The 55954-nt window shown below is 39.8% G+C and overlaps 1 protein-coding gene and 1 non-coding gene across 5 annotated transcripts; both read right to left on the bottom strand.

The window, feature by feature from the left end:
* Nucleotides 1–14596: 14596 nt before the first annotated feature.
* LOC100622780 (lamina-associated polypeptide 2, isoforms beta/gamma) lies at nt 14597–45977 on the bottom strand. Of its 4 annotated transcripts, XM_021081948.1 has the most exons (10): nt 45426–45977; nt 45028–45031; nt 40013–40139; nt 36654–36812; nt 31317–31414; nt 21754–21873; nt 21559–21654; nt 21047–21157; nt 20033–20121; nt 14597–19050 (listed from the first exon to the last, which is right to left on the bottom strand). In XM_021081948.1, the coding sequence occupies exons 1-10, from the start codon at nt 45701–45703 to the stop codon at nt 18765–18767; spliced, it is 1368 nt and encodes a 455-aa protein (XP_020937607.1). In that variant the 5' UTR covers nt 45704–45977; the 3' UTR covers nt 14597–18764. The 4 variants fall into 4 exon arrangements, with proteins under 4 accessions (XP_020937607.1, XP_020937608.1, XP_020937609.1 ...); XM_021081949.1 differs by lacking the exon at nt 21754–21873; XM_021081950.1 differs by lacking the exons at nt 21047–21157; nt 21559–21654; nt 21754–21873 and having other exon boundaries at nt 45426–45893.
* A 9497-nt stretch (nt 45978–55474) lies between these two features.
* Nucleotides 55475–55546, bottom strand: TRNAW-CCA. Its single transcript has one exon. It is a non-coding gene; the product is annotated as a tRNA-Trp (tRNA).
* Nucleotides 55547–55954: the final 408 nt, after the last annotated feature.

Genomic DNA, 55954 nt, shown 5'->3' with positions numbered 1-55954 from the left:
CCTGGGGAACTCCCATATGCCACGGAGTGGCCCAAGAAATGGCAAAAAAAAAAATAAATAAATAAATAAAATAAAATAAAATATGGCACAGATGATCCTATCTACAAAACAGAAACAGATCACAGACATGGAGAGCAGACTGTGGTTGCCGGGGGAGGGAGTGGGATGGACGGGGAGTTTGGGGTTGGTGGATCCATCCATTTGGATGGATGGGCAATGGGGTCCTACTGTACAGCACAGGGAACTGTGTGTGATTTGGTTACTTTGCTGTACAGCAGAAATTGAACAAACATTATAAATCAACTATACCTTAATTAAAAATTTTTAAATAAAAAAATCTAAAAAAGAAAAATGAAAAAAAGAGAACTTCACTATAGGAGTTCCTTGTGGCTCAGTGGGCTAAGGATCCAGCATTGTCACTACTGTGGCTCTGGTTATTGCAGTGGCATGGAGTTTGATCCCTGGTTTGGGAACTTTTGCATGCTGCACGTGTGGCAAAAAAAAACCCAAACCAACAAACAAAAAACCCTTCAGTACAGGTACAGCCTGTGCTCCTTCTTTAATTACAATTTTTTTTTTTTTTTTGTCTTTTTGCCATTTCTTGGCTGCTCCTGCAGCAGGCATATGGAGTTCCCAGGCTCGGGGTCAAATCGGGCTACAGCTGCTGGCCTATGCCAGAGCCACAGCAACTCAGATCCGAGCCGCGTCTTCAACCCACACCACCACTCACAGCAACTCCGGATCCTTAACCCACTGAGCGAGGCCAGGGATTGAACCCGCAACCTCATGGTTCCTAGTCGGATTCGTTAACCACTGAGCCATGTGGAACTCCTAATTACAATTATTTTAAATTTGAGATCATTTCAAATTTACAGAATCACAGATGGAAGAATAGTACATAGGTATACTTCATCCAGACTTAACAGTTTTTAATATTTTGCCACAACTGCTTTAATAGATTCCTTTTGTCCATCCATCCATCTACCCATCTTTATAATTTGAACCATTTGAGAATGAGTTGCAGACTTACACTGTCTTAACCCTAAATTCTTCAGAGTGCATTTCCTTTCTTTCTTTATCTTTTTCTTTTCTTTTTTTTTTCTTTCTTTCTTGGCATATGGAAGTTCCCAGGTCAGGGATCAAATCCAAGCCACAACTGTGGCCTATACACAGCTGCAGCAATGCAGGATTGTGAACCCACTGTGCCAGGCCAGGGATTGAACCCATGCTGCCACAGAGACAACTCCAGATCATTAACCCATTGCATGACAGCAGGAACTCTCAGAGAGAATTTCTTAAGAAGCATTATTTTCTTACATAAGTAAGGTAAAATTATAATAAAAAACAGGAAATTTAACTGACAATGTAATCTACAGCGCACATATGAAGGCTGCCACTTATCCCAGTAGTGCCCTTTACAGTAATGCCTTTTTCCGGTTCACACCCAATTCAGAAGATATGCTGCATTGGGGTCATGTTTCTTTAGTTACCTTTGTTCTCTAAGTCTCTCAGTCTTTATCTTTCATTTCATGGACCACTCTGGAACACTTGCCATCTGTTTTGTAAAATGTCCCTCTCTGATGTTCATAATGATTAGATTCCATTGTGTGTTTAGGGAAGGAAGTCTGTGTAAGCGATGAATTCTTCTCAGTGCCTGCCTTGGGAGGCATTTGCTGTTGATTTATACCATTTTTGGTGAGGTTATTTTTTATCATTGGTCTAAGGTAGTGTCTATTAAGCTTTTTCACCCTAAAGTTATTATTTTTCCTTTTGTAATTAATAAGTAATTTGTGGGAAGATACTTTCTTTAAAGTGATTTTTATTTTTTCCATTATAGTTGGTTTACAGTGTTCTGTCAGTTTTCTACTGTATAGCAAAGTGGCTGGTCACACATACATATATGCATTGTTTTTTCTCACATTATCTGCCATCGTGCTCCATCACAAGTTCCCAGTGCTATACAGCAGGATCTCATTGCTAATCCATTCCAAAGGCAATAATTTGTATCTATTAACCCCAGAATCCCAGTCCATCCCACTCCCTCCCCTTCCCCTTGGACACCACAAGTCTGTTCTCCAAGTCCCTGAGTTTCTTTGCTGTGGAAAAGTTCATTTGTGCTGTATATTAGATTCCAGATATAAGTGATATCATATGGTATTTGTCTTTTCTTTGACTTACTTCACTTAGTATGAAAGTCTCTAGTTCCATCCCACGTTGCTGCAAATGGCATTATTTTGTTCTTTTTTATGGCTGAGTAGTATTCCATTGTGTACATATACACCACATCTTAATCCATTCTTCTGTCGATGGACATTTGGGTTGTTTCCATGTCTTGGCTATTGTGAATAGTGCTGCAATGAACATGTGGGTGCATGTGTCCTTTTCAAGGAAAGTTTTGCCAGATATATGCCCAAGAGTGGGATTGCTGGGTCATATGGTAGTGTGGGAGATAATTTTGAAACTATGTCAATATCCTGTTTCTGAAAAATCTCACACCCTCTCATTTTAACATCCATTGATGATTCTTGCCTGATTCAATGATGGTGAAAATGGTAATTTTCTGAATACTTGTTCCCTCTACATTTTTAATTGAACATTCTACTCTAAAAATGAGCTTTCCTTTCTCATTTACTTGCTATCATTATGAACTTTTGTATTCTGGGTTATAATACATTACTTTTTTTTTCTTTACCTGTAATGTATGGAAGTTGCCAGGCTAGGGGTCTAATTGCAGTCACAGCTGCTAGCCTAGGCACAGCCACAGTCATGCCAGATCCCAGCCAGATCTGAGAACTACGCCGTAGCTTGGCTGGATTTTAATCCACTGAATGAGACCAAAGATCGGACGCTAATCCTCAGGGGCACTATGTCAGGTCCTTAACCCACTGAGCTATTCCAGAAACTCCTATTTTGGGCATTCTTAACTGCAGAATTGAATTAGGTTCTATTTGCTCAAGCTGAGAGTGTTCTTTACATTTGTATAAGATTGTAAGTTCTACAAGAGTTTGTTTGGTTTATCTGTGGATTCCAGCACCTAGGGTGCCCGAGATGCATAAGAAGTGTTCCATAGTTAAGGATCTGGTGCTGTCACTGGCAGTGGCTCTAGTATGGGAACATCCATATGCTGTGGGTGCGGCCAAAAAAAAAAAAAAAAGTAAATTACCCTAGACTGATTTAAAAATCTTGATAATCAAGCTATATTATGCTGAAAATAATAAGCCAAAATTAAGGCCATTTATATCCTACTTACTGATTTTCTAGTACTCCACCTGTGTGCTCATTCTAGTGTAATGATATGAGCATAAAGATTAAAGTTTAATGGCATTTTTTTCCATCCAGCATCCAAAACAGCAACTCAACATTTCAATTGTTACTTTCCAGTGCAGGACTGCTTGGCAAAACTCTCATAGTAGTCTACAAATTACATGATTCATGCGAACTAGTGTCACTTTTTGTAAAACTGTTTAGATTCTGGGATATTGTTTCTGAGGTAGCTTGTGGCCATATGACCAGGCACTATTTTTAAAGTCCTGAAGTAAACAGCTTAACCAAAGTCTACTTATTAGTCCTTGCTATGATTTTTTTAGATTATATTGTGAAATGTGGTATTGTTTGGGGTTCTCACTATATACGTTTTAGCTGGATTAGAATTTACTACAGTTGACATTGAAGTCTGACAAATACTGTTTTGTTGGGGTTTTTTTTTGTCTTTTTAGGGCTGCACTCGCGGCATATCCAGGCTAGGGGTCTAATCGGAGCTACAGCTGCCGGGCTACGCCACAGCCACAGCAATGCCAGATCCGAGCTGCGCCTGCCATCTGCGCCACAGCTCGTGGCAATGCCGGATCCTTAACCCACTGTGCACGGCCCGGGATTGATCCCGAAATCTCATGGTTCCTAGTCGGATTTGTTTCCACTTCATCGCGAAGGAAACTCCACAGGTAGTCAATTTTAGTTAATGTTCCACTTCCAGTTGAAAAGAACATGTGTGGTTGACAGAGTTATGACTGTCATGACCTTTACCTCTTGGTAATAATCTGTGGCTATGTTACGTTAAACCACATAAGAACTTTGCAGATGTAATTATTAGAATAGGAGGATTATCTTGAGTTATCCAGATGGGTCAACTACAATCACATGAGCCCTTAAAAGTGTAACAAGGGAGTTCCTGTCATGGCTCAGTGGTTAACGAATCTGACTAGGAACCATGAGGTTGCGGGTTCGATCCCTGGCCTTGCTCATTGCGTTAAGGATCCAGTGTTGCCGTGAGCTGTGGTGTAGGTTGCAGACGCGGCTTGGATCCCACGTTGCTGTGGCTCTGGCGTAGGCTGGCAGCTACAGCTCGGATTAGACCCCTAGCCTGGGAACCTCCATATGCCGCAGGAGTGGCCCCAGAAAAGGCAAAAAAAAAAAAAAAAAAAAAAAAAAGACAAAAAAGTATAACAGGAAGGCAGAGATTTAAAACACGAGAAGGACTCGGCTGCGTTTGCTGGCTTGAAGATGGAGAGGACCAGACGTAAAGCATGAAAAGGTATTGAATTCACCCACATTCCTTAATGAGTTTGGATGTGGATTCTTGCCAAGAGGCTCCAGTAAAGAATACAACTCTGCTGAATCCTTGATTTTGGTGCTGTGAGGCCATAAGCAGAGAACCCAGCTAGGCCACAGTGTGCCCAGCCTTCTGACTCATCGAAACTGTGAGAGAATAAATGGGTATTGCTTTAAGTTGCTGAATTCGTAGTAATTTGTTATGGTAGCAACAGAAAATTAAAAGAACATGCATTCTGTCTTTGTTGTAAGAGGTGTTCTACATATGTTATGTCAGTTAACAATTGTTATACAATAATAACAAAAAACCGACAAAACTTCGTTGCTTAAAAAAACAGAGGGTTGGAGTTCCCGTCATAACAAATCTGACTAGTATCCAGTTTTGATCCCTGGCCTTGCTCAGCAGGTTAAGGATCTGGTGTTGCCGTGAGCTGTGGTTTAGGTTGCGGACGCAGCTCTACTCTGGCTGTGGCCTGAGTTTACAGCTTCGATTTGACCCTAGCCTGGGAACCTCCATACGTTGTGGGTATGGCCCTAAAAAGGCCAAAAAAAAGGTAAGACAACAAAGTGTTGTATTCAGAACACATAAAGAATTCTTACAACACAATGAGAAGACAACCTCCAAATTGGCCAAAGATTTAAACAAACCGTTCATAAAAGAAAATATGCACATGTCCAATCAGAATATCAGAATGTGAAATGTTCAACATCCTTAGTCACCAAGGGACTACAGATGAAACCCACAATGAGATATTGCTACATACCTACTTTATCTGTGGACAAAGAATGCCACCTGACTTGTCAGCAAGCAAAGGTTGTTGGAGCCATCAAGCTATCAGCATGGACTGTGAGCTCTGAGGGAATTTAGGATGGAGACAAAGAGAATGCCCCTAACAGTGCACCCTGAGGGGATTCAGGATGGGAAAGAACAGAATACTGGCCCAAGATAGTTAAAGTGCCTACAAAAGAATGATTTCAATGAGCCCAGGCTCTTGCATTTCTCTTGCATCTTCCCACATGTAGAAAAGCACTAAATTCATTAAACTGAGATGTCTGGTTTTCTTTAATTAACAGTAATCCTTTGATGCTATGGCTACCTGATTTTTGTTGCAAAAACTCCTGCACATCTTGGCTCCTCCCTTACCTTTTTGGAGCAGTCTTTCAGAGTTTATCTGAGAGGCTGTCTTCTGGGCTTAAATTTGCAGAAAGTCTGCCAAATAAAGCATTGTTCTCAACTTTAAGTTGTGCTTTTTAAATTAAAAAAAATTTTTTTAAGTCAACAAACCAAGATCAAATAGACTGAAAATACTAATGGCAGGAATTTCTGGTAGGATTTCAAAATGTTAAAGCCATTTTGAAAAGGGTAATGTTTTATGAAGTTAAACATGCACTTACTGTAAGACTCAGCCATGGCTTTTTTTTTTTTTTTTTTTTGGTTTGTTTTTGTTTGTTTGTTTTTTGCTTTTAGGGCCACATGGATGGCATCTGGAGGTTCCCAGGCTAGGGGTCAAATCAGAGCTACGGCTGCTGGCCTACACACAGGCACAGCAATGCCAGATCCAAGCTGCGTCTGTGATCTACACCACAGCTCGAGGCAACACCAGGTCCTTAACCCACTAGGCAAGGCCAGGGATCGAACCCGAAACCTCATGGTTCCTAGGATTCGTCTCCGCAGCACCATGACAGGAACTCCTCAACCATTGCATTTTTCAGTAACCAAGAAAAATGAAAACATGTGTCCACTCAAAAACTTGTAGGCAAATGCTTATACCTTACCTATTACAATCTGTGCAGCAAAAGCAATTATTTGTGGGATATTCTGAGCCATAATTGCCTGATTCGCAAAGAAGAATGAAAAACATAGATAATGAAAAACAGAGTAGAAAAACAGACTAGAGTAGATAGTACATGGATGGATATGGATATTAAAGATATTTTTTAAAAAACCAGCATGGGGAAGCATCACTGTCAAGTGAATTAATGGAGGTCTATGTTCCTCCCCTTTTATTCATTTTCATTTTTATTTATTTATTTTTGGTTTTTAGGGCTGCATATGTGGCATGTGGAAGTTCCCAGGCTAGGGGGTCGAATCAGAGCTGCAGTTGCCAGCCTATGCCACAGCCACAGCAACCCCAGATCCAAGCCGTACCTGCAACCTACACCGCAGCTCAGAGCAACGCCAGATCCTTAACCCACTGAGTAGGGCCAGGGATTGAACCCTCATCCTCATGAATACTAGTCGGGTTCATTACCACTGATCCACACTGGAACTCCTTATACATTTTTAAAGTGCATTAAAACATTTTCTATTTTTCTTCTTTGAAAACCTCAGCAAAGGCCTTCTGTATGGGGTTGTCAATTGGGTGTTCCTTTGCTTAGGAGCAGCCCAGACTCTTGGACCTACAGGTCCAGGATGTTTCTTGACAGAGACTTTCAGATGTTCTACCCTGCTCTGGAGACCAACCTTAACACACAGGGAAGGCTTTGTCCAGAGACGCATGAGGGGAGGTAGCTGATAAATGTGCACGAGGGCTCTGTTCCACAGGGAGCCCAAACGGGCTCAAAATTCCAATCCCTGGCCATCAATCGCTGTGTTTGAGAGTTTAAACTGGAGCCATCTGCCATACCTACGGAGATGTTCTATGCTTCAGACCCTAATTATCACTGCAACTCCTGTCCTGCCCAAAAAATGTTGCCCCATCTTTCAGAGCAAAAGAAAGTTGGTATATCCAGCCCAAGGTCAGCCACAGAGTGGTAAAGCCTTTCAGAAAAAAGGTCGTTCTTCATGATCTGGAGTGTACTCTGCCTCAGACAACTGGGCACGGCAAACGCATGCTCTACAAGAGGGTTCCAGGCCCATTACACAGAGCTGTGAAATAGTCAGTAAGGCGTCCTCAGGGTGGGAGAGGAGACAGAGAGAGAGGAAGATGAACCCAGGGCCCCTGGCCACCATCCAGCCAAGCAGATCTCTCTACCATTTCTGGAACTTCCTGATTTCTAATTCTACCCATTCATTTAAAACAAACAAATATATATATTTGTTTATATATATATATATCTCCCAGGTATAAGAAGTCAGCTATTTGCTGAATTTCCAGCAATAAGTTAGACATTTGCTGGATTACTTACCCCTTGCGGATCTAAGCTTAGACCCCACTAATTCCACACTCTGAAGTTCTCCTGGGAATCTCTGCTAAATCCCAAGAAATTATACCCTTGGTCTCTTCTGTCCTCAGATCCAACTTCCCTGTATATTCTGCTTCTGCTTCTCCTCAACCAGAAAACTAGCCCTGAGGCAGGAGATAGTTGGGCTCTGGAATAGACACAACTAGCCACCTGTTTTTACTTCAGGCTAGAAATAACAAGCACAAGGTAAATAACTGGCATTTGTCTTCTGCAGACCCCTTGACAACGGTAATGGCAGGGCAGAGAGGGGCTAAGCCCTGCTTGGGCAAAAGATCAAGAGACCCCAACTCCACATGCACAGAAAGACCCCTCTGGGTCCAAAAGGAGGGGACGCTAAGCCATAACATGTCGAGCTAATCTTCCACGAGGCCTCACTTTGAAATCCCTCTTAGCCAAAAGAGGCACACACATACTAGGGAGGGCCCTGGGTCAGGTAGGTGTGAGAAATAAACAAGATAATTGGCAAAAAAAAAAAAAAAAAAAACAAACTCCCCAAAGATCCAGAGGAACTCTCCTATACAAGTGATTGATATCACCTCTCTGGTGAGCTCCTCATTCATGGGGACACCCCCGCAGCTCCTCTTTTGGGGGGATATTAATGCTTTGCTTCTGCTTTAGATAAATAGACACTGTGTGCTCTCCCACATGTTGTACTGTGTTTCTAACAATAAACTTTGTACCTCTTTTACAGTCTTTGCCTCCTTGAAACATTCTTGCTTTCAACAAGGAGCAAGAACCAGGGCGATTCTGCTTTTAGCCTCTAGCTGGTCTAGTGGCTACGATTTCTGGTTTTTCATCCAGGCTGCCCAGGTTCACTTCTTAAGCCAGACCTGTCTCTTCGAAATCAGCGCCACATTTAACTTCACTTAAAATAATTCACTCTTGGCGTTCCCTAACCACTAGGCCACCAAGGAACCCTCAAGCTCTTTAAATTTTGACAGTTGGAGTCAACTACTTTTTTTTTTTTTTTTTTTGGCTGTGCCTGAGGCATGTGAAATTTCCTGGGCCAGGGATCAAACTTGCCCCACAGCAGCAGCCTGAACCACAGCAGTGACAATGCTGGATCCTTGACCTGTTGAGCTACCAGGGAACTCCCGCAGTCAACTACTTTTGAAAATGGTCAAAAGATTTGAACAGCCACTTGAGCAAATGAGACATACAATTTGAAAATGAGGAGTTCCCGTCGTGGCGCAGTGGTTAACGAATCCGACTAGGAACCATGAGGTTGCGGGTTTGGTCCCTGCCCTTGCTCAGTGGGTTGACGATCCGGCGTTGCCGTGAGCTGTGGGGTAGGTTGCAGACGCGGCTCGGATCCCGCGTTGCTGTGGCTCTGGTGTAGGCCGGTGGCTACAGCTCCGATTCAACCCCTAGCCTGGGAACCTCCATATGCCGAGGGAGCGGCCCAAGAAATAGCAACAACAACAGACAAAAAAGACAAAAAGACAAAAAAAAAAAAAAAAGAAAATGAGCACATAAAAATCCCATTAGGGAGTTCCCGTCGTGGCGCAGTGGTTAACGAATCCGACTAGGAACCATGAGGTTGCGGGTTCAGTGCCTGCCCTTGCTCAGTGGGTTAAGGATCCGGCGTTGCCGTGAGCTGTGGTGTAGGTTGCAGATGCGGCTCGGATCCTGCGTTGCTGTGGCTCTGGCTTAGGCCAGTGGCTACAGCTCTGATTTGATCCCTAGCCTGGGAACCTTCATATGCCGCAGGAGCGGCCCAAGAAATGGCAAAAAGACAAAAAGACAAAAAAAAAAAAAAAAAATCCCATTAGGAGTTCCCGTTGTGGTGCAATGGTTAACAAATCCTACTAGGAACCATGAGGTTGCAGGTTCAATTCCTGGCCTTGCTCAGTGGGTTAATGATCTGGCGTTGCCATGAGCTATGGTGTAAGTTCCAGCTATGGTGTAAGATCCTGTGTTGCTGTGGCTCTGGCGTAGGCTGGTGGCTACAGCGCCGATTGGACCCCTAGCCTGGGAACCTCCATATACCGCAGGAAGTGGCCCTAGAAAAGGCAAAAAGACAAAAAAAAAAAAAAAAAAAACCTATTAAAAATAAAAAGAACAAATTAAATGTGACAATTATCAGAAGTTTTAAGCTAAGTCAAGTTTCTCAACCTCAGCACTATTGACATTTTGAGTCTGGTAATTCTTTCTTACGGGGCTGTCCTGTGTATTGCAGGATGTTTAGCAGCATCCCTGGCCTCTACCCATAAGTAGCTGTCTCCTCAACCCCACTTGCATCAAGTTGTAACAACTGAACACCTCCAGATATTGTAGAGTGATTAAGAAGGGTCAATGAAGGAACTTTCTGGGGTAATAGAAATATTTTGTATGTTGATTCTATTGTTACTTACATGACTAGATTTACAGGTTTTGTGAAATTTAGTAAGATTTTAACCATTGTCTCTTCAAATGTTTTGTTTGTTTGCTCCCCTCTTCTGGTTGGTATTCCAGTTACATGTACGGAAGACCGCTTGGTATCATCCAAAGCAGGCAAAGCACTGAGACATTTCCTTCTCATGCTTCAGTTTGGACAATTGCATTGCTTTGTTCATTCATTTGCACTGTCTAATCAGCTAAATCTACCTAGTAAAATTGTTTCGATATTGCAGATTTTCATCTCAAGTTCCATTTGGTTTCTTTCTGTTCATGTTGTTAACTTTTTCACTATATTTACTAATAAATCATTTCTTGGTGCTTCTATTTTCTTCTGCTAATGGCTCACGTTTTCCTACTCCTTTGCATCTAGTTATTTTATTGGATGCTCAATGCTGTGACTATTATTGAAGGTCTGCATTTTATTGCCTTCCTTTAGAGTGGTCAGTTTTGTTCCAGAAGACTTACTAGGTCAGTTTGATCCCTTCAAAGCTTATTTTTTTAAGTTCTACTAGGATGTATCGAGAGCAGCTTTTATTCTAGCACTTGTTAAGTACTATTCTGTGGCCTTTCAAGGATGTATACTAAATATCCTGGGTATTTTACAAGGTCTCTCCCCTCTGGTTTTTGTAATGTGAATCTCTCAGCCCTTTGTGAGTTCTGCAAGTGTTCAGCTCAAAGCCTCCGGTAGGTCTTGTTTACACGCATACATAGTTTGGTATTTAGCCAGGCTCAAGGGGCTCCTATGCAAATTTCTGCAGCTCTTTTCCTCCCTTGTTCCCTTTCCTGTTACTCTTTCCCACACATTCTAACTGCCTCACCCTCCTTGAACTTTGATCTCTACCTCCTCAATGAACCAAAGACCCTGCGCTCTGCTTTGGGACCTTACTTTTATCAACAGTCATAAAGTGCTAGAGGAAAAAAGTGCAATTTTATAGCTCACTTTTCTCTTCTTTCAGGGACCAGTCATATATGTTATCCAATGTCAGAGTTGTTTCATGTATTTTGCCTACTTTTTTAGCTTTTTATAATGGGAAGACAAATCTATTACTGGTTTTTTGGTCATGTCTAGAGACAGATGTGAAAAGCAATGTTGTTTCTTTTACCATCTAATAACAGGCAAAAATACTGTAAACCATTTGAAAGAGGCTAGGAAACAAGTTCTTGATTTGGTGCAATGGGAACAGCAGTTTCTGGAGCACTGGCACGTAGGTTTGATTCCCAGCTCGGCACAGTGGGTTAAGGATCTGGCATTGCCTCAGCTGCGGCATAGGTCACAAGCGTGGCTCGGATTTGATCCCTGTCCTGGGAGCTTCATACGCCTTGAAGCGGCCAAAAAACAAGAAAAAAAAGAGGCTAGGGAAAACTTAAACGTAATCATGGAATATTAAAAAAAGACCCCATCTGCCAGTAAGAACCAAGCTTCCCAATTACCAAAAATACAAATGGGCAATGAACAAAAATGATATTAAATGATCAATAAATAGATGAAAGCTGCGTTAGTGTTAAATTAAGCTTCTCAGTCTTCTTGATATTTTTTTACTTACTGAGATTTAAAACACAGTATATTGCACAAAATCTTAAGTATACAGATTGATGAAATCGATGTTTATGTTATGTACATACCATGTTAACCACAACCTGGATAAGATATAGAGCATTCTACCATCCTGAAAGTATTCCTCATGTCGGCCAATATCCACCTTTCCCCCAAAGCAGGCACTATCCTGACTTCTACCACTGGAGAATATCCTTGCCTCTTTTCCTACTATAGGAATTTTTGTTTGTTTTGGCAGCACCTGCAGCACGATGAAGTCCCTGGGCCAGGGATAGAAATAGTGCTGAATTGCAGCCTGGGTCACAGCGACCCCAACACTGGATCCTTAGCACACTGCACCATGAGGGAACTTCCAAGAAATCTGAATAGAGTCATACACTAAATACTTTTGTCCCAGGCTTGTTTCATTCAATATTATGTCTGTGCAACTCATCCGTGTTGTTATATGTAGCTGTAGTTTGCTTATTTCGACATAGTATTCCATTATTATTTCCATTCTACAAATCAGAATATTCTATTCTCTAGTCTGTTGGTGAATGTATGAACTATTTCCAGTTGGGAGATATTATGAAAAAAAAAAACAAACCTTATTTTCAGCATTTAACTAAATTTTTTTGTGGGTATATTTCCATGTCCAACTCAGGTTGGGTAAAACCTGAGTAGAATTGAAGCAGGAGACAGATGGGTCCCAGACTGAGCAAATGTAATCTGTTTCCTGTGAAGATAAAGATTATAGTATAGCACAGGGAACTGTATCTAGACACTTATACAGTAGAAATTGACAGAACACTGTAAACCAACTATAACGGAAAAAATATAAATCATTTAAAAATTAAAAAAAGATAAAGATCACAGTTAGGAGCAAGAAGGAGCTGTGTCCTGCTTGGATAAAAGATAGGGACCATCTATTTCTCATTCTTGAGGTCAAGGAGACCTCTGCAACACAACCACAAATTCACAAAAAGTTTCCTTGAGGGTCAGGGAAAGGAGGGCACCAGACCACAAACCCTTGTGCTAGAATCCATCCTGGCTAAAAGATGCTCGCACACACAGGGGAGGGCTGAGTCAGGCCAAATGTGAGCTCAAAGCCAGATGAAGCAAGGTGATTGGCCAGAGGAAGCCTGGAAGGACCCCCACCCCCACCATTCAAGTGATTTAAACCAATTCTGAAGCATGTGGGCTCTCCTCACCTCTTGTTCTTCTTTCTGTACCCCCACCCCCACCACTGGAGCTACAATGGAAACACACAATTTCTACTTTTTTTTTGGTTCATTTTTTTCCGTCTTTTTTGCTTTTAGGGCCGCACCAGCAGCATATGGAAGTTCGCAGGCTAGGGGTCTAATCAGAGCTGTAGCTGCAGGCCTACACCACAGCCACAGCAACGCTGGATCCAGGCTGTGTCTGCGACCTACACCAGAGCTCACAGCAATGCCAGATCCTTAACCTACTGAGCAAGGCCAGGGGTTGAACCTGCGTCCTCATGGATGCTAGTCAGATTGGTTTCCACTGAGCCATGATGGGAACTCTGGTTTTTCTTCTAACCTTCAGATAGTTACCTAATTGCCAACAGATGATCTCCATTTGGATTTATTCAATACAGCATCTGCTTACTTACTATGGCCCAAATGTTGTGTTAGGTTGCTAGAATATCTCACAGAAATACAATGTATTCAAATCCAATGTCCATCTTCGTCCCCCCATATTTAGTCTTTCTTTAGAATTCTTTCAGGGACTGGAACTGTCTTCCACTAGGCTAGCCCAGTAAAAAAAATCTCCAGGAAATTTTTTACTTATCTATGTCTCATCATGTTTTATTGAGTCTGTTAAGTTTACCTCTGCAAGAGAACTCAAATCTATCTTTCTCCAGTCTCATGGCTCTTCATCCATATGCTTTGATATATCTTTTGGAATGATGAACAGATCAAAGCAAACACTCCAAAGAAATGTCCCTGTGAATTCCAAAGCAATACTTAACATTGTTTTCAAATGCTGTAGCATGGCTAAACTAACTTATCTACATAACCCTTCCCATTAAGATAGTTGTGGTAGCCAAACTCCAAGATAAGCTCTGATTACCCTGCCTCCTGGGTATTCACCCTGTGTAGTCCCTTTGCTATCTGACCTGTAAAACCAATAGTACATGGCAGAAGTGATGATATATGACTTCCTAGATTAGGTTATATAAATGCTGTGCCTCCAGCTGTGGGTGCATATTCTTGGATTATTCAGGGAAAAGCCAGCTGCTTCTCCCTGAGGGCACTAGGGTAACCTATGACGTCCCCAGCCCAATAGCCTGTAACGAACTGAGGACTGCCAATTACCCTGAGTGTGGCACATCCTGCCCCCGTTGAAACTTCAGATGGCACTGTGGCTCTGGCTGACTGTTAACTACAAAGTTATATGAGCCAGAAGCATATGGCAAAGTCACTCCCTGACTTTTTTTTTTTTTTTTTTGCTTTTTAGGGCTGCACCCGAGGCATATGGAGGGTCCCAGGCTAGGGGTCTAATTGGAGCTACAGCTGCCAGCCTATGACACCGTAATGTAGGATAGAAGCTGAGTCTTCGACCTACACCACAGCTTACTGTAACGCTGGATCCTTAACCCACTGAGTGAGGCCAGGGATCAAACCCGAAACCTCACAGTTTAGTCCGATTCGTTTCTGTTGCACCACAACAGGAACTCTACTCCCTGAGTTCCAACCCCATAGAAATGGCAATAATTGTTTTAAGCTAAGTTTTGTGATTCCGTAGCAATAGATAATTTAATTCTTCTCCCAATCAAACCATAAACTTAGTATTAATTTGTTACTAGAATAAAACACGTACATTTTACACTGCTTCACAATTTCAAATTATTCATGATCACAAGATCACTATGTTAAATTCTGGACAACAAAGACAGTAGTAATTTAGCATAAACACATTTGATTAGGATTGTATTTTGATAGCTTTGATTTATTCCAAAAAGGCTGACAAATTTTTGGTTCTTTGACTTACATGAGTTAAACATTACTAATTCCTTTTAATTAAAGAACAAACAACATTTTAACAGCTAATAAACCTATATTGTGATTAATGAGGATCAAATGTTTTTTAAAAACTACTCCCCGCCCCCCAAAAAATAAAATAAAAAATAAAACTACTTCCCCTAAAGAATGCCCAAGACAAGTTCAAGATATTTCTAAAACTGCATCCATGCACTGCCAAACATTATACCTGGCACAATGGAGGCATTAAATAAATATCTGTTGAAATGGGCAGTAAAATTTTACAAGCAATCAATTTCAAAGCACTGTGAACACAGACAGAATAAATGTTATCAAGTGTCAGTTCAACTAATGAGTCCATACCAGAACATAACAAAATTGATCTGTTTTAGGTCTCCCTGCACTAAAAATTCCATGTCTCCTTCCCTGTTTTCTTCCTAAATCTTTGGTGGGAAGATGCTGTGTGAACTGTGACTGCTAATTCAAAGTGACAGACTGATCACATGAATCGAAGACATAAAAAAAGAATACATTGCAAAAAAAAAACCTGTGTGAAGATGGTAAAGAGATTAAGAAACAGAAAATGAATTAAAGTCAAGAGGGTTCAAAGTTAAATGGCTACAGACGAAGATTAAAACTAGAAGTGAGCCTAAAAAGCCTGAAACGTACAGGCGCCACTGAATTTGTGGAAGGAGCATGGATGAACAGAACTGGTTCCGCCAGTATTCAGAGCCTGGGTCTTCAGGTCTCCTTTGCCATTACCGTGTGCAGCCAGACTCATCATTTCAGGCAAGTTTCTTAACCTGTCCCAGTGTCAATTTCCTAATTTGTAACGACAGAATAAGAAAATACCCACTTCTGGAATTCTCTTGTGGCTCAGCACTTTAAACACCCAGCTTTTTTTTGTCTTTTGTCTTTTTAGGGCTGCATTTGCGGCATATCGAGGTTCCCAGGCTAGGGGTCTAATTGGAGCTACAGCTGCCGGCCTATGCCAGAGCCACAGCAACGCGGGATCCCTAACCTGCTGAGCAAGGCCAGGGATCAAACCCACAACCTCATGGTTCCCAGTCGGATTCGTTAACCACTGAGCCATGATGGGAACTCCTAAACATCCAGTGTTGGCCCAATGCAGTAGCTCTGGTTCTGCCACTCTGGCAGTGGCATGGGTTCGGTCCCCAGCCTGCAGAACTTCTGCATGCTGTGGGTTGTGGGGCAGAAAATATCTACTTCACAGGATTATCATGAGGATCAATACATATCATGAATCCATACATAGCATGTGTATAGAACAGCACACGTAGCACATACTATAAGCACGCAATAAAGCACACTCTGTTAAGTCTTTGATGCCATCTGCTTTCTAATTAAGTACAGTGTATATATTACTTTGAGAATTACTAATGTAAATAAAATCACCTTTGGGGGGACACAAGAATCGCAGAGGGAGAGAGGCATTTTCATCCTGTGAATGTAGCTCCATGATGAATATACTGCAGCAACATCTCTGCTTTGTCTCAAAACAAGACTGAAAGGAGTTCCTGCTGTGGTACAGTGGGTTAAAGATCCAGCTTTGCCATAGCTGTGGCTCAGATTCAATCCCTGGCCCGAGAACTTTCATATGCTGTGGATGCAGCTGAAAAAGAAAGAGGGGGAAGAAAAAAAGAAAGCAAGACTAACAATCATGAGCACCACAGATAAGCGCCTCCAAGAGCTTCCCTACATCATTCTGAGAGTCTAATGGCTAGAGATTGCTTACCTAGGAACAAAAGAGGACCAGATTACTATCATGATTAGAAGCAAAATACAGAGTAGACTGAAATGAGAATTAAAACTCAATAATCCATAAATCTCACATATAAAATGTTATCAGGGAGTTCCCACCACGGCTCAGTGGAAACAAATCCAGCTAGGAACCATGAGGTTGTGGGTTCCATCCCTGGCCTCACTCAGTGGGTTAAGGATCCGGATGTGGCTCGGATCTGGCATTGCTGCGGCTCTGGCATAGGCTGGCAGCTGTAGCTCCGATTCTAGCCTGGGAACCTCCATATGCTGCAGATGTGGCCCTAAAAAGCAAAAAAAGCAAAAAAAAATGTTATCAGGAAATCTTATAGTTTGTCCTATTTGGAAAGTATTTATTGCAATGACAAAACTAGAGGTTAATTACATTTTTATTACTGAATTATATTGTAAAATCTACATCTACAATTTTAATCAGGAAGAAATGCTTTGCATTTACATCAAGGACACATTTATTCTAGTGGAATAAAACAGACACAGACAAAAGACTAAGTACACATTAAACGAAAAAAAGAAAAGACTACATGTTTTTATCTTGACCTACTTAGCTATTTTGGAACATATCTTTCCTATTAGAAAACTGATCTTACATACATATTAAGTCTGCTTTCTTTTCCCATATTTCTGAACATTAAATGCAGCTTCTTACAACTTCTAATTATAAACAAAAGATTGAAAACAATATGGGAAACAAAGAAAGTACAAGTAGACTGTTATCGCTGTAGAAAGGCAAGGCTGAGTAAAAGTGCTCCCTCTGGGGCTCATTTCAAAGATACACTTTTACTCAGAGAGGCAAGCATTTCTGATGTAGGAGTAAGTTTCCCATTGCCTTTGCAGGGAACAGAACTATAAATGTTTCTAGTCAATGGCCAAGTAAGCGAAAAATATCTACAAAATATCTACAAGCTAATTATCAGATGAGGGCTGATCCAAATTAAAATGCTGTGTTGGTCTCAATATACATCTTTAGCTTTTCCTTTTTAAAAAGGATCTTTTTATTTCAGATGATATTTAAAAACAACTTACATTTTTAATGTGCTTTATGGTCAATGACTGTAAAGTCGAAACTCAATGATTAAGTTCAAAATTTTTGTTTTACTTGATTCTATGGAAATTTCAAATACCTACCTACTTTACCAAACCAAGTTATACGTGAGGTAAGTTTTAGCTAAAAAAATTAATCACAAAGATACAGTTAACCCTTTCAAGAGTAAACAAAAATCATAATGCCCGCCTCAATTTCAGAGTTTATAAATCCTGTGTATCCAAGAAAAGTTCACTATGTGATTTAAAATGAAAAGCACATGGTTTTTACACTTTCAAATCAAATTATGTTGGGAAATTTGGTGCAAAAAAACCCAAAAAAAACAAAAACTTGGCAAAATTTGTTTTGGTAACAGAAGATAATTCACTAATGAATCCAAATGGAACCTAAGATGGGTGTTTAAAATTTCTAACTTCTAAATACACACACACTTATTTATCTAAAAAATATTTTGGTAACAAATTGGATTGACAGAATAAATGTTCTGTTGTAAATAAAAAGTTACGAGCTTCCAATTTTAGCCTTATAGCCAGCTAAACAGGTTTTAAAAACATGTATGGCTGTTTTTTAAAAACATGGATAGCTGTAACAGTTCTCCAAAGCACGGACATGTTACACTGATAGATCCCTGCTAAAAATCAACTGCATCTAAATGGGTTGGACATTCATGATACTAGAAATACTTTAAAAAGTGAGTACAATAGGGCTACAATAACATTACAATTGATAAAATTACAGGAGATTATCGCTATACTTTCCCCCATAAACACCATCAAACTTTGTTGCAGTTACAAAAAGACCAACCCCAAATTACTTTTTCTCTTACCGAATTTCATGTTTCACATCTCTAGTTTTTATTCAGCAGAGAATTCTTAAAATCTTTTCTGTAAGAATTCAAAGTATTTAAATGTATAGCTTCACATTATACCACCATGTTTTGCCCTTCTTGTTTCCCAAATACACAAAAACAATATAATTTTTCTCAAAAAAGAAATAAGATGTCCACGTTAAAAAAATAAAGCCTACAAAAAAGTTCCAGAGCTAAAAAAGATTATTCATATGGCACGAAGTGATCTCCTAGTCCAAAGTCCAAAACATTAAATGAAGTCCATTTATATATATCTTGTTTGCTTTTCAATGGAATATTACATTTATTGAGGTGAAATCACATTTTTTTTGTTCTTGAGTCAAGAAATGTACGCAAATGTTTTCTTTATACAGTTATTAAAAATAGGAGACCAAGTTGAATGTGCCAAAGAGATATTGTTCAGTTGGCATTTTTAGAGTTATTAGAAATAAACTGATAGAATGGATTTCCTTGGTTGGTTTCCATAGCTTGGTAGACCAAAAACAAAAAAATGGCCACAACAACAAAAAGCAAAATTTTTATCCACATGGGAATGGAGCGTCCCTTTTTTGTCTTTTCTGACTTGACATCTGCCAAAGGAACATACTTAGGAATATATTTAGATGAAAAAGATTCTTCCATCCTGAAATCACTGAGTTCTAATGGTCGGCCTGCCGCTCCTTTGATTGGTCTGCGGCAACTAGCACTGTTGGGAAGGAAAGGAGGAAGAGAAAAATAAGTATTAGATAAATAATAGAAAATGTTATTACCACTCCTAAATCCAAACACATTCCATGTATTATTAATAGTGAGGTCAGCCAATGTATTTAAAAAGTAAAACTCCTATACATTTTCCATTTGAAGAGTTAGATGTGTATCTTATTAGAAAACAATATTCAGAGTACTGATAGATATTCACTAAATTTGCCTTCTTAAAGGCTTTTCAGAGCAAATATATTTAGGAGATAAGAAAGGAAAAAAGGTAGTTTGGTTGTGATTCCTTCAGTCAGGAAACAATTCAACAGCTATCTAAAAGCAGTTTTTTCAATTAGAAAAGAGAAACCCATGAATAAAAACTGTTTTCCTTCTTACTAGGTTTCAGTTTAGATTTTGAAACTAGGAGTTCCCGTCGTGGCGCAGTGGGTAACGAATCCGACTAGGAACCATGAGGTTGCGGGTTCGGTCCCTGCCCTTGCTCAGTGGGTTAAGGATCTGGCGTTGCCGTGAGCTGTGGTGTAGGTTGCAGACGCGGCTCGGATCCCGCGTTGCTGTGGCTCTGGCATAGGCCGGTGGCTACAGCTCCGATTCAACCCCTAGCTGGGAACCTCCACATGCCGTGGGAGCAGCCCAAGAAACGGCAAAAAGACAAAAAAAAAAAAAAAAAAAAAAAAAAAAAAGATTTTGAAACTAACCCAATTTTCAAGAATATGAACTAGTTAGCACTTAGAAGAATTAAAGCACTCCCCAAAAGAACAGTTTAATTCTGACAACAGAGGTATAGTAATTTTCTGAAGAATCAAAAACTAAAATTCCTGTTTATGTGTGTGTGTATATATAAACAATTATGTTGTACATTCTAAATATATACAATTTTTAATATGTCAAGCATATCTCAATAAAGGTGGAAACAAATAAATCAATATGCCCTAATAAAATACATTAATACTTGTTTCAATGTATCTGAATACCTAATTCCCGTTGGTGTAGATGCTTCGAAGGGAAACATTTCCTTAAGAATATCCCTTTCTACTCTTCTTTCCTCTGTTTTTTCTCCCACCTAATAAGAAACAAACAAACAAACGCAAGTTAAAACTTAGTGTAAATGTGCAATAATTAGAACACAGTTTTAGACAGAAATTTTGGAAACAGAATGCACTTAAATCTATCCAACTTTTACAACTGCCATTTCTAAATTCATTCTTGCTTAATTATCCATACATGTCCAAGGCTCTCTTCAAATTTCCTCAATGTGAAGATATGTTAAAGCTGTAATGGAGGCAGGGGAATGGGAATCATCACACATTCAAATAAGTTAAAAAATAAATTTAGTATAGCTAATATGGCAGTGCAAGTTAAGTTCCCTCCAATACTTTGCATTAAGGGTACATTGTTTCTTCCTGTTAATTTTGTAATAAAACAAATGATTAAGTATAAAAGATATCACATTAAAATGGTTCTTTTAACAAATTTTAGTGTATGTTTTTAATTAACTGTAGATCAATCCAATCTTCCTAACTTAAAAAACAAATTTTTAACAATCTGATTGTTCTGATGGAGTATTACTTTTATGCCTAGATAAAAATAATCTTTGGTAAAGAATCAGTAAATTATAATGTATCATGCAGTTAGTAGTTTAAAGCTTAATTTTACAGAAGTAATTCAAGTATCATACAAAGTAACTTCAAAATCTCATCTGACCTTTCAATGAAAGATAGTATAGCTTCCCCCACAGCCCAAGTTAACAATTTGAACCCACATCCATAACAAAGAGAACATATTATAAGCAGCACAAAAATGACCACTCCCTTGAAAAGTGGAACTTAAAGAGGCACATAGCAGCAAGAGGATAGCATTAGTTTGTCATATATAGACACCCCCACCCAATAAAGAAAGCTCTGCTCCCTCCCACTCTGAACAACAAATAAAAATATTTCCTCATTAAAAGATCAATGATAGCATCGATCTAAATTTTATTCATTTACTTCAGCTCTTGTCAATGGTTTCTTTGGTGTTCTTCTGGGTATGTCTGAGAATTCAGTGATTGGCAGAATAGGAGCTGCATGCTTGAAATTTCCAGTCACCCTATTGACAACCTGCCAAGATTCAAATTATTCAGACTCAGAATTATCCAAACATAACAAAGACACGTTAAAAGAAAAAAAAGATAGCTGATTTCTGTAATATGTGAAACTTTCTCTTAATTTAGGCATAAGAACCTAGAAATAAATATATTCAGTGGTTTACATGTGATGGAGAAGCCTTATCATTTGCTTTTAATCCTTAAAGCACTAAGGATTCTTACACAATGAATTATATATATATTAAAATAACTATATTGAAAAATTCTAGAATTCAGAGTTACATGGGGAAAATGAGTTTAAAATGTTTAAAAACATGTAAGTTTGAGGTCTGCCAAAATTCACCACCTCCCCGATTTTAATTAAAGGCTAATTTACAAAGAATACCACTTGTATAGTTTATGAAACATATTTACTAAGGTTTCGTTGCTTGAAGCCATTATAGTTTCAGCTATGGGAGTACTCTCTGAAATTACTGCACCATCTATACGAAAATGTTCTGAAGTTTCCACCTGTTAGTTTGAAAACAAAACAAAAACAATAAATATAAAATAACCACTAAAACCCTACCAATCTGAAAACCCAATTCTAAGCAATAAGCCTTGCATCACCCTTTTCCTCGGAGTGCGTCTCGACCCTCTTGTAGACTCCCTAGTTAATGCCTGCAGAGGTCCGCCTTTTGAAGATCCACTTGTCCATTCAGTCTCAGTTATTCCAGCTTGAGAATAGCTCTATTCAAGCATCGACATATTAAAAGTTATATTCTAACAGCAAATACCTTAATAATGGCCACATTAGCACACTGAGAAGCCAAGTTTCCAAATGCTGGTATGTGCAAATAATGCTACACCCTCAAAATGTACTGATTGAACAGATAGGCATCAGAGAACACTTAAAAGTATGGTAAATACAGTAGAATCCAACTAGAGGAGCTTGCATATTATAATTAAAGTGTGTGTGGGGAAAGTATGTCAATTTATCACTGGCTCCTCTTGTGACTTGCTGTTTGCTATCTAGCTCTAGTATTATAGCTGCATCCTTGGCTGTCTACACAAAAAAGCAGGCATGACTTGTAAGAAAGTCATTTGTTACATATAACAAGTCAGTTTTTAAAAAAAAAAAACAAAACAAATTTTATAATCGTTATCATAGATTAAACATTATTGTTAGGATTAGGATTATTCAAATAGAATCAGTTGCAATTATAATCCATACACAGCTATCTGAACTTAAAAATTCCCAGGTCTCAAACTCATCTTACAAACAGATGATAAAACTGAGTAGCAACAAAAACCCGACAGTCACCTCTTTCATGAACAGGCAAGCCTAAAATATCATTGCCAAGCCTCAGTGCTACTCAATCCTCACTACTAAAAGAAAATGGTAATAGGAATAGACAGACCATTGTTCCCTTCGAGTCCCAGATTTATTTCTCCCTGAAAAGAGGACTGATTTTCCTTTTTAAAAAAATAATTCAGGAGTTCCCGTTATGGCTCAGTGGGTCAAGAACCCAACATAGTGTTGGGAGGATGTGGGTTCAGTTCCTTGTGGGTTAAGGATCCAGTGTTGCTGCAATTTGCAGCATAGGTCACAGATGTGACTTGGATCCCACACTGCTATGGCTGTGGTGTACGCCTGTAGCTGCAGCTCCGATTTGACCCCTGGGCCCAGAACTTCCATATGCCGCATATGAGGCATTAAAAAAAAAGAGTACTCACATAGTTTAAAACCACTAGATCAGTGCTTCTCAAACTATAAAATACATATCAATTACCAGAAGCTTTTGTTAAAAATGCAGATTCTAATTCAGTAGCTCTAAGGTGAGGCCTGAGATTCTACATTCCAAGTAACAAGTTATTCAACTCTGAAACCACTATTACCAGAAGATTCTTTTACTTAAGGACATCCATCAATGATTAACTACACTAGAGTATGCTTATATTGTCACTTTTGCTTTCAAGCTAATCTTTTATCTAAATAACTGATGTTTTTATATAAAGTTAGTATCAATTTTACAGACAGGTGTATTTTATCTCAGGACAAGAGCAGTCATCCAATAAGTATGCTTAGTTGGCTGGAAGAATTACTATCAAAACCCCACAAGGTACAGACAATCTCATACATCTTATTTTGTATTTATCTATATTTGGGATTGACCTAAGAGTTTCCCCTTTGACTCACAATCTGAAACTCAGGGTTCATTTTCCTGCTATCAATTAGGAAAAATCTGCTGAAGGTAAACTTAATGTTAGTCAAAAGACAAATCTATAAACAAATTACATGTATTACATAACAGATGCTTATTAATAGTTAAATTCCTGATGATGTGACTAGAAGGGACCACTAGTTTTATTTATTTTTTCTTTTCTTTTCTTTCTTTTTTTTTTTTTGTCTTTCTGCCTTTTCTAGGGCCACTCCTACGGCATATGGAGGTTCCCAGGCTAGAGGTCTAATCGGAGCTGTAGCCACCAGCATACGCCAGAGCCACAGCAATGTGGGATCTGAGCCACGTCTGCAACCTACACCATAGCTCACGGCAACGCTGGATCATTTAACCCACTGAGCGAGGCCAGAGATTGAACCTGCAAACTCATGGTTCCTAGTAGGATTCGTTAACCACTGCGCCACAACGGGAACTCAAAGGGATCACTAGTTTTAATCACAGATTCTCAATCCTGGAGGCACCGTATCATTTGGGAAGCTTTTTAAAAATACCAAATGCTCCCAACCCTGCTTTGGACCAATTAAGTCAGAATCCCTTCTAGAACAACCTGAGCAAAATTAAATTTTGTAGCTCCTGAGGGGATTCTAATGTGCAGCTGGGGTTACAATTGGTTTAAGACAATGTCACTGACTTATGATGCATCTCAAAGCCAATTTTTTTTTTTTTTTTTTTTAGGGCTGTACCCGCAGCATATGGAGATTCCCAGGCTAGGGGGCCAATCGAAGCTCCAGCTGCTGGCCTATGCCACAGCCAGAGCAACATCAGATCAGAGCCACGTCTGCGACCTACACCACAGCTCATCTCAATACCACATCCTTAACCCACTGAGCAAGGTCAGGGATCGAACCTGCAACCTCATCGTTCCTAGTCGGATCTGTTAACCACCGAGCCACGATGGGAGCTCCAAAGCCAAGTATTTTTTATTTATTTATTTATTTAGGTCTTTTTTGCCTTTTCTAGGGCGGCTCCCGCGGCATATGGAGATTCCCAGGCTAGGTGTCTAATTGGAGCCATAGCCACCGGCCTACACCACAGCCACAGCAGTGCGGGATCCGAGCCACATCTGCAACCTACACCACAGCTCACAGCAATACTGGATCCTCAACCCACTGAGCAAGGCCAGGGATCGAACCTGAAACCTTATGGTTCCTAGTCGGATTCGTTAACCACTGTGCCACGACGGGAACTCCATTAGTTCTTTTTTTTGTTTTTTTTTTTTTGTTTTTTTTTTGTCTTTTGTTGTTGTTGTTGTTGTTGTTGTTGCTATTTCTTGGGCCGCTCCCGCGGCATATGGAGGTTCCCAGGCTAGGGGTCCAATCGGAGCTGTAGCCACCGGCCTACGCCAGAGCCACAGCAACGCGGGATCCGAGCCGCGTCTGCAATCTACACCACAGCTCACGGCAACGCCGGATCGTTAACCCACTGAGCAAGGGCAGGGACCGAACCCGCAACCTCATGGTTCCTAGTCGGATTCGTTACCCACTGCGCCACGACGGGAACTCCTAGTTCTTTTTTTAATGGCTGCGCCCTTAGCATGTGGGAGTTGCCACACCAGGGAATGAACCAAACCACAGCTGTGACTTACACTGCAACTGCAGCAATGCTGGATCCTCTAACCCACTGCACTGGGCTAGGGATCGAACCTGCACAACCCCAGCAACCTGAGCTATTGCAGTCAGATTTTTAACCCACTGTGCCACAGCGGGAATTCCCAATTTTATCAGTTCTTAATATCATTATCTAATTTAGAATTAATCATTGTTACAGAAAACTGTCTTTCACGCAACTAATCCTGAAGACTAAAAAAATTTTTCTACCAGAATCTACTATAAAACAAATGACTTTGAGAAGAAAATATAAATAAAAAATAACAAAATTAGAATTCAGTGTTTTAACTACTTAGTAAGTAAGATGGACCAAACAATTATTGATTGAAAAGGAAGAAACTCATTGTTATGTAAAATTAGTACAGTGACTACTATACGCTCTGTGGCCAACATAAGAATTGCAGCATCATCCATTTTCAGCAAGATGGTCTATAGAAAGTCCTCAATTTATCACAGAGACAACAGGAGGAAGAAACAAAAAACCCTATCAGTTAAAAAGTTATTCAGAAGACATCAGACAGTTGAGGCACATGGAGAATGCAGGAGCTGGGTTATTAAAGGAGGCTGTAAATCCCAGTCAGTAAAATACAAGCTCTAAATAAAAAATTTATAACCTTGCTCTGAAGAACTAACAATTTAGTAATCAATATGGTTTCTCATATTTACTTTTTTTTTTTTGTTTTTAAACAGCATCATATTTCTTTCATTAGAGAAGTATTCTCACACATTATTTGGGGGAATGCAAAATGGTTCAACTCTTATGCAGGGGAACTTGCTAACATATAGCACTAATACCCAGCAATTTCACTTATAGGCTTCCTGAAGATAAACTGGCTAAAATATGAAATGACATGTAAAAAGGCTCTGTTGGTTTACCTTTGCTTTATTCGGAATGGCACATAATTGAAAACAATCTAAATATCCACCAAAAGCAAAGCGGCTGAACAGATTACAGTAAATCCATAAAATGCAATACCACACAGTGGTACAAGCGATGAAGATGATTACACTACACTGTCCTATGGAGTGATCATCAGGATATGTGTTTAGATTAAAAACAGAAACAGAAATGTGCAATGTAGGCTGCCTTTTATATAAGGATGGGAGCATAAATAAATTCATAAATCTATGTATTATATTCTCAAAAAGAAACAAAGTATAAACCAAAACTTAAAAAACCCACATATATAGTCTCAATAATTAAAAAATACGAATAGAAAAAAATTCTTTCAAGTGATTTTAAGCATAGTATTTTATATTCTACAGATTAGAAAAACCTTCCCCCAAAATCTGAAATTGCAATTGTCAGCTTACTTTTAGTAGTAATACTGTTATTTAAAAACATTCTTGAGGAGTTCCTGAAGTGGCTCAGGGGTAACGAATCTGACTAGTATCCATGAGGGCACAGGTTTGATCCCTGGCCTTGCTCAGTGGGTTAAGCTGACATTGCTGTGAGCTGTGGTCTGTGGTGTAGGTTGCAGACACAGCTCGGATCCGGCATTGCTCTGGCTGTGGTGTAGGTCAGCAGCTACAGTTCCAATTCGACCCCTAGCCTGGGAACCTCCATATGCCACGGGCACAGCCCTAAATAAAAAAAAAAAAAAAACAGAAACAAAAAAAACTTGAGAAACAATATTAAGAACCAAGATATTCAGCGTAAGAGAAAGAAGATACAAGTTTAACACCTATAAGTTGGCATATATTCATAAATTTGAGGAATTCATGACCTATAGTCTTTCTAAAAAAATAGATATTCCTAGGAGTTCCTACTGAAGCACAACAGGTTAAGGATCCGGTATTGTCTCTGCAGTGGCCCGGGTTTGATCTCTAGTCCAGTGCAGTGGCTAAGGATCTGGCACTGCTGCAGCTGTAGTGTAGGTTGCAGCTGCAGCCTGGATTTGATCCCTGGCCCAGGAATTTCCACATGTCACAGGTGTGGACAAAAAAGGGGAAAAAAAAAAATTTAAGTGCTCCTAGGTCTACCTACTGAAAAGGCCCAAAACAGTGACAACCAGGTAGGAATGAATACCCTTTGTATTTAGACTGTGGGTAGCCTCCAAATAATACTTTCCATTAAAAGGATTAAAGTTGTTTGGAAAAATGACTGACTTGACAGGAGGCAAGAAATACACATGAGCCCAGGGTATATTATTATGCCAGAAAACAAGAAAGTATCCAAGACACATGGGGACAGGAGTTTCCTTTGTGGCTCAGCACGTTAGGAAGCCAACTGGTATCCATAAGAGTGTGGGTTCAATCCCTGGCCTCACTCAGTGGATTAAAGATCTGGTGCTGCTGTGAGCTATGGTATAGGTGGTAGATGTGGCTCAATCTGTGGTGCAGGCTGGCAGCTGCAGCTCTGATTTAACACCAGCCTGGGAACTTCCATATGCTGCAAGTGTGGCCCTAAAAAGCAAAAAAAAAAAAAACAAAAAAAAAACCCCCAACCAAAAAAACCCCCCAAAAAACACAACAACAACAACAACAACAAAAAAAAACAAAACAGAAAAAAAGAAAAAAAAAGAAAGAAAAGACACATGGGGGTCAATAAAAGGATAGAGGAACCAACTCAGTAATTCCCAACAGCTAATGATGGTACAATTTGAATGTGAAAAAACAGTGATCAAGTGATCAAGAATCAAATATATTAAAAACCTTACTAGTAAAAAGACTTTTATTGATCACCTTTCAAAATGACTATGGCACTTTGGAGTTCCTGTCGTGGTGCAGCAGAAACGAATCCAACTAGGAACCATGAGGTTGCAGGTTCGACCCCCGGCCTCGCTCAGTGGGTTAAGGATCTGGTGTTACCATGAGCTGTGGTGTGAGTCACAGACACGGCTTGGATCTGGCATTGCTGTGGCTCTGGCATAGGCCGGCAGCTATAGCTCCAATTGGACCCCTAGCCTGGAAACTTTCATATGCCGTGGGTGTGACCCTAAAAAAAAGACTATGGTGCTTTAACTTGGAAAATGGCAAATAAAAGCCAAGTAAGCATTTATCCTGGCCTTCCTGTATGAATTTTATTTCAAGGCAACTAGACAATTCATGACAAAAAGTTCTTTATAAAAAAATTCCAGGAGTTCCCGTCATGGCGCAGTGGTTAACGAATCCGAATAGGAACCATGAGGTTGTGGGTTCGGTCCCTGCCCTTGCTCAGTGGGTTAACGATCCGGCGTTGCCGTGAGCTGTGGTGTAGGTTGCAGACGCGGCTTGGATCCTGCGTTGCTGTGGCTCTGGCGTAGACTGGTGGCTACGGCTCTAATGCGACCCCTAGCCTGGGAACCTCCCATATGCCGTGGGAGTGGCCCAAAGAAATAGCAAAAAGAAGAAAAAACAAACAAAAAAATCCAGTTATAGGGAGTTCCCCTGTGGCACAGGGGGTTAAGGATCTAGTGTTGTCACTGGAGAAGACTGGGTTGCTACTGTGGAATGGGTTCGATCTCTGGCTCAGGAACTTCCTCATGTCACAAAGCATGGCCAAAAAAAAGGGGAATTCCAGTTATAGATGTAAAGGAATGAGAGAAAGAGAAAAACCACCTTAACGACTTGAAATAATGGATCTAGGCAATAATCATAAACGGCTGTCATAACCACTAAATGAAAAGACAATGTGGAACTTACAATAGATGAACTAGGCTTTCAACATCTGAACCCATTAGCAATTAATTTTAGGATGATGTACCTCTGATATGATGCAACGTGATGGCTACAACACTATTTATGAAGTAGTCTTTTTTTTTTTTTTTTTTTTTTGGTCTTTTTAGGGCTGCACCGCAGCATATGGAGGGTCTCAGGCTAGGGGTCAAATCAGAGCTGTAGCTGCCAGCCTACACCACAGCCACAGCCACATCAGATCCTCAACCCACTGAGTAAGACCAGGGATTGAACCCACGTCCTCATGGATATTAGTTCCTTACCACTGATCCACAATGGAAACTCTTTATGAAGTATTCTTGTCAAAGTAACTGAACTCAAATCTCACTAATCCTCTAGATCTGTACTGTGCAAAATGGTAACTATTAGCCATACATGGCTATTTAAATTAGATAAAATCAAAATTTTAGTTTCTCAGCCACAAAAGTCACACTCCAAGTATTGTGGCTAATGGCTACCGAATGAATAGCAGATACAAAACATTTTCATCATCACAGAAAGGTCTATCCCCCACCAAAGAGGTCTAACTTCCTATTCTACAGGAAATACAGGGGACAGAAAAGCAAATGAAATGACCCTTGAAGAAGCAATCTGCCAAATCCACAATGTGAGAAATTCTGTAGAGAACTAACCTAGTTTCTTCACCAAATTAACAGAGGGAGGGGAAAGTTATAGTGGCAATAAGTACAGATTTAAAAGACAAAACAAATCCAAAAAACACTAAATGATTTGTGGACCTTGTTTGAAACCCGATTTGAACACTTCAATCATAAAAGAGACATCTCTGAGACTGCAGGTGACTGTATATAGGATGTACAGAGCTTTGAACACAGGAGGAAAACCTTATTTTACACATACACACAATGCCACAACACTCCAAATAAAATAGTTCTTTCACATCTAATATACATAAACAAAAAGCAGCTTATATCCTTTAGAGATATATACTGAAATATTGATATCTTAATGTAGAAATGAGAGGACGTCAGAGATTTGTTTTAATATATTTAAGCAACAAATTACAAAACCAAAGGAATTAAAAATGCTAAAGGGTGAGGGTGAAGATGAAAAAACTAGTAAAATGTTGACAACTGTTCTGTAACTGAAGGGTCATTAAACTCTTGCCTCTAGTTTTCTATGAGATTTAAATTTTGTATAAGGCCCCTGTCTAATCCTGCCTGTATCTCCTAAATCTATTCTCTTTTGACTATTTTGTCCCTCAGTTAAGATTCCCCAAGTCAAACAATTACCCCTTAAACCATATTTAATACCATCCTCCCTCTCTTTAACCTGTTACTTCAAAGTCAACGCATTCTTGCTAGCGTGATGCCATCTTGCCTTCATAAATTGGACCAAAATTCTCCATGTCTATTTCAGTGTCCTTCACCCGATTTTCCTAGTTTCTCTTGCTCTGTTATTTCCTTATTCTTCAGCAGGCCCTTGTAGTTCTTCCCGAGTAATAGCAGATAAAAGGACAACAAAATATCTACTCCAGTCTTTGGTTCAATATTAAACAAAATCTTCTTTCATTCAAAGCTCTACACATTCTTCACACAGTCACCAAGTTCACTTCTAACAAACAGTTCTGAAATTCAACTTTAACTACATCAAACCAAGAGAGACACACAGATTAAGAAATCAAGAACATTTCCACTGAGGATGTATGGCTTTAAAATGACAAAAAGGGAGTTCCTGTCATGGTGCAGCGGAAATGAATCCGACTAGGAACCATAAGGTTGCAGGTTCGATCCCTGACCTCGCTCAGTGGGTTAAGGATCCGGCATTGCCATGAGCTGTGGTGTAGGTCACAGACACGGCTTGGATCCTCTCGGATCCTTCGTCGCTGTGGCTGTGGTGTAGGCCAGAGGCTATGGCTCTGATTCGACCCCTAGCCTGGGAACCTCCATATGCCGTAGCTGCGGCCCTGAAAGACAAAAAATAAAATAAAATAAAATGACAAGAAGAAAATGGAAAAGATAAATAGTCAGCCAGACAAATCTTGCAATGAGACAGAAAAAGGGTAGGGAAAATGACTCCAGAGATGGCTGACTTGTAAACTGTCAGCCGAAATCAATGTTAGATTAGGCAATAATTGGTTTTCTCGAAACTAAGTTCATTTATTCCTGTGCTTATTTTTCCCTTAGTTTCCCACATTTTCCTTTGGAAAACTGCATCTTGCCTCACCCACAATAAAAAAGGTAAATTTCTATTTAGGGTAAGGAAAGTGATCAGTGTGGTCTTAGGATCAGACCAGCTTCAGAGATGAGGGAAAAGCCACAGAACATAACACAGGCCAAACAAAGTAAAAGCAAAGTCAAGTCAAAAATCTAGAGACAAAGACACAAATACAAAACACTCCCCCTATCTTTTATTGTATCAGACTTGCTTAGGTATTTCCACCTTTTAAAATATTTTTCTTAAAAAGCAGCATGACTGGCTTGGAACCATGCTTAGCACAGAATCAAGCACAAGTGAGACATTTACTCAACAGACTTTTGCAGTAAGCACAGGCTACACTACTGACAAAACACACAATGTTTAGACTTCTGGTGCCACTTAATGAACACTTCATCGAGTATGCTGGATTTTGGCTGTCGCCTATTAACCAAAGGCAAGTACACAGGCAAATTTCTCTTGTCAGGAGATTACTTATACCTGAATACAGCGACCATAAAGCTAAAGATACCTGATTGTGCTCAACTCTTCTTTGCTTGAGTGTTACTGGAGTCTTTGCTCTGCCCTTTAGTGGTTCTCTCTTCTCAAGCTTGAGCTCTATTTTAGAGTCTGGAAATAACATTGGAAAAATCATTACTCTTTGAAACACAATAAATTACAACGTCATCCTAACATTACTTTAGAACTCTGGTTTTTAGGCATACTAGTATGTAAAATAAGTTTATTGGTATTACCTCAAGAGACCCAAACTGGTTAACTGCAATTTCTGCCTTTAAAAACTTTCCTTTTCCTTTCTTAGTTTATCCCATTTTTGTTTATCTCCCCAACTCCTGAGTATGATCATTTTTTCTATTTATTCTTTCTTTTTTCTGGGACTAATAGCCTGAAATATAAAGCGAACTCAAAGTGCTATCATGGCCACTTTTTACTAAAAACAATTTAGATGTGAGAAAAGGACATTAAAATACATAACTGTTACCATTCTTTTGTCCATACAGTGCATTATTACTACATAAACAAAGGTTAGTTATTAAACTAAAATTTAGAATACGGAAGGTAAAAGGCTATAGGGAATTTTCAGGATGAAAAAAGAACCACCTGTATACTGTATAGCATCAAGACTAGTAACAGGAAGTACGATGATGTTAATGTAAGTGCAGTTTAACTCTCTCCTCCTTTCCTAATGTGATTATAAAAACCTTGGATACATAAAAAATACACATAAAAAATACAACTGATCACATGTCACGTCTCCTCCTCCTCCCCATAATAAAGTAGCACTTCTTTCAAGAGAAGCTAGTGCATTATGTATTACTTTGCATGTCACCATGAAGATTATCATAAAAACTCAGACACATGTATCTTTTCATAGGCTTCAACATCCCACTTTCCTAGTCTTGGTTTTATCATCATTTGAAGGGCTAGATTTTTCAAGAGACTCGTAAAGGTTTTAGTTAGCTTCTACATTTTTGTGGCCATTTACCACAGTATAGGAAAATTGTCAGTTGTCATTTCTAAAACATCTATCACCAAAAAGTTACTTTCTTACCACGCACAGAAATGGAGTCAATTCTCAAACAAAAGCTTAATTTTGCATGCATTCAATGCAGTTATGCCAAAAAGTAGTCAAGAGAGTAATGTGTTTTGCTAACTATCTGGTCTAGTACTAGTCGAATCTACTAGGAAATTTCTCAAAAATGAAGTTATTTTTACGTTAGTTCAAATAGTTCAATCTTTATTTAGGATTAACGTATCAACTCCACTTCCCAATAATTCTATTAATAGATCTGTTATCTTTGGAACAATACTTAGCATTATAAAGTCTTATGTTTGTTAATTCAAAACCTAAGCATAAGAAAGCACAAAGTAAAGAATTTAATAATAGTTGAGCTGATTAAACAAATATCTGTTTGACTTATTAATACAGAGTAATTCCTCTTATAAACTTAAATTCCAATAGCCAATAAAAACATGGTCCTCAAATAGAAAAAAACCCTATATAATAATTTGAGTATTTTCACCTGTATCATTGGAATGTCAAGTGAGTTTCAACGATGAAATGGAAAAGGGATATTCATCTACAAATATCTAACTTGTTACAACTCCAAGAATAAATCACACATACAAAATGTTTGTGGAGACCACACAAAACTTTTTAAATTTAGCAACTTTATTGAATTTGCAAAAGCATTCTACAGTAATACATTAAAAAAAATCACATAGCACTTAGTAGGTACATGTATACATGTACATTTCAGCAGACAAATAACAAAATTACTCCTAGAAAGCTGCAAAGATGGACATGGATAGTCTAAGAATATAAAAATGTTTAGAAGTACCCAAGGGACTATATTTTGCTTATATTTAATACTACTTATTTCCATAAAAATACAAAGCAATTCAATTATCAAGTGCCTCTACAGTTAGACTCTCTCATCTTACAATCATAGAAATGAAAACAGAATATACTGCCTTACATAAACACAGAGAAACTGTGATATAGTATTTCTTAATGACTTTAGGATTTAGCTTAGATTAAGCCTAATCATCCATGAATTACAACATACAAGTGTTACTTAAAAAAAAAAAAAAAAAAAAAAAAAAAAAGCCTCATTTTTCTTAGTTCATCTGACTAGTTTTACAGTGATGGTGAGAATGCATTATCCCAGAATACTACAGTCTAGAGTCGTACTTCTCCAAATGTGGTCCATGAACTGTTGGCTATCAGTCCATGAAAAAAACAAGCATTTGCACCAGAATGTAAATTAGCACACTGTTTTCCTCTATCAATAAAATTTTACCACAAAAATAAACTCTGACATTGATCTAGATTCAAATTTTGGTGAATGCTTATGTCTGTGGATCAGTAATAGTTTGTAACCTGGCACTTTTGAATTGCACTGATTTGGAATACTACAAATGTACTGTAGACATAAGTAAAAAAACAACACAAGTGAGAAAATAAAAAATATGCAGACTGGTTCTGGAAAGTAAAAAGATATTTAGTAATTTTTAAAACCGTGAGGACTCAACTTATAATCTAGTTAATGAAATTTTCTTAGTTTTGAAGATTAATTAAGTCTTAAAATAGGAAGGACTGAACTATCTGAGACAAAAGTGTAATCTAGAAAAGCTTTAAATTGTTAGTATCAGGCTTTCTATCTGTGCAACTTGAAAAAAAAGGGCAGCTATATACAGGCAATTACTTTTATACTGCAATTTAACAGGCAGACGTTTGAAATTTTGAAATTAGCCTATTCTAGAAAGTAAAAGACCTTAAAAGAAAATTCTGGTATAAAAGTGCTTCAAATTCCTAGAAAAGCTGCCAAGTTCCCCATATCAAAGGTAAGACGGATGTCTTTATTTTATTAGTGTTTGTTTCCACGCTTTTTAATTACTTTTAATGCTTCTCTTCCAAATAATGTTCCACCTTTAAAGGGAGTAACAACCAGCTTATTCTTAGAAGCTGGATTAATTTTACAATCCCTTAGCCAGAGATATCGGCGACCTAAAGTGGAAGATCCCATGGTATGGGCAGCCATCTTTACTCCATCAAAGGCAGCTTCACAAAGAAATGAGGCTGCATCGTATGTTTTGCTTAGCGTCCCAAGTGCCTGGTGCATGCGACTAGGATCTGTGCTAAGAATTTGTGCAGCCTTACTAATGTCTGCCTGCATAGCCTGAACTACAAAGGCAGTGTGGGTTGCAATCTGCAATGCTGATGCTGCAGCTTCGTATGTTCTACAAAGTGCTAAGTCCAACTGTTTCTCACAGGACTCAGTGGAAGCTGCCTGAATATTTGCTGGTGGAGTGGCTTCAGAAATAAACCCCAGGATTTCATCATCTACTTTTGGAACTGATAATATGCGCACTGCCTCTCCGGAAGAAACTGGATACTTGCATGCCAATGAAGGCAGTTGCCTGTCAATTTGCTGCCACTCCTCTTCAATTACTTTTAAAATAGATTCATGGAAGGGAAAAGATAGTTCAGGGGCATCTATTTTATCACGCTGTGATTGCTTAGACATATCAATGCCTAAGGTAGTAAGCGAGTGAGAGACAACAGTTTTTGCAGAAGACGACATCAGTTCAGATTCAGGTATATTTTGAAATGCCACAGAAGAACCTGAATCCTTTCCCTCTGCTGACTTTCCACTGAGCCTAGGTAATTTTCGTGGAGGAGAGAGGGATTCAGTCTCTTGAGAATTAGACTGATCAATTCTCTTCCACGTATTTTCTACATCCAGTGGGGGTGTAGAGTTAGAAGTTCCAGGCAAACTACCTATTCCACCCTGGACCAACAAAGAATTGACATAATCTCTGATTGCCTGAGCAAGTGGTGGAGAAATAACTTGTGATCTCTCAGACTCTTCTAGTGCTTTCCTTTCACTGGAGAGAGTTGACTGATCTGAATCATGGGACCTCTTGGTACATAATGGTTGAATTCCACTTTTCTCACCACAGTAAATATTTTCTACTATATCTTTATAGCAAGTATTGGTGGTTTCTTTAATCAGTGAAGGAGAAGCTGCAGCAGAGACCAACAAGGCAGCGAGTTCATGCTGAGATGATGTTGAAGAACTTTTCTCTAAACATCTACCATGGCTAGACTTGGAGGAAATAAGCAAACTCTCTCCAGAGGCTAACTTTTGCAACTGTTCCCTGCCAGGCAAGGTTGCGGCAATAAGAGGTTCCCTAGGTGGGTCTCCCTTAGAAGTATGTACTTTCTTAGCTGCCTGTCGCTCAGTCCTGCCCAAAGGAGGACGGGTGGAGGTTTCAGGAAAAGAAATACCCTGAAAAAATCCACCAGAGGGAGTAGTTGGAAGTTCAGAAAAAGGAACACAATCCCTAGTGGACTTCACTTTCTTGTGTTCTTTCTTCTTTCCTGTAGAGGCAAAAGAGGCAGGAAGTTTAAGCATTACTTGTGTTTAAGCTAACTCTATTCTTTGCCTCTTTGCTAACATAGTGCTGTTGAAGAAAAAGACTCTATATTTCATACTCTGAACAACCAATTTGACAGACTGTGCCCTGGCAGGCAATGCTTACAGAGATATATGCAATCTGACTCATTAGACAGTCATGAAATTAACAAGCAAGGCATATGAATTAAAAGTTCAGAAGTATCAAGCTGTTCTTAAAATAAAATTTAAAAGGTCGTATACTTCATGTACTACTCTCAAAAAATATTTACATACCATGGCCAAATTTTCTTAAAATAGTCCACTAAATGTATGTCAAAATATTTGCTATAAAGCTATCCTGAAATCAGATTTTCTAACAAAAACTATAAATTTAAATGCTTATCAATAGAGAACAGAGAAAAGATACCATATGTAAATACTATTGCTACCTATTAATTACTTGAAATTAAGTATATGTAATATATCAGTAAGAGATCTCAATATAACAGAGTAAAGAAAAGCAAGTGATAAGATTTCACATGATATCACAGATTTTTTTAAAGTACAAAATAATACCATGTATCAGGCAGATACATATGAAAAAGTATTTAAAAACAGACTGAAAAGATAAGCATCAATATTGATGACAGTGGTTGCTTCTGTGGAGATGATACTTGCAAAGTGATTAGTGGGGCAACTGTCTTTACTTGTAATACTATATTCTCTAAGAAAGAATTAGACATTTATACTCTTCTGTTTCTTAGAATTATCAACAAAAAGTATTTAAATCAAATTATTTGGAGGTCTATTTTAATGATGTGAACAAAATTTACACGTATCTTGGTAATATTATTTAAAATTTTATTTTCCTCATGGTTACTGTATCTTAAGAGTCTGAAAAAATTGATTTTTTTGATTACATATTTTAACATCATATAAAAGTTTACCTTCTTCATTGTCACTGTATCTGTCAGAGTCATTACTTCCATTCTGTCTTGTATTTTCCACTGAAGAAGAAATTGTTGGCAGAGGAGTAGAAGATCTAGATTCTGTTCCTTGTTCCCTCAGTTTCAATAGCTTTTTCTCATATAGTTTCCTGGTTGTTCCTGTATTAAGGAAGAATTGCTTTAGTACTTGTATTTTCTTATTTAAGATCCAGCTCAGATATTATCTTTAGAAACATTAAAATTTATTTTTTCACTATTTCCTTTTCTAAATATTAGTGCTTAAAAATATAAATGGATTCTTTCCTGAAACAGGTGTTTTTCTGGGATTTTAATACATGATTAAGACAATGTTTTTTAATAGTAGCATGGAATATACAATAGATTGATTTAAGTCTTTTATTGGGGGTGGAGGGGCTGTGCCCGTGGCATGTGGAAATTACCAGGTCCGGGATGGAACCCACATCACAGCAGTGACCAGAGGTGCTGCAGTGACAATGCCAGATCCTTAACCTGCTGCACCACAAGAGAACTCCTTGATTTAGGTCTTATTATAGACTACCTACTGAAGAGCCATTACTATAGAGTATTTCTGACTGAAAAGTCTTGAACTTTGTGTAATTTCCCTAGTACTATGTCATAGTACTTGCCTTTGTAGAAAAGCTATTATTACTATTTTCATTTTTGGCTGCCCCGAGGCATATGTAGCTCCTGAGCCAGGGATCAAATCCGAGCTGCAGTTGGGACCTACGCCACAGTTGCAGCAATGCCAGATCTTTAACCCACGGTGCCAGGCTGGGGACTGAACCTGTGTCCCAGAGCTCCCAAGAGCCTGGGAAATTATTATTTTTTACAAAGAGACTGTACTCCTCTGAATTACTATGATTAAAATCCCATAACTCTAGAAGTTCTTGTTTTATATCAAATACATTTGATTTTTAAAAACATGATTTATAGGACTTTCCCCATAACTGAATGCCATTTATAGGCATATTAATCTCTTAGAGTTGTGGGATTTTTTTTTGGCCACACCCACAGCACATGAAAATTCTCAGGCCAAGGATGGAATCCATGCCACAGCAATGACCAGAGCTGCTGTAGTGACAATTTTGCGTAAATTTAAGATGTTAAAACATATTTAAGTATAACTGCTAAAGTAAAAATGACCTTTTGTGGAAAATGTATATTACAAATAGAAATTATATACCAATTACAATTTAGTAACACAGTTCAACATCAATGACAATTTAAAACCAAGAATGCGGGAGTTCCCATCATGGTGCAGTGGTTAACGAATCCGACTAGGAACCATGAGGCTGCGGGTTCGATCCCTGCCCTTGCTCAGTGGGTTAACAATCCAGCGTTGCCGTGACCTGTGGTGTAGGTCGCAGACGTGGCTCGGATCCTGCGTTGCTGTGGCTCTGGCGTAGGCCGGCGGCTACAGCTCCAATTCGATCCCTAGCCTGGGAACCTCCATATGCCGTGAGAGCGGCCCAAGAAATGGCAAAAAAGACAAAATAAATAAATAAATAAATAGATAATAAAACCAAAAATGCTTTTACTTTGTTTTATGCTAGCTGTATATCTTTCCCTGATTTCTATGAGTAAAATGATAAACATTTATTTTTTACAAACAACACATATCTTGGAATGTTATATATAAGCAGTCTTAAGATGAACAGCTGGGGAAGGAGAAATAAGGAGACCCTGGTCAAAGGGTACAAAATTTTAGTTATACAAGGCAATTAAGTTCTAGAAATATAATATATAGCCTGGGCGATAGTTAACATTTATTATATGCTCGAAATCTGCCAAGAAGGTACATCTTTTTTGGCCACACCCACTGCATATGGAAGTTCCTTGGGCCAGGGATCAAATCTGAGCTGCAGCTTCAACCTGTGCCATAGCTGTAGCAATGCCAGATCCTTAACCCACTGCACCAGGGATGCAACCCACGCTTCCACAGAGACAAGGTGGATCATTAACCCACTGCACCACAGCCAAAACTCCCAGCTAAGAAGTTAGATCTTAAGTGTTCTCACCACACATACATACATAAAAGAAAACTGTGAAGTGATGGATATGTTGAATAGTTTGATTATGGCAATCACAATACATATGCATATTAAAGCAAGCTATACACATTAAATGTACAACTTTTGTTTGTCAATTATAGCTCAATAAAGCTGGGGAAAATGAGTTCTCATCATGGCTCAGAGGAAACAAATCTGACTAGTATCTATGAGGATGCAGGTTTGATCTCTGACCTAGCTCAGTGGGTAAAGGAGCCAGCGTTGCTGTGACTATGTCCTAGTCAGCAGCTACACCTCTGATTCAACCCCTAGCCTGGGAACATCCATATGCTGTGGGTGCAGCTCTCAAAAACAAAACAAAACAAAAAAAGCTGGGGAGGAAATGAACAACTGGTATACTAACACGTAATTTAATGTGTGTTGATACAACATACACAGTTTTCAGCATCTCTCTTTCTCCCCCCCCCCCTTTTTTTTTTGCTTTTTAGGGCTGTACATGGAGGTTCCCAGGCTAGGGATCCAATTGGAGCTATAATTGTCAGCCCACACCAGAGCCACAGCAACGCCACATCTGATCCTCATCTGAGACCTACACCACAGCCCACAGCAACGCAGGATCCTTAACCCACTGAGCGAGGCCAGGGATTGAACCTGCCTCGTCATGGATACTAGTCGGGTTCGTTACCACTGAGCCACAATAGGAACTCCTGGAAATCCAGGGTATTTAGTTCCAAGTTTTCTCTTTTGTTTTTTCTGTAGGCTATCAGTCTTGAATCCCAATTAAGACAAGGCTTTTTATTTTTATTTATTTTATTTATTTACTTGGGCGTGCCCATGGCATGTGGAAGTTCCTGGGCCAGAGATCATACCTGCGCCACAGCTGTGAAAGTGCCGGATCCTTAACTGCTAGGTCACTAGGGAAGTCGAAGACCAGACTTTCGAAAAGGTACTTTTTACAACTAAAAGTGGGTACTGTGCTGGGAATTGAATGACTTGAGTTACATTAACATCTGTCATTAACTTAATGATGTAGATTACTTTGGCCAGCTATGCCTCAGATTTTCCTCAACTGCCATATAAGACAAGTATGTCTCACCAGGTACTGTGATATGGGCACAATAGGAAGCAATCTCAGCAGAGGTAGTCTTGGAGATTATCTAGTTCCATTCTCTCACTTTATTTCTTGAAGGGAAAGTAAGATCTTAGTCATAGAAATGACTAAGGACAGACGGGTGGTCCTTAGAACCCCAACTCTACCTTCGTGACTAGAGGGGATAACAATTTGGGGTACTGCTTCATCAAAAGATAGTTGATGTTTTATCAACTTACCCACGATCGGACCAGGGTTCACTCCATACTTCACAAGCTGATCGAGAAGCTCTTCATTAGTGAGCTCTGTTACATCTAGATCATCTTTATCTTCTAGTCTGGGTTTATCTGTTTTCTTTGTGGCTTTCTGTAAGTAAAATCAAGTTATTTCCACATGAATTAAAAATGTTCATTTACCATAAAAATAACACTGTATGTATACGCAAAGTACCCTCAAGTTGACTTATAGTTAGTTATATTTGGGCTTAGCCGTTTGGTTACATTAAAAGCCAACTCATCAAAAAAAAAAAAAAGAAAGAAACAGCGTTCCCATTGAGGCTCGCTGGAAATGAATGTGACTAGCATTCGAGTGAACACAGGTTCGATCCCTGACCTGGGTGGGTTAAGGAGCCGGCATTGTCGTGACCTGTGGTATATAGCTCGAAGACTTGAAGACGTGGCTTGGATCCTGAATTGCTTTGGCTGTGGTGTAGGCAGGAAGCTGCAGTTCCAATTGGAACGCTGGTCTGGGAACTTCCATATGTCGCAGGTGTGGCCCTAAAAAGCCCCCAGCCCAAAAGCCACAAATATCAAAGTTAACGTGGGCCCAAATTACAACTTAAGGCAGAAGAGTCAATACTGCATCCTGGAAATATAGATTTTTTTTATTTTTTATTTTTTTTCATCCTAGAAATATTTTATGCAAAACCATGAAAATCATAAAGTCATATGGGCTGCTTACTTTCCAGTGATGCTGAGGGGGAAAGAAAAATCAAGCATTCTTTGGTCGTGTATTAGAATTTGTTTTTCAACCAAATAAAAATGTGAAATAGATGCCTCAAATAAAGACCATAATAAGAACAGTGATGTCAATTCAAAAGAAATATTTAATTTTAAAACTGTCTGTGAAAAGTTACTAAGGGTACTTTTCAGAGGCTCTAATGTATTAATCTAGGATCATTAGGCTCAAATCTTAACCCACACCTTGATGTCAAAATAGCTGCCTAGGGTCTAAGAGTTTTAGATGCCAAATCCTTGAAGTCTTAAAGACTATTAAAAAAAAATCAAACAGACCTGATCCTCTGACCTACTCGAATTTTCCAAAAAAAAAAAAAAAAAAGGACAGGCTGAAAAGAAAAACTTCCATTATATAACATATTTTAAATAAATGAAAACCAATCAGGTACAGATTTACTTAACAAATAAATTTTTCTCACCACGAGAATTCTACTAAACCATTCAGGAAGTTCAATTTCTTGAAACAGCCTGAGGTTTTCAAGAAATCTGTCTTTGGCACTCACCACGTTCTACTTCCCTACTTCTTCTTCTTCTTTTTTTTTTTTTTTTGCTGCACCTGTGTCATGTGAAGTTCTGGCGCCTGGGATCGAATCTGAGCTGCAGCAAGGCCAGATCCTTAACCCTCTGTGCCATGGTGAGAACTCCAACTATTTACTTTTTATTAGATATTTGTATATATGTTTTACCTTCTCCAGATGGTAAACTTCTTGAGCAACAGTCCTTAAGTCTAGTTTGTTATCAAAACCTCAGAACTTTTGGAAAAGCAGTCCATTCTGAGTCTCAATCTTGGACCTGAGAATCTTTAATGTGATTAAACTAGGTCATTTGGGATATAGTATTTAAGGGAGTAACAGCAGGAGCACTGTCCTATTGTATCCCAGGCATCTAAAACTAAAAAAGAGTGCCTGACACAGAATAGGCACCTGTTAAATGTTTTGCTGAATGAATGAATCAAAGCACAATCTGGTGAGGGGAAAATTTCTCATATTTTCTTAAAACAATGAAAAACTACACTGTAACAAAGAAATCTTAAGAGGCCAACAAATTGGCATAAGGTAAGTCAAAAAGAGCAAGGGTTCATATAGGCTATCTGAATTTTATTTTTATGGAGAAAAGTTCCTGAAAAGTAATGCCTTTTGTTTTTTTTGTTTTTTTTTTTTTTTTTTTTGCCGTGCTCACACACATGGAAGTTCTCGGTCAGGGATTGAACCCTCGTGCCACAGAAGTAACATAAACCGCTGCAGTGACAAGCCCGGGTCCTTAGGCCACTGCACCACAAGAGAACTCCAAAAGTAATGCCATTCTATAAAATATTACATTTAATAAGAATAAGGATTAGAACCCAACTTGTGTGGTATACATAATTACCAAACCAGCAGTTTCAACCAGCAAGGAGGAACCATTAGTTGTACCGATTTCTGCCTCCAGGAAGCTCTGTTCCTTTAAGTAAATCATGTAATATCTTGGTTTCATTTAGTCAAAAAATACTGAGTACCAACTACATGCGAGGCACTGTTCTCCAGTTTCTTTCCAACTAACAGATGATCTCATGTCTTTTTCAACCTAAAAATCCAAAAGTTCTATGACATCACCCACGATCCCCTCTTATTTAAATCTCTACCATTAGCAAAGCTGCTGAAGTATAACAATAATTATTACTATAAAACAGATTCTGGCGGAAGGGATAAATTAAGAGGATGGCATTAACACACACACACACTACTACATATAAAATAAACAACAAACAGTATAACAAAATTATACTCAGTATTTTGTAATAGGGAAAAGAATTTGAAAAAGAATACACACACATATATGTATTACTGAATCACTGCTGTATACCGTAACTAACACATTGTAAATCAACTATACTTTAAAAACATAAACAAACCCACCAAATTCTATTGAGCATCTCTTTTTTTAAAACATTTTTATTTTTTTATATATGATTTTAATTTTTTTCCATTACAGCTGCTTTACAGTGTTCTGTCAATTTTCTACTGTACAGCAGGGTGACTACTGACCATTTCTGTACCAGTTATGTTCCAGGTACATATTAATACCTATACATACTAATTATTGACTCCTAAAAACCTTTTAAGATAGATACTAATATCCCCATTTTATAAAAGAGGAATTTGAAGTGCAAAGTTGTTCAGCTAATTCAGGTAGTCTGCATATCAAATTACACGGTAACATTTAAGCAGACTTTAGATATACATCACTTTCACAAACTTATCCATTTCTGAATACATTAGGTAACACTGTACTGCTTTGGCATTAAACAAAGACAACAAAGTTCAGATATCCCCTGTTTTAACAGGTAAGAGCTGCAACTGCTGAGCACTAGACATCTTCACAACTCACTCTAAGTACTTATTCATATTTCGGATAATTGAGCATCTGATAGGCAATGTTCACTGTTCAAGGTCAAAAGGATAGACCTGGAATTTAAATCTATAAATAATGATTCAGAAGTCTATACACTCAACACCTTCCTGTAAAGTAAGGTGGTCTGTTCATGATTTAACATTGACCACCTAACATACTCTTTACTCTACTCTTCCACTTCATTAAATATTTCTTGTTAAGAATCCATTAATTCACCAGATCAGATAGTTCAAGAATGCTACGCTCCACAGGATTTCAAAGAGCCACCTTGCTTTGTACCTTGGAACTAAAAGGCAGATCATCAACACTGTAAATGTTTATTTTTGTGTTGACAATCTTGATTTCAACACTGTAAAATACTGGTCATCATCAAGATGCATAAAATAAGCTGAAAAATAAGAAAACTAAAAACCAAAACCAAAATTTGAACATGCAAATACTCTTGTCCTACTACACCATGTGAATCTGACCATGGCAATGACTGAAATGAAACAATTTCTTCTTTAATGAAAAAATATTCCATGGGAGTTTCCTGGTGGCTAAGCAGATTAAGGATTGGGCGTAGTTGCTGCGGAGGCACAGGTTGGATCTCTGGCCAGGGAACTTCCGCATGATGGGGGCATGGCCAAAAAGAAACCAACAACAAAACATCTCATAAACCTATGCTTAAATAAAAGATGTACGCTTATATGGCCACAGAAAACCACTATAGGGTTCTATAAAGGACATGTTATTTTTTTCAAAGTGTGATGATTTAAATGGAAAATACTTCATTTGCAACCAGATTTTTACTAATAGTTTAAATATTACTTTCTTTTTCTGAGGAGTTAGGGAAAAACAGATACGTGATATGCTTTATTTCAAAAGTAAATTTCCATGTATCATGGAGTACAGTGACTTTCTTTAAATCCACAAAAACAAGACACTGGAAACAATAAGGTGCGACTGATCTTTTACTTATCAAATATTTATTTGGCACTACTATGTGCCAGGCACTGATTTAAGACATAAGGCTTTCAATTTTAATTAAATCTACATACGTTTACTATATTTTTCATTCACAGCTGGGTAATAGAAGAAACACATCGGATACGTTTTTTAAAATTAAAAGTAACCTAAATTTGAAAGAAACAGTGCTTCTGGGTTATACTGGTATAATCAGTACCACCAACTCCACGCTCCACTTTCAATGTTTTAGAAAGCACTGTACGTTACACCCATCACTAGTTTTAACTACATTCGATCATGATTTGAGGCCTGATAACTAGGCAGATGCATACTAGCAAAACAGCACATAAAACCCCATAGAACAAAAAACCCAAACTATTCTCAAACAAAATATGCATTTGCCGGAGCCAATCTGAGATTTACCGGGGACTAGGGATTCCAAATTGCAACACTGACAGAGCAGAATGTCACGAAATACACATTTTTCCTGATTCCAAAGTCTCTCCTTTCTTCATGCAAGTTTACCAAAAGGAAAAAACAAAACAAAACCCAACCCCCGAGCTCTTAGGAACCAGAATTTTCAAATATTTGAGCATCTGTGATAACCGCTCAAAGATGTATTTTTAAATGCTCATTCGATTTAGAAAAACGCTGCCCCGCCAAAAGACGGCCTGCTGCTGGAAAAGAGCAACACAACCAAGGAAAAACATACAACGTTCAAAAAGCCCTCCATATGCAAAAACATAAAAGGGCGGGAATGTCTTTATTTCAAAATTTGGTTAGATATTAGTATGCCACAAATTGCCCTCCAGGGAGCGCTCTGAGACTCGGTTGCTAGCCTTTTCGGTTAATAAAGCGGGAAAACGCTCGAACGTAACCTACAGGCGTTTCGAGCTCACCCTTCTTAGGGCTTTCGAAAGGGGCACAGAAGGCCTCGCCGAACTACCCACTCCCGGGGGCCTGGGGTCCAGCAGCACTGAGCTGTCCGCGCGCGCCCATCGCCCGCACCAACCCGAGAGCCAACGCCGAGTTCAATACCTCCCGAAGCCTCCCGGCCCCAACTTCGGGACTCCTCTCTCCGGCGCCCTCCCCGATCAGAACCCGCGAGCCCGCGACGAAGGGGCCGAGCGCAGCGTCCGCAGACCTACAGGCCAGCCTTCTGGTCGCGCGCGTGGAACGCCCCGATGCCGACAAGGCCCGAGAGGGCGCCGAGGAAGAGGGCTGCCAGCGCGCGGGGCGAGGGGGAGGCGCCCGCCGCTCAACGCCTGCCTTTGTGGCCCCTGCTGGGCGTCCTTACCCTGCGACGGCGGCGCGGCTGCGGCCCGCGGCGGCGGCCCCGGAGCCGAGGACCGGGGTAGGCTCGCGCTCCTCGTCGCTGGAGAAGTCCGGGGGCCCCTTGCTGTTGGCACCCGCGGCGAGCGTCGGCCGGTTGCGCGCCGTAAGGTGCTGCAGGTAGAGCTGCACGTACACGTCTTTGCGCTGCTCCCCGGCCGGGAGCGTCACATTGTTGGCGACCAGCTCACTCTTCAACTTCTCTTTGGTCAGGACCGAGGGGTCTTCCAGGAACTCCGGCATCTCGGCGGCGAATCCCCTTCCCGCAGCCCTCACACCCGCCGCTCACGCCGGCGCGCTCGCTCTTTGCTCCGGGGGGGGGGGTCGAGCTGCCGCCTAATCTCACGGCTCCCGGCCGAGACTTGCGCTGCGCAGCACAGCGGAAAGTCGCACACACAAAGCAAATCCCAAGCCGGACACAAAAACCGCTGCAGCACTAGTGCGGCCAAGTGCGGCCAAGGCAGGAGCCCGCACCAACCCCAGCCCACACACGGCGGCCAGAGGAGAGCAGCCTCTTCGCCCACGCCCCAAGAACGCGCGCCGCCATTGGCCCGCGGCCGGAGGAAGCGGGGCGGTGATTGGCGCGACGCCTCGCGCGGGTTCCATTAGCCGCGGCGCCCTGAGAGAGGTGGTAGAAACGCAGTTTAAAAGCCGCTCGGGCGGGAGCCCCGGCGTCTGGCCCGTTTGTTTCCCTTTCTCCACCCTTCCCCTTAGGACGGCGATAAGGGTCAGGTCAGGTCGTACTGCTTTTCGTGCGCCGTTTCCTCTCCCCCCCCCTTGCTGGAGAAGCAGCTTTTCTCGCCGGGGTCGTTGGCCCGCGCACGGGCCGAATTTCACAGCAGCTGCGAGGACCCCGGGCTGGGCCTTTCTCCATCCCGGGACACAGATTCACCGAAGAAGAGCCGCAGCCTTTCTTCCCCCAAACGCAAGCCCTGCAGCGAAAGAAAAGAAGCGAGGCGTGCTTGCAGACACTTAACCTTACTCGATTTGATTTACTTGGGGGAAGGGGAGAGCGGTCAGTTAGATGCCCGGCTCTGCTTGGCGAACGCTTCTTTTGTTCCCGAAACTCGAGAAAAGCCAGACCTCGACTACTGGGCACTTTAAACCGCCCTTGAATCTGTGACGAAATTGTATTGCCAAATACTGCACTTGCTTCTTACCCTAAGGAATGTCGGAGCATTTTTAAATTATTTCATTTAGTTAGTTTTTCGGGGGCTCAAGTGCATTTCTGTTGAGAGCCGTCTCTCGGTTGGCTCCCTCCACCCGTAAGTATCTTACCTTGACTTAAACCAAATGCTGAACCAGAAAACGAAATGATTTAGGAATGCCTTAATGGGCAACATAGGATAACTGAGATAGGTGCACTCTAGCTTTTAATCTTAGGGGAAGCCGGAAACTCTAATCAAACCCATATTACTGATCCAAGCTAAAACCTGGTGGGTGGGGGTCTCAGAAATGTGTTACCAAAAAAAAAAGTCTTCCTGAAAACAAACACCGTTAGTGACAAATAATTGTATATCTTACGAATTTATGTGTATTTCAAGATGCGTTCTTCCAAGAAGGGAAAGATGCTGACCTGGATTTGGAGTGTCTTAATCATTTCTCAGATTCTGACCGCCAAATCGTTCTTTGCAACCTGCTTAAAATTAAAAAAAATAAAAATAAAAAATCTGATTTCTGCAGGGTTATGTTCAAGTAAACTTAAAGAGCCTTCACTAAAAATGTTTGCTATGAATTAAGCCATTTTATTTTATTGAAATTGAAGAGACCTTTCTTTTAACAGTAGTTTATTTTCGTAGAGGCAATTTTACTAATTCTTTTCCAGAAGCCTCAGCATTTGCATATAGTTAAGCAATGGTATTAAGCTCAGAAATGCAAATTAAAAATTGTATTTTAGCAAGTTATTTTGTAGCTACTTAGGATGCCTTGTAAAAGTCACCTCAACCCCTAACCCCTGTCCTCAGCTTTACTGGGTACAGAAGCAAGTGTTTTATCTTCAGAAAGTGAAGGAAGCTGCTAGGCAAAGGACAATGATTTTGCAGTGAGACTGGTAACCACACGAATGTAGTCAGTGTGTGATAGTCCCAATCTGCAGTGTGCCTACCACACTTCAGTTATCCCCTCTAGGACAGAGTCTCAAATTATAATGCATAGAGCAGCAAAATCCTGAGCATAATCTCTGCAGGGCCACAGTTAATAGGTTTATTCTACCCTATTTGAGTTAGCAAGTTATCTTGTTAAATCTTTACCTTGCTGAGTCTGGCTCTGGCCTGACTGTACTGATAGAGCAGCAAAACCTACCTCTTAAGAAGTATCTGAAAAGGGTCAGAGTTATCAGGCCTAGATTTGATCTGAAGAGGGTGAAGGACACAGAAGGGTCTCCGGGCTCTAACAGCTGCCCTGCGATCTGAGGATACGTGGGCAGCTAGGTTCCTGAAGTGGATCCTCAGAGGATGAATCTACTGACACTTGAAAATAATCTTCTACTTAAATTTGATGCAAATAGAGTACAGTGCTATAGTCACAGAGCCAACCTGAGAGAGCCATCTGAGGATGCTGCACTGGAATTGGAACTCTGGCTTTTTTCATAGGGCCTTTGTACCAGAAACTTTCCAGGCAGTTCATCCTACTTTTTACCACAAGCAAAAAAAAAAAAAAAAAAAAAATCACCTGTTGAGTCTTAAAGTTGTTATATTTTTATATATTTTCTTATTTTTAAAATTGGGTTATAATTAACATACAATGTTAGCTTCAAGTGTACAACATAGCGATTCCTTATTTTTATATATTATGAAATGATCTCCAAAGTTGTTGATATATTTTTGATTATTCCCTTATGTGTACGTTACATCCCTACGACTTATTTATCTTATAGCTGTAAATTTGTACCCCTTAATCCACTTCCCCTCTGGCAACCGCCAGTCCTCTATATGAGAGTCAGTTTCTCTTTTGTGTATTCATTTGTTTTGTTTTTTAGATTCCATATGTAAGTGAAATCATACAGTATTTGTTTTTTCTGTCTTTTTTCACTTAGCATAATAGCCCCCAGGCCCATCCTCATTGCTGCAAATGGCAAGATTGCATTCTATTTTAATGGCTGAGTAATATTCGTGTGTGTGTGCGCGCGCATATCTGTCTGTATCACATTTTCTTTATTCATCTATGGGTGGATACTTAGTTTGCTTCCATATCTTGGATTTTGTAAATAATGCTGCAATAAACATAGGGGTATATATATATATCTTCTCAAATTAGTGTTTTTGTTTTCATGAGATAAATATCTAGAAGTGGAACTGATAGATCATATGGTAGTTCTACTTTTAATTGTTTGAGGAACCTCCATACTATTTTCCATAGTGGCTGCATGAGTTTACATTCTCACAAATAGTGCATAAGGCTTCCTTCCCTTTCCTCCACATGCTCACCAACACTTGTCTTTGATAACAGCCATTTTGATCATGAGGTGGTATCTCATTGCAGTTTTGATTTGCATTTCCCTGATGAATAGTAAAGTTGAGCACCTTTTCATGTGTGTGTTGGCCATCTGTATATCCTCTGAAAGTTAAATAGATCCTGTTAAATAATATAATTCACAAAAAACTGCATTCTAGATGCCTGAAATTTATGTTCCTTGAGCAGAAATATCTTTCGCACATCCTTTCATTCATTCTCCTTTTCTTACCCCTGGACACTATCAATAGTAGGTTACCTGCAGAGTCTGTGTTTCTCAGGAGACAGGGTTGATAGGGTCATAAGCTATCGAACAGTGAGACTGCCTTTCTACATCATCCACAAAATCCTGAGTTACCAAATTCAGACTGGGGATCATCCTAGGTCCTTCCAGATATACCTCAGCACCGCTATTTTTAATAATGAGGATAATTATGCTTTTAACTGCTGTAGAGCTCCAAAGTAGAAGTTACTTTTTTTCTCATACTCTATGTACCGTAAGGCCCAAGAAGTTGGGCTGCAGAGTTTGTGTGGCTCTTTGTTCCTAATTACTGCTTCCAAGCTATTTCTCCTCTTCTTCTTCAAAAATATTTGAAGTTCATATCATCTGGCTAAATCACCCTTTATTTTTGTCTTCTTTTAGGGCCACACTTGCAGCATATGGAAGTTCCTAAGCTAGGGATCAAATCAGAGCTGTAGCTGCTGGCCTGCGCCACAGCCACAGCAACGCAGGATCCAAGCCGAGGCTATGACCTACACCACAGCTCACGGCAACGATGGATCCTTAACCCACTGAGCGAGGCCAGGGATGGAACCCAAGTCCTCATGGATATGAGTTGAGTTCATTAACCACTGAGCCACAGTGGGAGCTCTAATCACCCTTTATTATCTTTATTGCTGTGATTTATCAACCCCCTGACCACTCTTCCTCAGAAAGTAGACTATTGTTCCCCACACTAGGTTGTTTATATTCTGTGGGAGTTCAGCACTCTCCTAGATGACCCATGTAACACCAAAACTGGACTTCTTAGGTCTTGACCTCTTCATCTCCAACAGCTTGTTCCTCTATTCCATTTCACTCATCCCCTCCAGTGGTAAGACTCTGAACCTTGTCAACAATAACTTTTACCTTCTCTCACTCCAAGCATCCCAAATGTCAATCACTAGCCTCTACCCCTCAGCTCATTTATCATATTCTCATTGACCTCCGATCCATTAACCTCCAACAATTAAGAAAAAATCATTATCCTGCTTCCACTGTCATACTCATTCCAACTCACTTAACTTAGATTCCCCAATCAATCTTTGTAATCACTCTTTTGCAAACATTTTCAAATCTTTTACCCCAATAACTATCCTTCTTGCTAGGAAGTACCTTAATCTTGATGAACTGACCCTTGCTGGAACAAGCTTTCTCATTGCTTGTACCCAGTTAACTAAGATTGCTAGCGAAAAAATCATACAACACCTGTTTTTAATTCATGACCTCAGACCTCACAGGAGCACTCAACACTGGCTGACAAAGCTTTCATTCTCTGGATTAACCATTCATACCTTCACGTATCTCCTCAAATCCCTCATTTTCAGCTAGTGCCCTTGCCTCAAACTTGACAAAATAGAAACCATCTGAGGGAAATGCCTCAAATTCAGATGGTCAAATCTGCACTCATTTTTTCTTGCATCTTTCTTGTTTAAGTTGCAGAGATGTCCTATCAGAGTGAATTCCACCAGTTGTACTCAGAATCTCAGCCCTCTCTCCTCAAGGACTTGCTTCTTGTAGTCATCTCCTGTGAAATTTCTCAATTAAAAGACTTAATACTTATGTTACATTTATCTAATATAAAAAATTTTAGGAGTTCCCGTTGTGGCTCAGCAGTAACAAATCCGACTAGTGTCCTTGATGCAAGTTTGATCCCTGGCCCTGCTCAGGGGAGTAAGGATCCTGCATTGCTGTGTGCTGTGGTGTAGGTTGCAGACGTGGCTCAGATTTAGCATTGCTGTGACTGTGGTACAGGCCAACAGCTGCAGCTCCAGTTCAACCCCTAGCCTGGGAATTTCGTTATGCCGAGGGTGTGGCCCTAAAAAAGCTAAAAAAAAAAAAAAATTTTTTTTTAAATGGTATTTTATGTTGAAACAAGTATTAGGCTTCAAAAAAATCTTTAAAATGTTACAGTTCTGGAGTTCCTGCTGTGGCACAATGGGATTACTGGTGTCCCTACAGCTCCAGGACGTAGGTTTGATCCCCAGGCAGGCCTGGTATGTTAAGGATCTGGTGTTTCAGCTGTGGCTTAGGTGGCAACTGGCTCAGATCTGATCCTTGGCCCAATAACTCTATATGCTGCAAAGCAGCCAAAAAAAGAAAGTTGTGGTCCTGATACCTAAAATTTTGGGAAATAGTGGAAAGATATTTCTATGTGAAGCTACAGATTAAAAAAAAAAAAAAAAAGGATGCAATTACTTTGTCAGAAAACTCTTCCAAAACATTTGGTTAGCTGGCTTTATTTCCCTTTTGGGAATTCTTATTGTTATTAATGTACAGCTGAATTTTTGGTTTTTCATTATTTCTGTTTTGCATAGGACTTGGTTGTGAATTTAAGGATGTTACCTCAGAGCAGATGATAACTACTACATGGTCATAAAAATCATGTTCTTGACATTTACTTGAGAATATTTACAACACAGGATTAAGTAAAATACAAACAAAAAAGAGAACATGTAAGAGTAAGAGCTCAGTTCTATAAAAACATACATGTACGGATATGTGTTATTTCAGTGGACTAAATGGATACAGAACAAAATGTCTGTAGTAGCTTCCTCTAGGTGGTAGGGATAGGATTTTTTTTTTTTAATGTTATTCTATAATTTCCAAGATTTCTACAATATTTCCCAGATTTCAACACATAAGATTTTATAATCATAACTACTTTTCTTTTTGAATTAGTGTGAGAAATTAGGGAATCACTTATCAGAATTCAGAATCTGTCTTTCAGTTTTCATTTCCAAAGGCTGCTTTGTCAGCTCATCTACTGCAGAATAATTAGGGGGGAAGAGTTCCCTGTTGGTCTCATGGTTAGGACTCAGTTCATCCATAGTACATAAGTCTTAGGTAACTAATTGAAGATAATTCAAAAGAGAAAGCTAGCTTATTAAAACTGGTGATATAAATGCTCAGAGCATTCTGTACAAGTGGATAAATCCACTTATAAGAACGACAGACTGGAAGATTTTTAGTGAAATAGAAAAAAATCATAGAGCTATTAAGTGTCAGGATTTGGAAATTCAAATATGAATCTCTCTACTCCAGAGCCTCTTATATCATTTCTACATAATGATTGTAGAAGTTAAAGTTAAAATGAAGTGTTGGATTTTGGGTCATTTCAGAGTTACATGGAGTTCTCTTGTGGTGCAGTGTTTCAAGGATTTGGCAGCTTGGGTCACTGCTGTGGTTTGATCCCTGGCCTGGGAACTTCATATTCGGAATGCAACCAAAGAAACCAAAAAAAATTCCAAAGTTATAGTAAGTCAGCAAGCGGGCCATTCTGCAAAACTATAAATGTCCAGGCTTGGGAAAGAAGCTGGAACCTGTGAAGTGATAGAGCTATAGCTATATATATATATATATATATGTATTTACAATACTGAAGACTTCTATGTATTTTATCTTGAGTCTCTTAAAACCTTGTGAAGGGAGTTCCCATCGTTGCTCAGCGGAAATGAATTTGACTAGTATCCATGAGGACACAGGTTTGATCCCTGGACTCCATCAGTGGGTTAAGGATCTGGCGTTGCCGTGAGCTGTGGTGTAGGTTGCAGACGTGGCTTGGATCTGGTGTTGCTGTGGCTGTGGTGTAGGCCAGGGGCTACAGCTCTTATTCAACCCGTAGCCTGGGAACCTCAGTGTGCTGCAGGTGTGGCCCTAAAAAAAACAAAAAACAAAATAAACCCTGTGAGGAAGTGGGGCCTCCGGTCCAGCCTTGTTCTGTAGGCCAATGGTCTTCAAATTTTAGCTTGTATCAGAATCACCTGGAAGGCCTGGCTTAATCTGCAGTTTTCTGAGTCTGGGGTGGAGCCTGAAATGTTGCATTTCTAACTTGTTCCCAGGATGCTGGTCCAGCAACAACAGTTCCAGGCCATTTTTCACATTCTTTATAAATCCAGACCTGACCTTGTCACATTTTTGAATAAAACCTCCACATTGCCCTCAGAATGAAATCTAAACTAGTTAGAATGGCACACAAGGTCCTAAGTGATCTGACTCCTGTTATGTCTATAGCTTTACCTCCTCCTCTCCAGCCATACCGGAGAACTAGTAGTTCTCCAAAGATGTTGTATGAGTTTGCTAGGGCTGCCAAAATAAAGTGATTAATGAGGTAATACAAACTGCTCTGTCTACCTCACAAGTGTATGATTTTGTAAAAATGAGATAACACACTTGGTCCAAGCTAAGATCAAGAAAGTGTTGTTATAGATACATGCTATATATGCAAAGTTTTCAGGAAAAAGAATATAACTTCTGTTACAGGCTGAATTGTGCGCCTCCACCTGACAATCATGTATTGGAAGCCCTGGAGTTCCTGTTTTGCCTCACCTGACAAATATCCATGAGGACTTGGGTTTGATTCCTGGCCTTGCTCGGGGGTTAAGGATTCAGCGTTGCCATGAGCTGTGGTGTAGGTGGCAGACACAGCTTGGATCCCACATTGCTGTTGCTGTGGCGTAGGCTCTCACCTACAGCTCCGATTGGACCCCTGTCCTGGGAACCTCCATGTGCTTTGGGTGTGACACCCCCCCCCTCAAAAAGGACATACATTGAAGTACCTCAAAATGTGGCTGTATTTAGAGATGAGGCCTTTTAAGAGGTGATTAAGTTAAAATGAGGCTATTAGATGGAGTCCTAATCCAATCTGTCAGGTGTCCTTGTAAGAGGAGACTTGGACACACAGACAGTAGGGATGTGCACATATAGAGGAAAGACCATGTGAGGACACAGCAAGAAGGTGGCCATTTATGAGCCAAGTGCAGGCCTCAGAAGAAGCCAAGCATGCTGTCACCTTGGTCTTGATACCTAGCCTTCACAACTGTGAGAAAATAAACCTCTGTTGTTTAAGCTGCCTGGTCTGTGGTATTTTGCTACGGTAGCCCTAGCAAGCTTATATATATATAACTTTACTTTTATAGTTGAAGAAGTTAAGTCCCAGGGATATTAAATGACAGTTCTTGACTCGTAGAAGGCATTCAGATATGTCCACTGGATGAATAAATGCTTTAATGCACACAAACTTTCATTATTTTTCAGTATCTTCCTTTATGAGCCCTTTTGGAACTACCCATGGCAGAGTTAATGTCCCTATTTTAGCAGCCTCACACCACTTTATTCATGCTACTTAATGGCACTCATCCCAACATATTATGGTATTTGTTTACTTAACATATTTGTTTCTTGCTGCTCAAAAAACCCCCATATTATTCAGTGTATCCTTTTCCTCAGTGTTTAAGCACATTATCAGGCTCATCATAGTCAGTGGTACATAAATATCTGTTGAAATAAATTATCTAATCCCAATCCAACCAAAAAGGAAAGGGAAGAGCAACTACACAAAATGAAAACAAAATGATCAGCTATATTGCACATTAGGTTGAATTATAAGAGATTAATATTTGATATTTGCAAAACACTGAACAGAAAAACTTAGGAACATCCATAGAACATGCCCGGTAAAAAATAAAAAATTATTAATTTTTTATAGTCTTGCCATTAATTTTTTGTACAACAAATATTTGACACATGCCTGTAAGGCACTATTAAGTACTAAGAGTCCTGGAGCTTACAAAGATGTATGAGTAAGCTCTGTGCCCTGCAATGAGAGATTAATAATTGAAAGGGGTACCTGATTTGCAACTACTGGCATGAACTGATGAAAATATACGCTGGTGTATCAATTAGTTTCAATGGCTTCTAGCAAGTTCTTTCAACAATTTGCTTCCACCTCAATTGTAAAATATTTAGTAAAGAGTGGGATCTGGAGTCAAGTCATCTGATTTGGAATCCTGGGTACGAGTCACTATTCTTCTGTGTGCCACGATATCATCTGTAAGAATGGGATATTAATCACATGTTGTAGGGGTTCGCAGTGCCTGGCACATGGGGGAAAACATGTAAAATATTATTCAAAGTTAGAAATTATACTCTGTTGTACTTGCTTTCAAAAGGCAAATGGGTCTCAAACTGTTTTTGTAAAAACAGCTTGTACGGTGTATATTTGTACTTTTCTTGTTAAGGACTACCATGGGCTGACGTGCCCACTAATGCACAACAATAATAGCCCACATCTTTATGCATTATTGCACCTTAAATGACAGGGAACTCACTTCCTAGGCCCAGACAGTGAAAAAAAAAAACACACCAGCCTTAAGGCTCTGCTTTACATAGTAATCCCTTGTTTTTGAAGACTATCGATAACTGGAATAACAAAGAAGACTTAATTCTAAAATCAAAGGCCTTTTTAAAAAATGGCGGGAAACACCTAGGCTTTAAAAGCTAGTGAAGCCTAAACACAAAACCCATGACCCCGACGTGATTCGAACACGCAGCCTTCTGATCTGGAGTCAGACGCGCTACCGTTGCGCCACGAGGTCCTGCTGGGCTGGGTTCCGCGCAGTTTCTTAGGACTCCGACAACATGGCGTCTTCATGGCGCACTTCGCTTTTCTTCCGTTTGCTTCTTGTCCCTCCACTCGGGGTAGGTCTAGGCTGGAGACTGATTCCTTTATTTGTCAGATGGCTAGCCCTCTATCTAGGCTGGGACGGGACTCGCAGAGGCAGGAGAATGGAGCTTCCCTGTTTCGCCGAGTCTCGAGGGTCAGAAGAAATCGGTCTCTTCTTCAGCCAGCTATTTCCGTTCTTACCCGCCCATTCAGGGGCGGAGATCCCGCCCCCTCTCGCCCCTCCCCCCACGGACTCCTTGCGCGGAGTTCGTGACCCCCAGTTGGAATTTGGCGGGGAGCTACTGCGCACGCGCAGGCGTTTGCCAGCCATTGGCAGCCG

The sequence above is a fragment of the Sus scrofa genome, unplaced genomic scaffold (assembly GCF_000003025.6).
Source record: "Sus scrofa isolate TJ Tabasco breed Duroc unplaced genomic scaffold, Sscrofa11.1 Contig2679, whole genome shotgun sequence".
NCBI lineage: Eukaryota > Metazoa > Chordata > Mammalia > Artiodactyla > Suidae > Sus > Sus scrofa.
The sequence above is the reverse complement of the archived record's forward strand: the minus strand, read 5'-3'. Positions and strand labels throughout refer to the sequence as shown.

What these genes read in the sequence shown, in the direction of transcription:
- LOC100622780 (XM_021081947.1), bottom strand. Translation starts at nt 45,703, where the DNA reads ATGCCGGAGTTCCTGGAAGACCCCTCGGTCCTGACCAAAGAGAAGTTG. An exon ending in GAACCCTGGTCCGATCGTGG is followed by an intron (nt 36,813 to 40,012) that starts GTAAGTTGATAA and finishes TCCTTAATACAG; the next exon opens with GAACAACCAGGAAACTATAT. An exon ending in ATACAGTGACAATGAAGAAG is followed by an intron (nt 35,691 to 36,653) that starts GTAAACTTTTAT and finishes TTGCCTCTACAG; the next exon opens with GAAAGAAGAAAGAACACAAG.